Genomic DNA, 72,089 nt, shown 5'->3' with positions numbered 1-72,089 from the left:
CTCACGCTTTTTCAATACCCTCCTCCCCACTGTATTTCTCCTCGCGCTCTTTTCGCCATTGCCGTCTTTCGTCCGCCGCTGCTCACTGCGTTCGCTCTTTTGTCCTTTACTGCACTTGTTCGCTCGGTTACGCCTTGTGAGGACGCCGAGGATGATGCCGTGTGTGGACGCCGTCGCGCGAAACGAACGAACGGGTGCTTAAAAGCTGCGCTATAATATAAAAGCAATTTACGCCTACCGTATAAAATAACAACCTGGGAAACGTTGTAGCTGTTTAAAGCTGCTATTCTTCCTCTGGAATTGCGAGAAATTTTAAGCCTGGCTTCCCCCTTTGTCACACAATCAAATGTCACACAAGGGACGGCATTTCTTTGCGCTGACACTGTTCCTTTTGAATGAGAAGTTCCCGTAATAAGCTTCTAATTTTATCATGAATGTGTTTGCGCACAAACGCAACTGTAGTGTCCCAAGGACTGGAATTGTCTTCGAGTGTGATCAAGTGTACTTGTAAAATAAACTTTTGAAATTTCAGCAGGCCAACAACAATCTGTTAGAAATAATTTCTCAAATCTACTCATATAGTAAAAAAGAGTGGACTCACCTAGACACACAAACCACCTGTGGAAGGCTTTAGAACAGAACGGATGTCTAGAATCATCAATAAAAGAAAATAAACTCACATGACGGTTGCGAGTGTGTAAAACCACAGTTTAGCCATTCGTCGTGATGGGGCCCTGCCGCTTTCGCTCGCCATGTAGAGCTCGCCGTATCAACTGAGCTATGAACGACATGCTTCCTGCGCAAACGAGAAGAACGAGGGTTAACTGAGGGGCCGATTTTTATTATCGTACCATCAGAAGCCAACAAAAAATGACACCAAGGACCACATAGGGGAAATTGCTTGCACTTACTAATTGAACTAAAGAAATGAGAAATTAGTGGAAATAACAGTTGACGAAGAAACAGCTTGCCGCAGGTGGGCAACGATCCAGCGCCTTCTCTTTACGCGTGCGATGCCGTACCAGTTGAGCTACCGTGCCGCTGTTTTCCATCCACTTTCTTAGGTATTTATGTTCCACTACTAGAAATAACCCTGGGAGTGTTATTCAGCGTGGTATTAGCGCCGGAAGGGATAATACGCAGATCGCTTTCTCATTGAAACATAATTTAACTTTCGAAAGGATGGAACAGGGAGCTTTTTCGGTAATTTTTGTGCGTGAACATTTTTCTTACCTATTTTTTCACGAGGAAAAGGTCATGGAACTGCTTAATGCCAACAGCTTCAGCAGTAAAAGCAACCTCGAGAGCTTCGCTTTACTTCGTCAGGCACTTTGCTTCGACCTGCTTGTCACGTGTGAAACTATCCGTTGACGAATGCCCTCAGCACGGTCAGCGCTTAGCTTTTTACCGCCTTCGCGTTCATACGGTTAACGGTTCATATGAATCCATACGCGCTCCCTTCACCCGTTGCCTCCTCGCCAGGCTACATAAATGTAGTCCTTTGCTCACTTGAAACACTTTCTCTTCCTCTCACCAATAAACATATTTATGGTCTTCCGAATGTATTTTTGAGGCGTTACGCAGAACAAATATCAGGTTGCGTCACAGACATCTTTAAACTCTCATTATCAAGTGGAAAAATTCCTATAGACTGGAAAATAGCACGTGTGGTTCCCGTATATAAAAAAGGTGATCGATTGTCAGTTTCAAATTATCGGCCTGTTTCCATAACATGCAGTTGCTGTAAGATGTTGGAGCATATTGTAGCCGGTTACCTGCGAAAGTTCCTGAGCGATCATAATCTTTTGTCTGATAATCAGCCCGGGTTTAGGCAGGGGTTATCCACAGTTACTCAGATTGTTTTGTCTTTACATGAACTTGCGCGGGTGCTTGATATGTGCGGGCAAACGGACGTGGTTTTCTTTGATTTTAGCAAGGCCTTTGATAAGGTGCCACATGGCAAACTTCTCTACAAGATGGAATGTATGGGTATACCATTTTTTATCATTCGATGGATTCAAGCCTACCTTACAGACAGACGGCAATATGTGGAAATTAATAAGACCGCGTCTAGTGTTGTTAATGTTCATTCAGGAGTTCCTCAGGGAAGTGTGCTGGGACTATTGTAGCTTTGAATATATGTAAACGATTTAGCTACGGTTGTTCCTGAAGATGTCTCTGTTAAGTTATTCGCAGACGACTGTGTTGTGTTTAAAGAAATTTCATCAGAACATGATCACAGCTCTGTACAAAAAGCAGTTTTTGCCATTGAAGAAGGGTGTCTGAAATGGGCTATGGAACTCAATAGTGAAAAAACTGTTCTCTTATGTATAACTGGAAGAAAGTCTCCCAGTTGTCTTCCTTATTTTCTTCGCGGCAACATGATTTTGGAAATTGAGAAATATAAACATTTAGGTATAACACTTGACAATAAGTTAAAATGGTCGGCTGACATTACTAATATTTCTACAGCTGCATTCCGAAAGCTATGGGTTTTACGAAGAAAGCTAAAAACTGCCTCTACACACATAAAAACATTGGCTTACGAAACTTGTCTGCGGTCTTTACTTGAATATGCTTCAGTAGTGTGGGACCCATAGAGGAAAAAAAATATAATGATCCTTGAAAAAGTCAATAGGAAAGCGATTAGGTTTATATACAGAAATTACAAAAGGGAAGACTCTCCCTCGCAGTTAATGATCTCAAATAACATTCATACACTAGAAACCCGCAGAAAGGTTAAAATATTGATATTCTTGTTCAATAGTTTAAGAGAAAAAAATAAGCTCCAGCTTCCAGAGTGCATTAAGCGTCCTCTAGTGAGAAGGACTCGGAGCGTTCATGAGCATTCACTTGCTCCCCTCTTCGCCTAAACTAATTGTTTTAAAAACAGTTTCTTCCCTAGAACAGTGCAAGATTGGAATTCGCTACCGGCATGCGTTTTTTCCTGACAAAATTTTTCTGAGGCGTTACATCGTCTACTTACCTGATAATATGTATGTTTTGTATCCGTGTGCTGCTAATATTGTATAATTTTATTTTTTTGGTTTATTCTTCTGGCATCCGTGTGCTGCTAATATTGTACAATCTTATTCTTTTGGTTTATTCTTTTGATATACGTGTACGTGATATTGTATATATTTTATTCTCTTGGTGATGTAACAATGTAAATTCATTCCTGCTTTGGCCAAGCAATGGCCTGCAGTATTCTGAAATAAATGAATAAATAAACAAATAAATAAATTCTTTTCTGCTATTGCGGCTTTCAATCGGTCAGCTAAAATCAGCTCGACGAGGGCGTCAAGTCTCTGAATCTCACGGGCCTCTTATAGGTTATGGTGAGTCCGAAGAGGTGTCACGGATGTTTTGACATCTCGCTTTCTTTTCTTGGTATTCGAAACAGTGTCTGATGCTCAGATGCCGACAGCTGTGGTTGTAGGGGAACGGCTGATTTGGCCACTTCATAGTCACCGAGTTTCTTGACTGCGAGTTGAATGCCTAAATGGGCCTCGGGATAAGCGGTTACCGAGCAAACCAACTGTCGGAAGTACACCCTGGGAATGCTTGTAGTGACCTCCTCACAGAATCAAAGCACATGAGAAGCTCGCCTGTTTGACGGAAAGTTCTGAAATGGCCTAGAAGGAGCTCGCCGAAATCTTGGAGACTTATTAAATCTCCTCAATGATTTTACGTTGCTACACATGCTACGTATTATACGCCGGATGCCTGATTATACTCGAGCAAGCTCAAGTTGAATCTCCAAGTATTTTCTTCTGCTAATTTTGGTGTGTACATTTCCCTCAGAGAGATAGACCTAATATGCTCGCTCGAATTGTCGCCACTGTAACTGTCCCCTGCGTTTGCCATCTCTCATTTTCCTCTACAGATTGAGGAGACAAAATTAGTTTTCATTAAATGTGAGCACCTAAAGAAGCTATCACGCTTTTAAACAACGTGGCCAAAGGACCAATTTGGCCGTGTAGAGTAGTTCGAGGTTGTTACAATGCTGACCATTACTTTGCCTGTAATAATTCATGATCGCGTAACGGCTGGAATGCTTTTCACACCAACAAAAAGCTGCCTCTCACGGAGATTTGCTGCACTACCTGATTTCGCATTTTCGGCGGCCTGCTCTCCATATTTTTCGGATTGTAGTCTCTTGCACAATAGTTGTCATGGCTCTCGTGTTCTACTTACATGACACCACGCTTGCCTTCGAAGTACAGACGCTACGTGTCTCTCTGCTAGGTTGACAACAGCCGATGGCCTCGTTTATCATCACCCTGTGGAATCCGTAACGCACGGCCCGAGTAGGCCTGCGCTGCTCGATGTCGCTGCTTGAAAATGTGTCAATCAGTCGCATATCGGCAATTTGTCTTGAAGAATGTGTCATTGCAACCTTCTTAACGCTCCGTTAATTGCCGAGCACAAGGCTTCGAGCCCGCTTGTACCTTTTTTACTAGTTGGTGCCCGATGGCTGCACGCATCTGCTTTCCACTGCAGCGGGGTATGCTTGGCTATTTCACCAAACCTGTTGTGGGGGAAGGGACAGCCACAGACCTCCACAAATCTGTATTGGCCTCCCCGAGATATTTACACGGAAATACATAACCAAACTTTAACGTACGGTTTATAGTTATGGAGGTTTAGGTTTACATTTAGAACGTTAGGTTGTTGTGCAGCTCCACCCACTAAGAAAAACTGGCGGGTTTGTGGAAGCACCAGCACTCGTAGTAGCTCCCGCTTACGAGATAGATGCTCTGCTATTGCACTGCTGCCGCATTGACGGGCTCTCTGCGGTACGACCTTTCTTGCCACTGGCAATACGTATGCGGTACTTGGATGTTCGTCACCTGCACCAGTAAATTCAGGTTCTTGCTTCGTACAGCTTGGAATGTACTTGGAAAAGATCGTTGCAAGTCCAATATAATATGTGCTCAAACTTTATGCAGGCAAAGAATCTGCAATGAAGGGCGGTGAAAATACGCCTGGTGCTAGGCAGTCCATAGCAAGTGCCACGAACTTCGTGGTTAAAGAACACGAGGCTCCCTAGCTTCATCATCGGCAGTACATAAGCCTCGTGTAGCGCGAAGGACAATTAAACACTCGTAGAATGAGTCCGATCTGGCAAACTGTGAGAGTGACAACGCTTTTTCAGTTCTTCACTGGTGTCGTCTGACTTCACTCGCTATACCGAATGTGAGTTATCTGTCTTGACAATCTCCAGGTTCATCATTAGATTACCGACGCATTCCTGTGGAGCAATACTGTAATTGAGACGGACTTCGGGAAGTAGGCGAAATTGATTGGCAAGAAGTCCGATGAAAAGTAAAAAGACAATAGGTACCTAAACTTATAAAGCCTTAACATTTTGCAAGTTCACTGGCTGTAGCCTTTACGGCGTTAATATTGTATCGCTCTTAGTATTTTCTGCGTTACGCATGCCCACGAGGAAGTTATTGCTGTTCGCATTGTTGTGCTAGAATAATTTTGTTTATAGATAGCATGAAAACCATTTTACTTCAATTGGCTTGATAAGCTCTCACACGTTTTGTTTCTCTTAGCTCAAGTAAATACGCGGAGTATCCTTTGCTTCTTTATCTATAAATTCATCTGTATGAGGCATAATTATGCACTTCTTTTGCAGAAAAGACGAACTGCTTTTTCTGGACAACTCAAAGCGGCACTAGAACGAAGAATTTCGAGTGCGAATTTGTTTGGGAACACTATTGTAGATTCCATACGGATGTCCCATATAAAGAGAGCGATTGTGTGTAGCTGTGTAATGCATGAATAAACTCGAGTTAGCAGCTGCACAATGCCATAACAACTTTGGCAAGTTTCAATTTTTATTCTACTGCTACTTGTTTGTTTTGTGAGACCAGTTTATTGTAAAAATATCTTTATAACAAGAAAATGCTGCTAATGTCTCTCTCGGGTTGAGAAAAGGTCACCTGAATTGCCGAGAGATTCTGTGTTGTTTTCACTACATGACATTATTTGCCAGAGTTGCCTCATAAACTCGGCATGTAAAGCAGCTCAATTTCATAAATATGACGCCTGGCAACTCTAATGACTCCTTTCTCACATAGCTTCTTTTCTTTTTTTGTCAAAGTGGGGAAAAGCGACACGACATTGCACTGCTTGACGCGTGACACAGGAGAACCTAAGGAGGTGATGTAGAAAATCAATGCACACGCATCACAAATTGCAAATTGTTTGAGTGGCTTACAGCGTGATCGACATGTGCTGCCGTTAGGCTCGTCCTTTGGTTTCTTTGTTACCTTTTGTATAGCAACGACCCAAGACGGCCTAATCGCGAAAAATCTGGCTATTTATTGTTTCAACTCCTTGAGCCCATGTCAACTTTTGTTAAGACGGTTGGCGTAGTGTGGATGTGGTGGAAATGCAAACCATAAAAGTGCGTTTGCGGCGAAACAAGGTGAGAACTCCCGATGAAAGGGTGTTAAAGACCATGCGCATCCTCAAATAATTACAAAGTTCTCGTGGGCTAACTGTGCATCTACAACCTAAAGAAGCAATTATTCTAGCCGATATGATTTCTGGTTATGGTGTTCAGGATAGATATTTTCTAAGAACACTCTATCGTCGAAAGCACTCCTCGAGAGCAATAACAGGATGGCCCCTTACCAGAGTAGCTTTGCTTTTGCGCTGCAGTAAATCCAATATGAACGCCATTTGCTTTTCTTTTTGTCATTTAAGGCTAAGTGAAATGTGGAGCGAGAATTCTTTTATATAAATTTTTCTAGCCATTTCGTACATTACTGAGAATTCGTAACACAAATGCATTACTACAAATTATTGGAGCTATCACTCCGTGCCACATAGTAGTTAAAAACTGTCTACTCAATGTAGTATGTTTTTAGCCTTCGAGTAAAGGTTTAGTAAGCAATTTGATCTAACGATTCACAAATAACACTACTTACCGCGAAAGCATGTTTCACTGCGGACTTTATCGCCGGTATTGTTTCAACCTTTGTAAAAGAAGACTCCCCGCGGAATGGTGGATTTTGTGAGCAATAAAAACGTTTACTGAAGCTCCCCCCCCCCCCCCCTTCATGTCTAAAGTCTTGGGGTCTTTAAGGACAAATGTCTCAAAAAAAAAATAGCGTATTTGTCCGCATTTTGATAACGTGCTTAGGAGTAGTTAAGCGAGCGTACCACTCCAAATTCGATAAGCACGTCCACTGTGGGGCCAGCATGTTTTCTTGTTTCTAACCTCACGTGATTCAAAAGCTCCAACATGCTAACATTCCATGACCCTTTCGAGTTTCATCCAAGAGCAAAACAAAGCTATTCAGAAAATTACATTTTGTTTAAGGTGAACATGGGGATAGCAAATTATTTTCAAATTCGAAATATTCTTAATGGGGTAGACAAGTTCTCGTTGAGTCTGAAAATACAAAATAACAAGAACCCTGTACGTTCGGTACACATTTTATTATTGTAGATAGGAGCTCAGTTTCTCGGGAAACGCTTGACACTACAGGTGAATTTTAGAGCAAACATTTGCTGCGAAGGGCTTGCCAATGCGAATAGTCAAAGTCCTTGTAGAGTGCACGCGGATAACTGAAACAATGATTTCGTATGATAGCTGCTGAAGCACATTACGAGGCAAAGTCCCACACCAGGCTCCTTACGTCAGAGAATATTATCTGGTATTGAGCAGCAAAGCACGGACACGGAAAGCGACAGACGGATTCAAGCTTTTGCGGATACCGCGCTCGTGTCCGTCTATCGTTTCTTCTTGGGTCTGTGTTTTTCTGCGATGTAAAGGATACAATTCCATGACGAATAACCAACAAACCAGTATCTCCGCCTTCGTCCTTACAACAGAAACGAGTTTATTTAAGACTTAATTACGTGTGTCCACTCGATTGTCCTCGTCGTTCATGTCCTTAAAACAATATTAAGGATATCTCACCAAGAAGGCCACACTTTGTTGCTTGCCATGTTTACTACAAGTATTGCAGTGATCTTTGTAACAGAGAAAGCCCCGCATTGATGAATGCAATTGGTGTGTGCACTTTACAAAAGTGCTCTCGCACCCTATGCACTGAAAAGAGCATCGGGTTACTAGAGGAGCGAGACATCTCATGAACAATGTAGGTTTTGTTTGGTGAATTCTTTTCATCACAACCCAGATTTAGCTCAGACGCAAAAGCTTTCGGTCTGTATACAATATTTATTCCCTTCTTAAGAAGGCCGCACAATGATGAATAACAAATAAAAATGTCAAACCGAAAGCGCCAACGTAACTACTGCAGAACTGCATTGGCGAACGCTCAGAAAAGAACTGCGTAAACAAGTGACCGTTCCCATATATTTTATCAGTTACGTGTCTTGTCGTGCTTTATGGTTTTTTAACAGCAGAGCAGGACGAACAGAAGGGAGGAAAGGTAGGGAGGTCAATCAGACGCACGTCCGGTTTGCTTCCCTACATGGGAGAAGGCGTTTATAGGATGAAAAGACAGAAATGATAGCGAGGGTATAATATACTTTCGGTGTGAACATGAGCGGTTGTCCAACACTTCGCACCTACAATCGGTCACTAAGGCTACTCGAACTGATGAGTCGTAGCCATAACCGCGTCACTCTCTCAGCCTGCGACGCTTGGCCATGGTTCCTAGACTCTTTGGTTCAGGAAGATGATCAGCGGTCTAATCGGCTTAACACACTCCGAAGAAGGTCGCGTTCGATGTCATAATGATTACAGAAACAGAACACTCGCTCGATCCTCTCAGGTGCTTAAGGTTCACAGGTGCATAAGCCAAATATTACTGCGTCGGACATTCCAATACGGGATAGAATTGACTGTATTCAGGTGCATGATTACATTTAGGGAGAGAGGACAAAAGCCAGTCACGCCTGACGCGGTCATCCCACTTGGGACAGAAGCTTTCACACAAGCTGTAGCAAATAAAACGCATCTAATGATGTCGCACAAAGAAATAAAGCGTGTAAAACATACACAGGGAAAAACACGAACTTACAAGCTCAAGTACAATTTAAATATTTATACAAAGGTGAAAAAAATAACAGCAGGCATCCTTGTATAAATATGCATCATTGTTGTACACGTACATCAGTGTATATAATTGAAGCGCAATGTAAACAATAGATCTTACACAGTAATGCAGTTTTTCTGAATATTATGAAAACTACGAAAACAGTAATTGTCCTATTTCGCGCTTTATTATTTTTGCTGATTTGTGGTTGGTTATTCTTTCGTCTATATATTTGTTGTTGTTCAATACCCTCGTGATCTGATGATGTCGACTGTGAGCTTATCTTCACGTATACGTGCCTCAGGACACCAAGGAGCATTGCGGATAACAGATATTCATCCGCAGTTTCAACTTATAGTATACACGTTTCTCAGTCATACTAGAAGAATAAATAGTTGAAGTACTGCTTCGAGAGTGTTCTAAACGTTTATTCTGGCCACTAGTCACCCACACACTTTTCTCTTCGCATACACATTCATAATGTGCCCTGCATTATTGCAAAAAGTTACCTCAGTGGATGCCGTAGTTCTATTTTGAAGGCACACTAAAGGGAAATATTAAGTCAAGCTACAGTGCTAGATTAGTGCTCAACAATCTCTGTAGCGTCAATATTATTAGGAACCAAGGCTTCATAATCGATCAACTGAGGTAAAGGCAGGGCATGATTAGAGACTCCCCCGGGACATTCAAGCACTTGCCTGATAACGAGAGCGCTTCGCAGTTAAATTTTCTCGCTAGTACTCACTCATTCGTTGCAGAAAGTATCCTTCTATGGTCTTATTATACGAATTAAAATGCTATTTGTCTGGTTCTATTTCATATCTAGGAAAAAAAGAACTCATTGAAGTTAGTAGTGACAACGATGCCCTCGACTCTGTGCCACCCACGCTTTCGCATTTCAGTAGTTTCGTTATCGCGTAGTGCTGGGGTGGTTTTGTTGGCTCGATAAACTCGCACAAACTGCAAGTAGCAGGGAATTCAAGTTGCATGTGAGGTCCCCGGATGCACCAGTGGTCTACGCCACTTGACCAAAAAGCAGCTGCAGCAGCAAATCCACCGCTCTGTCTTGGTGCGGTAGCGCCGTCTGTTGATCGCCGTTTTACTCACAGACGGTAGCAACGGGTAGTGATAGCGTACGCAACGTCACCACGCCCCTGTTTGGGTGGCATGATCTTTAGATTTAAAAAAAGGTATTCGGACCCTTCTGATGCAATTTTCTCGTGAACTAAGTCTCTTCTGGGCACGACAAAAGCATTGCGAGGTTTCTGTAATGGTATTTAAACAGTGCACGTCGACTTAGTCTTTCTGTTTAGCGTCTCTTTACCACGTGCCCAAATTCTACGCCCTTGGTAAAATATAATTTGAACGCCCCAAAGCTCTTCCTCCTCACAGCCATTTATCGCACAGCTCACAGCCATTTATCTTACTGCATATCAGCCTGGGGAAACACATACCTCGCTCACCTCAGCCAGCTTCAACGCATGCAGAATCAGGCAATTCGCCTCATGACTTTCAGCCATTTCCTATAGAATGCAACGCCACTTTATTGCAGTTTAAACATTCATCCTCTTGATCAGCTCTTTCACTTAAAGTTAACAATCGTGATCTATAAGTTATTTCGTAATATTGCACACATAGATGGCTTTGTTATTGAAACTTTTGTAAATGCTAACACTACTAGGTTCTCTGAGCTCGATAATCATCTTTTGCCTAAAGGGCGCACAAACTATGATAAGTTCACTACCACATTTGCGGGAATAAAACTATGGAATTCTGTTCCACATACCATTAAATAATCCCCCACAGAGCATATATTCAAGAATCAGGTTAAGACATACCTTATGCAGCAACTCTCTTCATCCTAACCACTGACTTTTGTGAATGTAATCATAATTGACTTAGCTATTATACTACATGTTATATTACTCATATATTTATTGTATTGTACATTTGCATTGCTTGTTAACTACAGAAGTCTTCTTCGCAATTGTTTGTCTTACTAAACAGTTTTGAATTCTGCTTTTTTCGCGCTCTTTCTTATTTAGTCTGTCATGCCACCGTAACCAATGCTTGATCTGTATTGTCTTTCTTTAATTATTTTTTCATGTATGGGAGTCCCCCTGACAGTTTGTAACTTTGGGACTCCCTGTGTAGTGCTCATGTTCCATACAATTCTTCGAAATCTGACATCGTTCATGAATAATCTTGAAACTGGAAGCAATTCCTTCGTTGCACATGCCGCAAATACCCAGACCTTTTAATATTGCCCTGAACAACACTTTAGCCTGCCTCCTATTAAGGATTGTTGGGTAATATAAAGCACATATAATATGACTTGTTTCCAATCTCCTGAAGTGTAATGTACGTAACTTCTGTCGCAAGCATCGGACGGTGGGTCGCAAATTTTTTTGAACAGTCCAATCAAACGGTCTTCCCTTTGAGAGGAGCTCACTTCTGTTTGAAAGCGAAAAGCATTACTCACCTTGACAAGTTTTTCTTATCTAATTCGCTTACAACACGCATAAAGCGAGTGCAAGTGGAAGTGTTTAAGAGGGTCCGAGCGAGCGCAATGAAAGTAGATAACCAGATGAGGTGGGTGGTGGCCACCTTTTGGTGGCCAGTAAAAAATCATGGTAGCGTGCAACGGAACGATAAAAATGCAGGTGAAATGCATCGTCAGAGAAAAACGTTACCAGAACGAAGTCGTAGCAGTACCTATATCACTCGACAGTGTTATACTGCCAACCAAAAACGCCCGTTACACGCTGAGAGATCGATTATCCTGGACTACGCGGATTAGTAAGTTCCATAGTGATTGGTGGGCAGCCATCTCTTTCCTTTCCGATGGGTGCAGTCTCCGGCTATTGCGAAAATACGTCAGTTTTGTTCGGCATTTTATTACATGTTTAGTACGTATGCGTCATATTGGCGTGGTGAGTTTTCGGAATTTTTTGACGCTGTGTGACAGACAAGCAAACTGAGAGCACCACAAAAAAATTTTCCCCCTTAGCGTAGGGCTCATGGCCAAAAATGTGCAGAATCGTAAAGAATTGGTTTACGTTGTAGGGTCTCATCAAGCATAATGCATGTGTACATATCATAGGAAATGGGAAGATGTTGCAGTTTCATTTACGCCACTTCACAGACGTGCGAAGCTGGAGTAGCCCGAAAAATTCTTGACCAATCGTGGAGGTCTAGTGTCCTGAACATAATAGAAGCGACTGGAATAGTTTTTCCTTATAGAACTCCTTCTTACGTTGGCCATCGATATCGCAGGCTTTTAATAAACAATGACGACACATTATTCCTGACATGACGACCATTTCCGCCAACAGTCACCTCACCTTTACGTTCTTTTCTCAATGGGTATCACGTGCCAACATAGTGTACAGGCTTTAGGAAAACGCGCTTCCTATGCAAAAGTAAATATTGCTTTATTCTGCCGGCATACTACGGTGAAAAGTCGGTGATGTACGTGAGGACCGGAGTGACCTCAATGTTTTAGTAATAGGTATTTTAAGCGTGAGCTTCAATGGAGACTGGCCAGAACTTTCTGCAGGAACTGCCATGCTCATGAATCATTCTAACTTACAAGGGTGACCAGAATATACAAGAAAGTGTTTCACCCATTCGTTCATTTCTTTGTGGTATTATCAACCACATTAGAGTGTCAACTGTGTTGTCGTCACCGATCGGTCCCATGGCAACAATAAAATTGGCGGTGGGAGAGTGAGTGAAATAAATTTATTTCGGTCCAGCGAACACGCAGTGGAAACCCCGCGCCACTCGGCTGTTGTCAGAATAATCGGAAGCGCCATAGTATAACTCGTGTGGCGCTCAGTTGCAGTTGTAAGCAAAGACAATGGGAGTGATATCAGGAAAGGATTTCAGGACTTGTCTAGAAAATTTCACTAATGTTGATAATGCTATTTAAAATACATCACTGTTCTTCCTGCACAACTGTCAGGAGTAGCCAAGGAGGTACATAAAATGGTATAAAGCAGTCGACCGCGCGTTAAACGAGTTCGATTTGTGATGTGACTATATAGAAGTCTAAATAGGGCACGATAAGGTGCCTTAAATATGTAAGTATAGAATAACGTCAATGACTAGTTATGGTGCCCATGATTATAAAATATATCCTACGAAAGGATTCCATATTGAAATCTGCCATTAGTAGTAGCACAACCACATCAGCAAACCACAGTGGCCTGGAGGTACGTGCTCTGCGAAGGGCAAAACTATCGTAGCAGTAACCTCTACAATGAAGATACGCTGCGAATCTGTTGAGCTGACAAGTTGTAAGACAGCGATATTAAAAAAGAACGCAGCACTGCTTCGGTTTAAGAGAAATTGTTCTGCGTGAATTTTGAAGCTTTCACAATGCTTAGAGTCAGAACACAATGGCGTGTTGTACCTTTGCCTTTGTGATATAGTTGTAAAGCAAGCATTATTGCAAAGGCCTTTGCAGTCGACGTCGACACGCATACTTCATCTTCAATTACCGCTTTTCACTGGCAAATAATTAAACGCTATCGCTCGGCGCACTACGCACCTGCATCTAGCAGAAGTTTCTGGGGTCTTATCGCTAGTTCAACCCGTTAGTTGTTGCCACCAGCATTTGCATAATGTGATTGTAGGCACTACGCAAACTATGTAGTACTTTCCGGAAGTCAAGGGGGCACTAGCGATTAGCCCTGAATCTTCGACGAGTTATGTATAATATCCAATGCGCCTCAGCCGCTCGTCAGATTTTCGATGATCACACATATTGCTCGCCGCTGTGGTCGTGCCTGAGTATTACTTGTCTTATTGGCCACAACTTCTCCGAATGAAGAGTTGGCTTTCGCCACTGTGTTCTTCACAGTCACTACAACGTCAGATCTTATAGAGGTGCTTTGCGTTAAACTACCCCACCTACCCACAAAGCCGTGAAACGCACCCGAACCGCGAAGACAAGACCAAAGTCGTCCCTGTCCACTGACCTAGGAACACGCTTCCAAACCTGTCACTGACCTTTCGAGGTTCATCATACGAAAACTAAGAAACCGGGTGGAAGCATTCGAAAGGTTCGCTACGTTCAACAACTGGAACTACGAAGACAAGCTGTACTATGTATAGTTTTCTTTGAAGGACGCCGCTCGAAAGTAGTTTGACAATTAGGCCAACCCTAACGAGATGGGTGTTTTTCACAGCAGCTTCTTGAACACATGTACGAGTGTCGTGCGAGAAGAAAGGGCCGATGCTCTGCTAATGCCCGAGTGCAACTGCCCAACTAAAACATCGTGATTTTTACGTTAGAGGTGACTCACTTGATCAGACGCGCCGACCATGATATATAAGAATAGGACAAAGTTCGCTTCCTGATGCGGTGTGTGAAGCACACAAGAGCTTTTCGCCGAGTTCATACGCCACCCGCCTAAGACAGTTGCTCAACTTGTTTAGGAGGCCAGAACTACTTTGGATATGCGTAGGAAGCAATGAAACCGCTGAACGCCGACCGCGAACTACACCGATGGTCAAGCACTGGGCACGTACGACGTGAGCGAGATCATCATAGCCATCCCCATCACGCCATCCCCATAAAGCCTCGCAGCGAAGATTACACGAACCAAAGTAGACCTGAAAACACGGCATACCAGCTAATGATATAAGTGATACAGGCGTGATCGGGCTCCACGATTCAATTGCAATGCAAGACGAAGAACCACCGTCCTTGACGGGCTTCTCGGTGACCACACCGTGGCACCTCTAGTACACATAGGAGTCGACTACTTCGGCATTAGTGGATCCTTCATCGCCAAGTTGATGGAATTCAAGACTACATGGGATGACCTTCATATTCGAACAGCTTGAGGACATTTTATAACGCCGACAGGAATTTGCACAGCAAGAATTACCGTTCATGACCGGAACTACCCTGCGACCTTCGTTTCCCTCTAACAGTGTTAGTAAGACTTAATTTTCGGCATAGATTTCGTGATTGAACAAGGTAAAATCATCGACCTAAAGTAGAAGTGAAAACCCTATCTGAGAATCAAGCGATACCACCAGAGAGCTCTCGGAGACACCATGCCTTGACTGTGCGCGGAGATCAAATCAGCATGCCAGCTCGAAGACAGAGCCTCTGACCATGTACAACAGCGATCACAGGGCAATACAGTGCGAGCGTAGTCGTCCGTGAAAATGTGAGTTTGCACGTGTAATGAACGGCTACATGATTCTGAATATAGTCTACGCAGCTTAATGAAATGTGTCTTCATTCAACTTCAACTTCAAAAATATACAGTCCTAAAAAGCAATCAAATCACATTAGCATGGCATCGGGTCGCTCAGCGCTGATTGGGTTTGTTGCATGGTCGTTGACTTTGGACTTTGACTTTGATTCAGTTTGAATTGGGCAAAATGTTCGCTTTCAACCATATTTAGGAAGGAATTTTGATTTTTCTTTGTGTAGACAAGACGGTTACGGAGTGGTAATTTTTCCTACCATGTTAGATAAAAAAAACGCCATTTTATGCTTTGAAGCACAAAAGTAACTGGATCGCCAATGCATTTCGTTGGACACTCAACATTAATATCTCAGAACTGATTCTGTCCAGAGAATTCATTCCAAGTGGATATGCCTTCGGATCTTAGCTGTTATAATTTCTAGATTGAAATATGTAGGGGAAAGTAATAACTAAAGGGTAAATAAAGTGTTTAGGTTGTTCATTCAATTGAATATTTTGATTTTCCCTAGCAGTAATGGACGCCTCATCGACCAGTTAACAACAAAACTTAGAATTGTGATATCTGCCATAGGCAATAATTATGAAATTTCGTCCAACTAAAAAAACCCTTGTGTAGAATCAGACGAAAGTAGGATTGATTTCGTGGACGAGAGAAACAAAAGCGTGTGTACATTGCACACACGATTTGCGGAAGTAAAAATTTTACATATTCTTTAAAGATCCATTTGGGCCATTTTATTATAGGCGAAATTATTCCCTGGTTGATCGTCATACCCATTTGTTTCTCACAATACATCGTGACAAACAAGAAATAAGGAAATTTCTAGGATATTACAGACTCACCTGGTTACTATCCGAATGATTAGTTTATGTAACCTCTCCGGCTTTCCTATACGTTACCCTGGTATTAAGGTATTTTTACAATATACATGGCGAAAGAAAAGTCTTCGTTTGTGAGCCTGTGAGCCAAGAAGGGCTATCTCGGTCTAACTGAGTGAGTCTGGGTGAAACTGCTCAAGTAGAAGTTCGCTCAGTTTCATCCGCGTCATCGCGCTGAGGATAATCCTGGTAAGTCTGAGCCCGAGTGAGCAAGGCTGATTATAATTCTGGTGACTATGAGTTTGAGGGAGCCTCGCTGAATAGCGTTTTCGTGAGCTTGAGTCTGACTGAAGCCAGCTGAGTAGAATATTGTCGAAACTCAGCCCAAGTGAACCCAGCTGTGTATAGATTTGGTAAGTTAAAATCCAAGTGAGCTTAGCTGAGTTCAGTTCCGATTAGTCTGAGTCCGAGTGAACCCGGCTGAGTAGAATTTTGTTGAGTCTAATCCAGAGTGAGCCAAGCTGCGTATGCATTTGCTGAGTTAAAATTCGACTGAGCCTTGCTGGGTTTAGTTGTGATGGGTCTGAGTCTGAGTGAACCCGGCTGAGTAGAATATTGTTGACTCTCTGCCCGAGTGAGCCCAACTGCGCATAGACCTGGTTAGTTGGAATCGGAGTGAGTCTTTTGAGTTTAGTCCTGATGAGTCTGAGTATTAGTGAACCTGGTAAGTTAGAATGCGAGTGAGCCTTGCTGAGTTTAGTTCTGATGAGTCTGTGTCCGAGTGAACACGGCTGAGTACAATTTGCTCGACTCTCAATGCGAGTGAACCCAGCTGTGTATAGATCTCTTAAGTAAGAATCCGAGTGGGCCTTTTGAGCTTAGTTCTGCTGAGTCTGAGTCCGAATGAAGCCGGCTGAGTAGAATTCTGTTGACTCTCAGCCCGAGCGAGTCCTCGTTCATATATACCTGGTAATTTAGAGTGTGAGTGAGCCTTGCTGAGGTTAGTTCGGATGAGTCTGAGTCCGACTGAACCTGGCTGAGTAGAATTTTGTTGACTCTCAGTTACAGTGAGCCCAGCTGCGTATACATCTGCAAAGTTAGAATTCGAGTGAGCCTTGCTGAGTTCAGTGGTTTAGTGCTGATGAGTGAGTCCGAGTGAAGCCTGCTGAGCAAAATTTTGTTGACTCTCAGTCAGACTGAGCCCAGCTGAGTATTGATCAGGAAAGTTAGACTCCGAGTGAGCCTTGTTTAGTATAGTGCTGATGAATCTGAGTCCGGTTATCCCAGCTCAGTAGAATTTTATTCAGTCTGAGTCCTAGTGAGCTCTAAGCAAAAGAAAAAACATAATTTATGAGTCTGAGTGAGCTTCGTTTATTTTGCCAACCTGTGGTCAAGCTCATAAAACCAAAGCAGGCCTACTTTGACAATAGAACTGGCACCAGATGATCCGTGTTGTAGACTAACCTCGCCGGTCTAGCAAATGATTCACTTAAAACAGGAGAAAACCGAAAGTAAGAAGCATGGCGGCTTTTTCAGAGTGACGGTGATGGCGAAAAGAATGTGTGAATCTTTTTGTGATCAGGGTAAGGGTGGGCGGATAGTGTTTTATAGCTGAAGGCAAGCAGGAGGGAAAGCGTTGAAACATTTCAACGGGCGATTCAGGGTGACGTGAGGAGGGTACCTTAGTCAGGAGGTAAAGGGCGTAAAAAAATGAAGGCATTTACCCTCCTCAGTTCCAGACTACCGTTCGACTCCACAATTATCTTAACACTAATATACTACCTGCCAACTGTTACATTACCTGTCGAGACTGTTTTACCTATCCTAGAAAGAACTGTGAAACCTCAATTGCTTCATGCGATACCTCCAACATGGTAAGGGGCACAAAGGTAGGGAGCAGTAAACGCATTCGGAATACGCAATAAATGGTCACCAAAAGGTAACTATAAACGACAATACAAGGAATGAAAAAAAAAAACAGACATATTGCTCCAAGCCAGCGCATTATATTTCTCTTTTGGCTTGGTGGGAGCAGCAATCTTGTCTTCTTCCACTAGAGCAAAACGTCACTAGTGAACCAAAGCTAGAAGAACGTGTAGATGAAAAAGAGGGGATTACAGCATCCAAAATGATTAAGAACCGCAAGGACACTACAAAGATTAGAGTACATTTTTCGCGGCTGTCTTTTTCTGCTGTCCTTAAATGTGTGTTTACACATAATCATGCTGAGGAAAAAGAACACACTAGGCGATACTGTCAGACACTTCGTTACTCTGTTTGGGATATGCAATGTTTTGAAGTTCACTCTTTTCTGCGAGCAAAACCCAAATTGGCAATTGGCAAAGATGCAGGGATGTTACTCTGATATTTTCTGATAAGCAGCCTTTTAACAGGAGATTACCGGTCAACCAATACATCTGATAGCTCACACGAACAAATTTACCACCTAATCACGAAGCATATACTGGAGAACGATGATAGCTTTCTATCCTCGAGCTCACACGTCACTTCCAGGGCACACTAATGCGGCTGTTTTTTTTTAGTTTCATTATTATAACCTTAATTTTTGCAAATGGGGCTGACGAATCCATTTGTGCCCTCAATGCACAATATTGCGTTGAGGCTGGTCTGGTTCTACGCTATATACTCTCGAATTTCAACGTGAACAAGAGATAACACGTTGAGCAAGAAGGCGAAACAGCATGTTGCAAAACCATTAGAACAAAGACGCCTTCTTCGTATCTGCATTTCGCCCGTCCCACTAAATGGAGTTCGTTAAAGCACTATACTCGTCATCGTCTGCATGTCTACATACGGCACGCATCTGGCCTCTCTCTAAAAGAGCATCGCCCCAAAGCTAAACAATAAACTACGCTTGCTGCAAAGGAAACTCCGTCGCACAGTCACTTCTTGACGTAGGGCTTCCTGCGTACTACGAGCGCAAGTTCAGAATGTCGTTGGCGGAACCTTGTGCAGTAAGGGCTATCTGTAATGACCTTTTATGTTACGTCACTTAGCCGTGGACTCACTTTATTGGGTGCGAAATATCACCTGAGGAGCTTATCGGATAGCCCCCGTTTTCCTATAGGCGTCCACACCCGTACTCGCCCACCGGGTGCGTAAATTACAGCTCTACGATGCCCATTATAGGGACCTGTGTTGTACTCTTTTTACCGGTGTATTCGCATGGATGCGAACTGCCTGGCTTCATCTGCACGTTGCATAAATGCATGGGCAACAGTGTCAGTGTCGTCAGGTTTGTGTGCTAGATCAGCGTCAAGCATCGTCTATACTTCCCGCCCACGAACAAGGATGAATGGAGACATCCATGTAGTTTCTTGTGTAGGCGTGTTATAAGCAAACGTGATATAAGGCACAATTTCGTCCCACACTTTGTGCTCTACATTCCCGTACACCGAAAGCATGTTTTCGATTGTTCCTTCAGCCGCTCTGTTAGTCCATTTATTTGTGGATGGTAGGCTGTTGTCTTTCGATGAGTCGTGCCACTGAGCACCAGGACGTGATCTAAATGCGCGTCTGTCAATGCGGTCTCTCGGTCTGTTGTGACTATGGTAGGTGCGCCATTTATCAGGACAACATTCTTAATGAAAAATCATGCCACCTCTGATGCTGTGCCTCTGAATAGTCTTTGGTTCGGCGTAGCGAGTAAGACAATCAATTGCTACAATAACCCAGTGGTTAGCCGTCGTAGAGGTAGGAAGTGGGCCCAAGAGGTCCATTTCCATCTATTCGAAAGGCGTTTGCGGTACTTGAACGGGTTGTAGCAAGCTGGCTGGTTTTGTTGGCGGTGACTTGTGCGGCTGACAATCCACGCATGTTCGAACATGGTCTTTCACGGGACAGGTAGTCCTGGCTAATAGCATTTTCATCACACTTTGTTCAGCGTTCGCGTGTATCCTAGATGCCCAGAATTGATCTCGATTTGACATGCTTCCAGTACTTCTAAACGAGGAGCATGAGGAACGAAGATCAAGTGGGTGGATCCGCTTGAAGAGAAGTTCATGTTGTGTGGAACTTTGTCCCTGAAGCAAAACGGTGACAATCCTTATGCGAAAGCCTTAGGTGGCGTCTGAGTTTGTCCGTCGAAGAAATTAATCAGGCCAAGCAGCTAAAGATTGTCACGTTGTTGTCGTGCAACGGTAGACGTCTAGAGAACACCGAGGAATGCTGTCTCTTCATCGAAGAAAGAGCCGACACTATGGGTCCACCGAGACAGGCAGTCGGCGTCGGTATGACGTTTTCCCGACTTGTTCAAGACGGTCATACCAAAGTTTTGCATTCTAAGGCTCCAACGTGCTAATCGCCCGAAAGGATCTTTAACATTCGTGAGCCAGCAGAGCGAATGATGGAGGTTGATAACCTTCAATGGACGACCATCCAAATATGGGCAAAATTTGATAACCGCCCATACTACAGCGAGGCACTCCTCAGTTGTAGAGTAGTTTGCTTTTGTTGGCAAGAGCGTTCTGCTTGTATAAGCGATCATTCTGTGTCACCCTGGCACTGCACAAGCACGGCTCCTAGATCAACATTGCTGATATCAGTTTGAAGCATTGTGGGAGCTGTCTCGTCACAGTGGACAAGGCGTTTGTAACGGTTCCACAAATCGGTAAATGCAGCTTGCTGTTCAGCACCCCATACCGAACCAACGTCGTCCTTCGTGAGTTGATTTAACGGCTGCGGCATGCGAGAAAAAACTGCAATAAAGCGCCGTTAATATGCGCAGAGGCCGAGAAAGCGTCTGACAGTCTTTTTATCTGTGGATACAAGGAACAGTGTGTTCGCAGCAATTTTGTTAGGATCCAGGCGGACATCCACGTGACCGAGGTCACGACCAAGAAACTCTAGATCCACGAAGCAAATATGACATTTCTCCGGCTTTAGGGTGAGGCTGGTGGACTGTATTGACTGCAGAACCTCTTTAAACCGTTCAAGATGCTCTTCAAATGTTGTGCAAAACCCTATGACATCGTCGACGTAGAGTAAGCAGGTTTTCCACTTCAGCCCAAAAAGCACGGTGTAAGCCGTTGGAAAGTGTCGAGCGCAGAGCACAAACCGAAGAGCAACTGTACACAAAACTGGACAAACTTGTATGCTATATCTGGCGTAACAAAAACGGTTTTGTCACGGTCTGTCGTGTTCACTTCAGTTTGCCAATACCCACTTTTCAAGTTCATTGAGGAAAAGTAATAACGAGAGTGGTGAAGCCGGTCGAGGTAGTCATCTATACATGGGAGTGGGTAGACATCTTTCTTTATAACTTAAGCTTGCAGTAGTCGAAACTAAAATGGAGGCTATCGTCCATCTTCTTGACTAAAAGTACAGGCGCAAGGGCTCTATGACGGTTGAATTACGTCGTCTTCGAGCATTCTATTTACATGCTCCTTCATGCACCTTTAGAGCCACACGATGAGGGTTCTGGTGAATTGGTCTCGCCGTTTCTTCCGTGATGATTCGGTGCTTGGTTAAGGGCGTGGGACCAACTCCTGATGTCGACGCAAATCAGTCCAGGAACTCGGTTAATAATGCGAAGAGATTTTGTCGTTCTTCTTGTGGTATGGTAGTACTGATGTCAAGACTAGGAGCCAGATCGTGCGCAGATGTTACTTCAAGCATTGAAAAGCAGCAGGATCGCCAACAGCATAGCGTGCCGCAGATGCTCCAGTTTAGAGACAGTACTCGTTTAAACGCTCTACCCGTCATCGGTCGGTCGTCTAATAAACCACCCAGTCTGTGAACTCGAACCCTCGCCATAAACATCTCAACCTTTGGATCGTGTCGGTGTCCATTTATAGGGTCCAGTTCATTTGCCTACCTGTGGAAACCGGTTGATTATAGTTGCTGTCGACCACTTAACACGCTATGGCGCGACTGCTGCCCTCCCAGTGGCTACAGCGCAAGAGATTGCCACTTTTATACTGTGCCGTTTCGTGCTTCGTCATGGAGGCCCTCGTGAACTTCTCAGCGACCAAGGCCGCACTTTGCTGTCTGAAGTTGTTGAAAAAATTACTTGCTGAATGTGTATTGTTCATTGCACATGCACCGCCTATCACCCGCAAACCAATGGTGCCACGAAACGCTTTAATCGAACCCTTTGTGATGTGCTCGCTATGTGCATCGCATCCGACCACTCCAATTGGGCCCTAGTTATTCCGCTCGTCGCCTACGCCAACAATACCCCAACACAAGCCACTAACCTTCTATCTTCCTTATGGCCGTTATTCTTCTCATACCATCGATATAATTCTGCCCTACTACCCAGACGCATCAGAATGCCTGCCTATCGTGGACGCCGCAAGATAAGCTGGAGAATGTCGCCTGACGATCAATATCTCCAAAACTCAAAACACGATGCTCGCAACTAGACTCCGACTTTTCAACCGGGAACCGACGCTTGGTGGTCCGTACGGACCCGTACACCAGGACTCGCTTCAATACTTCTCCCTAAATACGACTGACCATACTGCATTCTGCAGTGAACTTCTGCCGTCAACCACCTTATGGAGACACTCCCACCGCCATCGAACATGCCTCGTTATAACTGTGAAGTCGTCCACGTCCAGCGGCTCAAGCCCTATCATGATTCTGTGGCCTCATCTTCAGGCTAAGTGGCCAGGATGGCTCCTTGTTCAATGGGGCCACTGTAATGAAGAAGAACTCATGAACGTAGGCACCAAGACTGCTAACAGATTGCCGCAGATGCTCGAGCTTAGAGGTGTAATATACCTCCTTTATATATATATATATATATATATATATATATATATATATATATATATATATATATATATATATATATATATATATATATATGTGTGTGTGTGTGTGTGTGTACGCTTTATGTTCAACGTAAAAGTGTGTTGTTTTTAACCTTTAGAGTATGGTGAAACAACACAGAACTACCCATATATTTTAATGTACTGCGGACGTGTGCATGTTGTATGTATTGTTCACTGGCACGTTATCATAACACAACAACAAGGTCTTGTTTTTTTTTATATTTCGTAGACTCAAGATTCTAACATATCTTCAATGACTGGACAAACAGGTGTCATAGAGTGTCGGATGTTGCGCAGGTGAATTTTTCATTAAGTGCGTGCCCTGAGCAGCTACGTCGCAACATTTCGCGAGGTGCTAGTGATGAACGCTGTCAATGGCGCCCGTGTTCTTGCTAGCCATGGCAGCGTTTTTACTTTATCTGCATTTTCTAAAGATTATTCTCGAAAGGCGTTCGAGCAAGGTTAGTTCCGCATTCAAATATCAGCATTCCTGTTTAATGTCCTTTTCAAGACGTATAACAAATTTAAAAATATCAAACTCAATGTGGCTGTGTTTGTCAGGAAATACATTGGAACCTGCTGTCGATACGAAAGAATACGCATTATCCTGAAAATTACGTGCCTTCAATAATAGTGAACAAAATCGGATTATAAGAAAGCCCACTAACTGATGTCATAAGCGTGCTCCCTGTTCTATTTTCAAGGTCTGTACTGTAAATATGACGAACGCGAGCACTGCTCATTCGCAAGCCATATATAATGCCTTTTCGTTCGCGCAAAAAGTAATACCTTTGGATGGACCTTAATCGCCCAATTGCAGCTCTTAAGCGCTCATTCCTGCGCTGAGCATCGGCATGCCTCTTCCTTCCTCGGCGTAACTGAGCGAACACGGAGCGCAGCGGGCAGTTACAGAAGGTGATGGCGAAGAAAGCGCGAGGAGGAAAGCGCAAGAGGAGAATGGAATTGCCTGCTTGGATCTACAATGAAGGTTTCGCTTGATGTCGTTTTTACGAACAGCATCCGATACGCGCCACGACACTACATGAAAATTGTTATCAACTCTTCTTAAATAGCGTCACTGAATGCCATCTATAAGAGGTTTTTAACTCTCTGTAGTGTTATGCCTCGTGTCAGAAAAAAATAGACAACCTTTTGCTTCCACTATACATAAACGGTTGTTTTCCCAGCATTTGGGCTGGTGCTGTGTAATTATATTATGCTGCCTGAGGAAGAGCTATAATAACAAAATACTGATACGGCAAGAAAGAAATATAGGTGAGGGCATAATATTCCTTTTTTAACAGACTGAACCTACTGTAAAAACACGGGGCCGCATGATCGCCACTAAGTCTAATGCCAGTTTAGTTCGAGGCAGAGTTCCCGCTGCAATGGACGCGAAGCGCCACCATCCGCTGAACAAGAAAGCAACGAGCGCACAAAACAGCATGGAGTAAGTGCACATCGAACGAGCGTCCTGCTACCTGCGTGATGCTAAGCTTTCGTGAAGCAGTTCCCGAATTGCTATGAATTTGCGCATTTCATTCATGCGACTTCAGCGTAAATAAAACCCTTGTCAGCATGTATGCAACACGAATCCCTTACAATCTAACGCCTTCTGTATTTAGTGTAAAATCAGTATGCAACAGGAATTCACCGTCAAGAATGTACGCTATGTTGCCTGCTGACTTGCCATACTCAGGCTTATTCTCGTTCCAGCTGGTGAGTATTTAACAAAAGCGATTGAAGAGAATGGCCTCACCAGCCGCAGAGCCGTTTGAACAACTGTTCACGCAACCAAATACACAGCATGCCTGTGGGGACTTCTTTCTACACAGTGCTTATGGAATGCAAAATTTAACTGTAAATGGGGGTTTATTCGGCTCGTGGAGCAGCAGCGACAAACTCAGCACCAGCAGGTAGGGCGCAGCCAGTGAACGAACTGGGTACGTGCCACGCGATGGCAACGGGGCTTTTCAGCCTGCCGATCTTCTTTGTCACAATCACCCCCGGAATTGAAGAGTAGCCATCCTGGCGACGTAGGAAGAGGTGGGCGGGTCGTAATACTGCTTCAGCCGGTCAATGTGCACAGTCTCTCGCCCCCGACGACGCAGATCGGAAGATGGCGATACGGGTTCGACCACGTAGTTCACTGGTGACGTTTGTGCAACCATGCGGTAGGGCCCGTGGTACTTCGGGAGGAGCTTGGACGAAAGGCCAGGAGCAACAACAGGCGCGACCCAAAGCCACACGAGTGAGTCGACGGGGAAGGGGTGAGGGGGAGTATTGAGGTAACGGCGTTCTTTTTGGCGGCACTGTTGAGCAGACGTCAAAGAACGGGCCAGTTGTCGGCATTTCTCGGCGTACTGAGGAACCGCAGAAACAGGTGAGCATTCAGCAGGGTCCGGCCGGTATGGGAGAACCGTATCAGTGGTGCTGGAGGGATGGCGGCCGTAAAGCAGAAAGAATCGTGAGAATCCGGTAGTGGCTTGAGAGGCAGTGTCATATGCGTAAGTGACGAACGGAAGTACAAGGTCCCAGTTGGAGTGGTCAGATGCAACATAAATTGACAGCATGTCACCAAGAGTTCTGTTGAATCGTTCTGTTAAGCCATTGGTCTGTGGATGATAAGCAGTAGTAGTGCGGTGAATAATTTGGCACTCAGATAGGAGTGACTGCAGGACATCCGAGAGGACATCCGATCGCTCAACAGTTCACGAGGTGCACCATGGCGGAGAACAAAGTTGTTTAGAATGAACGAGGCGATGTCTTTTGCTGATGCAGCAGGCAAGGCGGCGGTTTCAGCATACCGTGTCAAATGATCTACGGCGACAATCCATCGGTTGCCAGCTCCAGTAGATAGAAGAGGCCCGTATATATCAATGCCGACATGGTCAAATGGCTGAGCTGGGCAGGGAAGTGGTTGGAGAGGTGCGGTGAAGAGATGCGGGACACATTTGCGTCGCTGGCAGACAATGCAGGAGCGTACGTATTTGTGGACGAAGGTGTACATCCGTTGCCAATAATATTGTAGGCGAAGCCGTGTGGAAGTTTTTGACACTCCGCCGTGACCACACTGCGGGACAGAATGAAAAGAGCAGCAGACCTCTTGTCGTAGGTGGCGAGGCACTACTAAGAGCCATTTGCGGCCGTCATTGTGGTAGTTGCGGCGGTAGAAAAGTCTGTCCCGGATTGTGAAATGCTGCGCCTGTCGGCGTAACGCTCGAGTTGCCGAAGTTGCCGGAGGATTTGACGAAACGTCGAATATCATGACGATCCATGTGAGTAATCTGAGTAATCGTGAGTAATCTTCGTAATCACTCCGGCCAATCTGGTTTGGTGATACCGGTTTCATGCTTACATGGAGACATAGGAGACATCCATACATAGGAAACAGCCAGCATTTCATTTTATTTCTGTATTAAAAACATATATTCGTGCGAGCCTTTCTCATCCCTACACTCTTGTGCAAAGGGCACAATTTTGCACGGAAGCTGCTCTAGTTGTGGGCCATTTGAACGTGGGCCTTATGCATCGTATGAAATTTCGTTGCAGTGTGCCTTTACATTTGCCAAAAATAACGATATCCGTATAATAGGACTTCTCTTGCTATTACTACAGAGTTACGCGCATGTCGTTTTGTGTTCTTTATTGGCTGAATGAGGAATGAACATATTAACTATTTTATATATTAACTATTGCATGATGAAGTGCAGCCGAGGTTGTGATTTATCCGCACTCACTAGTCAAATATGCCCATAAAGTGTACGAAGTTGCCCATGTTAATTATTCATTGTAGTGTTTCCGTCTGAGCAGGGAAACGTAGCACCAGAAAGAAATCCGCGCGTACTAAGGCTGTTTGATCACCTGATTGCTAGTTCATTAAAAGTGAGAAAACAGTACCGGAAACGCAAATAGCAGGCATGAAGCGACACTTCTGAAGTTTCGGAGTTTCTCTCTGTACAGCTCGTTGAAGAATGACATCGGAGACTAGCTACGCAAAATAAGCGCCAGTTCTTATAGGTAGTCTCAAAACGTGCCACGTGTGGAGAAGCGATAGGAATACCGTGATATCGCAATATCCGAAGAGTGCGTCTGTAAGTTTGTTTTTCCATATATATATATTTGGACATGATTTAGAAAATTCGCCACACAGCAGCTTTATAATGAAAAGAGTCTCAGCGCTAACTTCGGCTATGAAGTACAGATCAGTGAGAATAACTACGTAGACCGAAATATTGTGTTGAAGTTATCTAAAATCGCATAGAAATAAGAGATCTTCAGTAGCAGTGAAAGGTATCCTGTGTTCTATGGTAGCTGTTTAACTCCTGCAGTGGTAGTTACCTAAACTCTTGCGGAAAATTTAAGGCATAGGAACTTAGTTACATAGAAACAGGAACCATTTTATGCGTACTGGGTGATAACTGCTCATAGAATTAGGACATCCCATGGATTTTTTTACGCACTATGCTGATGTTAGAAAAACAGATGTAGTACAACTAAGTTGGGTCAATTTTTCGTGCATTCTCTCGTTACAAGACACGTCGCGGATTATAAAAGCAATAAAAAAATTATATTTTCAACCTCTTGTAGGTTTGCAACGCGTGTCACTCCGAGAATTGGCTGTGTAAGTTTAGGATTCCTAGATAAATAAATACAACTTTGCTTAGGCCCGTCAATTACTGACCCTCATAATAGGCCCATGAAGATGATGTCTGTGCTGGTGAACTCAATCGAGAGAGCTTAGTCAGTCGTTTTTATCCCTACATTCATGTAACGTGATTTCTATATGAAATAATTTTCTTGTGGCGCCCGTGAAGATAGCGAGCTTTGTTACGTATGTTGAGGTAACCTTCAAACATGCATTGGACACGACAGTACAAATTTAACGCACGTGCCTGCTGTATTGCTGCTAATCTTGTAGGTTATTTTTTGTCCGCGAGTACTGCATTATCAATATTTTGTAGCCGCGAACGCTGTGGCGCTCCTCGACATCTTTCCTTATGGTTATTTGAAGGGTGTCTCATCAAATGGTAGCCTTTCAGTAGTCTTCAAAGCAGTGTTATATATCTGAAGTAAAACAGCGCCATAAAACGCGCAGGACCAGACGAAGAACGACACGTAGACAGGGCGCACTAACAATTAAAGGTTTATTCAATGGGGCGTCCAGTTTTTCAAAGTTCAGTTGTTAGTGCGCCCTATGTACGTTTCGTTCTTTTTCATCAGGTCCCTTGTGTTCTCTGGCACCGTTGTGCTACGGATATGAACGGACTAGCCCAAAAGTACGTCTTGTTCAGTGGTATGTAGTCTCCTTATCTGGACCTACAGTAGACGACACTTTTCTATCCTTGGCACAAAACAGCCTGTCGCTTGCAACCAGAAATTTATTAAACGGGGTTTTCTGAGCGGCATAGAGAAAAACAATTTAGCGCGTGGTGGCAAATAAGTTCCGTGGACTCCTTCGTACAAATGTGAATAATCATATCTATACTAGGGAACACGATAAAAAGGTACAAGAGCGCATATAATGCTACTCCAGAGAGCATGTTTTGAGAAACATTACCTATATACTCTCCTTATAGGAACATTAAAATAACAGTATGTCAGATCTCAGAACAACCACTTTAAAAAAACTAATTTTTAACGCTAATTTATACATGACTAGCGGCGACGATGTTCTAAATTGTACCACGTATAATTAAATTCATTAAGTGGCTGGTATTTGAAAGGTTGTATGTATGTGCTTGTTGCTGCACATACATTCTGCAACCATCCTTTCCGTTCAGCATTAAGCAGTGAGGTGCACGGAAAGGAATCCTCAGACTGTTTTGTATTAGAAAAATGAAAAAGAGAGGCTTGCGACAAAAGTTTTGCGGAAATAAATTGCTAACAGTAAGCAAATTAACTAAGCGCATGCAGTTATGTCTTTCACACCAAAAGAATGACCTGCAATTTCATCGTTTACTATTCAATGAGAAAAATGTTGGTTTCTCTATGAAATGAACACTTCAACCATGTACCGTACCTGTGTTCCTGACAAATAGCTGTGGTATTGCTATAGGTTAATGCATTCTACGAGGCTTGAAATTTTAGTATAACTTGAATGAAATTCTTGCATCGGCATTTCGTCTAATGCCGATAGCAATGTCCATATTAGGTTGCCGTCTCCATCTTCAGGGATAGGCTTCCGGGCAAGAGCATGGCGCTCGTAGAATGTTCATGGGCTGGACACTCCCTGGTACAGGTGCCGTTTAGTTATCTGTGGTGTTCTTACATGCACGTAGGGGATTCGCCACAAAAAATGGCCGCGAAAAACTAAGCTTAGTTCCTTGCAATTGTATAGACGTAATGTTATTGCACAATGTCAAGCTTGGTACAAGTATGCGTTGTAGGCTGCAAAAAAGCTTAACGGGCGAAGGGGAGACGCCGTCATTAAAGGAACTACAACATTTATGATTCTTACACCATTTCGAATTCTACCAGATAAAACTGCAAGAAAAGAGGCAAGGAAACCAAGCAGCTACGCCTCTTTCGACAAATTGTCTATTCGTCAAGCGTTCGTGGATTCGCTAACCATAGAAGGTTCGTCCATACATATGATTTGATTAGGTTGTCGCTAGTCACAGTTAGCTGCTATATCACACTGTCCTCAAAGCCAATGGCAACTGCCACTTACTTGACTTTGTGCGAGCCACACAGCTCATTGCAACGGCGCTTTTAATCGTGAGCGTCATATAGATAACTAGTTATTGTGCCCGTTGTACACAGTCTAGTAAACATTCTATATATGACTGATGATCAAAACTGCTGCACCTAAGCGACACATTTGTTGTAAAATTGCGACAAACAGTCAGCATGGCCACGTGCGTCCAACTTGATGAAGTCGGTGCATTACCTGAGCACCGTGGTCGTGCACACTTGTGCAATTTATTTATGCCTGAATATGAAACCCTAGACGTACTGCTTGCACAGCTGCGCGAAGTAGCACGCCGCATATCAAACTTCAGTTAAGGGAAGAAGGGAACACAGAATAAAGCGTACAATGACGCGGTGGGGCAGGCGGACGGCTGCTAGACAGAGTCCGTGCGAATCCCTCACCATGCCGGATGAAAATAAGCATCACCTGTCTGCAGGATACGTTTCTAGGCTATATACATGTCCAGTATTGCACGTGTCTCCCAATACACTTCAGTGTTTCTTGCAAATATTCATACTTTAGGTTGTACGGTAAACGTGGGGCGCTATAACGTGAAACTATTTCAAACTTTCCCATTCCAATTATGCATGCAGCCATCTGCGATAGGTCAAAAACATTTTTGGACCACCCCCACTTCACCTGTTTGTCACGCGACGTCACGAAAACCGCGATAGCGGCCCATGTGATGTGTACACACTGATTATGCACGATTTGGCCGAACAAAAGAAAAATGGCTATTTCTGATTCGACACGTTTTTGCCATTAGCCCTCGGATATTGGTCAAACGTTTTCGGGCTGCACCCACTTCACCTGCCAGTCATGCGACGCCACAAAACCACAAATGCTCACCGCGTCAAAGTGACGTGTACGCGTTAACGTTGCATTAATATGCCGAACAAAACTGAAATTTCTTCTGAATAGCCGCAGGCTGCCCCGTTCCGAAAGGAATAAAAGATGGCTGCCGCCAAACGCTCAGGCACTGGCGACTCGCACCTGCCGGAAAGCATAGGTTTATTTGCGTATGATAAAAATTATTGCGTGGCCGTGTATCGTTTTCGAGCATATTCGGCACGTTTACGACCACTTTCTGCCAACTATGCTTTGCTGAGCATCCGTTTTTGCGTAATTCTTAAGCTTCCGTTGCATGCCGGCGCGATTTTCGACCAGCCACCGCAAGCTAAGTAAAAAGGAAAGCGTAGAGTAGAAAGGAAAGCGGACGACCACTCGCAGACGCCGGCACCAGCCTCTTCATCCGCTTATCGATTTTCAGTGCACTGGCTTGGCCCCATCTAATCTCTCTGCACTTGAGCGTGCTCGTCGCCTCTTGTCAGCCAATTAGATAAGACAAGCCGCTCTGTTTAGGTAATGGTATTCGTGTTTCAAGCATCCAAAAGTGACCTCCTAATAACAAGCAGAGCATTTGGTTGGCCTGTTCGGACAACCCTTCAGGTGCCTGATGCTTGCGTCGGCGGTTACGCAAACTTGACGTCGAGAGATTGGAATAAAAACATAATGGAATAGTTTCACTTTACAGGGCCCATGGTCCGAAAGAAAGGCATGGACGGCATGAGCGCGAAAATTCAGTTTTTTTTTACAGGCAAGGTAATTTAAACAAAAATGGTGATTTCGATTGGCGTCATCATCGAAACTCAGCGACAACAAATATTCGCCTAGCCTATGCAAAAGAATCGTGTGAACGAAAGCGAATTGTCTCGGAAAGAAGCTGTGTATAATTCCATTGATAGAAGCGACAATGGTAAGGCGCACCGTTATGTCTCAGCCAGGTATCAAGCTGGGTACATTTTGAAAATTCAGCTTTGACAAAAGAAAGCGCGGACCAGATCCAGCATGACGTCACGGGCATCAGTGCTGTGTAGACGGATCCAGCTACACTTCGATATTAGGAAAGAGCGGTGCTTGCTAGTATATTAAGCTGCACACTTGTTCATTGAGTTACTGCTCCGTTAATGACATGCCAGAACTGAGACGACAGCGATGTTGACACAACGCTGACGCGAACGATTGCCCAACTCGTCAACTGACTATGTCGTTGGGAGATATTTTCCACGCTAGGGTGACAATGACGCCAATGCGATGGACGACATTGAGTCGTTCCAGTGTAACAAGCTTTCGTGCAGACAGTGCGACGAAAACCAATCTGGTAAATGTTGTTCAGCCAGTCGTGGTGCAATCGGCTGTTCAGCCAAACATCTCTCTGGCAATGTGATTTCCATCTCAGCTGCACTTCGTTGTTTTATACGTATAATTCCTCGCCCTCAAAGTAAGTAGAAACAAGCTTCTACAGTCAAAAAGTGCGATATTAATTCAAAACTCCCAACCGTTTACATTCACTTTCAATCTGTATCGATCTCGTACGGGGGAAGTTAAGCCTAGAACATAACCGGAGAATTAGAGCGCGTTCTCGCTGCACACGTAAACTAAAGAATGAACACTTATGTCGTGGTAAAGTAATTCTATAGCTTAGTTATATCCACAAGGACTTGAAATGAACTACTTATCAGTGCGAACAATGCGCACACAAGAAACCGTAAGCAGCGATATGGCGTGGTATGGCCATGGTACGTCACCAATCTCAGTCGAAAGCCACTTTTCGAACTCGTCGGTGCTTTTACCAGGGGCAAATTGCGATCACCTAGAGTAGTATATCTCTATGCATTGTTATGCTGAGAAATTTTCTAATTCCGCATGTATACTCTTTGGGTATTAACCTAAACGCTCAACAAGTGAGGGCGCCTTTGATACTGTATCCGCAGTGCAAACAACAACCTCGCTTGCAGGCATCGGCGTATATGCATATTTTAAATGCGTGTTTATTCGCAAACGGATTCTTCGAACACTACTACACTACATACATAAACCTAAGGTTTACGCGTGAAAAACTGCACTAAGAGCAACTACCAGGTATGAAGAGAAGCAGGTAAAATTCGATGTTTTCAAAGGGCCACGCCGCTCATTTGGGCAAGTCTGCATAATACGACTCTGCTCATATGCACAAATCAGTATGTTTTCCAAAATCCTATCAATGCTTCATGTCAGCGCTGCGCGGTTTAAAACATGTTTGAAGAAAACCATCGATGGTGGCCGTATGTGCCAACGTACGCAAACGTATGCACCGCCCTTGTAAACTGATATTGACACGCGGAAGTCGCCTGCAAGGAAACACGAGAAATGACTTTTCGGGAATGAGTATAACGCATAAACAGAGGGTTGAACGTGTCAAAATTAGTGAAATAACATCCACAGCAGGAACGACATCTCTGCCGGCATTCTACCGAAACCTCGGCATAAGCATCGGTCACGAAGGCGTGACCTTTGTGACATATCGGCACAGGATTACGTAAAGGGTAGAAGGTCTTTCCTAAAATATTGTATCGTTGGCCTTAGCAAACAAATTTAATCAGAACACAAGTATGCAGCAAGGGAGAGCGCATACATAATCCTAATCCATAAGAAAGGGGACGCCAAAGACTTGAAAAATTACAGACCGACCAGTTTACTGTCCGTTGCCTACAAAGTATTTACTAAGGTAATCGCAAATAGAATCAGGGACACATTAGACTTCTGTCAACCAAAGGAGCAGGCGGTATTATGTGAAGGGTACTCAACAATAGACCATATTTACACTATCAATCAGGTGATAGAGAAATGTGCGGAATATAACCAAAGCTTATATATAGCTTTCATTGATTACGAGAAAGTGTTTGATTCAGTCAAAACCTCAGCAGGCACGGAGGCATTACGGAATCAGGGTGTAGACGAGCCGTATGTTAAAATATTGAAAGATATCTATAGCGGCTCCATAGAAACCGTAGTCCTCCATAAACAAAGCAACGAAATCCAAATAAAGAAGGGCCTCAGGCAGGGAGATACGATCTCTCCAGTGCTATTCACAGCGTGTTTCCAGGAGGTATTCAGAGACGTGGATTGGGAAGAATTGAGGATAAGAGTTAATGTAGAATACCTTAGTAACTTGCGATTCGCTGATGATATTGCTTTGCTTCGTAACTCAGGCGACCAACTGCAATGCATGCTCACTGACCTGGAGAGGCAAAGCCGAAGGGCGGGTCTAAATATTAATCTGCAGAAAACTAAAGTAATGTTTAACAGTTTCGGAAGGGAACAGCAGTTTACAATAGGTAGTGAGGCACTGGAAGTGGTAAGGGAATAAATCTACTTAAGACAGCTAGCGACCGCGGAACCGGATCATGAGATTGAAATAATCAGAAGAATAAGAATGGGCTGGGGTGCGTTTGGCAGGCATTCTCAGATCATGAACAGCTGGTTGCCATTATCCCTCAAGTGACAAGTGTATAACAGCTGTGTCTTAGCAGTACTCATGTACGGGGAAGAAACTGGAGACTTAGGAAAAGGGTTCTACTTAAATTGAGGACGACGCAAGGAGCTATGGAAAGAATGATGGGTGCAACGTTAAGGGATAAGAAAAGATCAGATTGGGTGAGGGAACAAATGCGAGTTAATTATATCTTAGTTGAAATCTAGAAAAAGAAATGGGCATGGGCAGGACATCTAATGAGGAGGGAAGATAACCGATGTTCATTTAGGGCTACGGACTGGATTCCAAGGGAAGGGAAGCGTATCAGGGGTCGCCAGAAAGTCAGGTGGGCGGATGAGATTACGAAGTTTGCAGGGACATGTACAATTAGTACATGACCGGGGTAGCTGGAGAAGTATGGGAGAGGCGTTTGCCCTGCAGTGGGTGTAATCAGACTGACGATGATAATGATGATGATAATGATGATATATATAGTGACGAATAACGCCTGGAGTGAAAGAAGAGGAAGAGAAGAGGAAGCAGAAGGATAGATTAGCAGTGGGTTTGGGTGTATATTAGGTGAGTTTTGGAATGACGGAGATTTGGGGGTGTCGGGGACCACTTGGGTCGCGTTCAAGGCGCTGGGCTACCGTTACATTTTGGTGGCAGCGGTCATGTTAACCCGCAGCAACAGGTCCACTAGTACGATTGCCTTCGCTCGCGTCGGTGCCGCACTCAATGCCATATATATATATATATATATATATATATATATATATATATATACAGACTATGCAGGTGAATGCGAAATGCAAGCCCAAGAGGTTAATTGAACATTTGTCGCGGCGTTGTTTGCAAAGGGATGCCAACAAATCATCACGTTGCCTTTTTGCTCATTCGGCGAATGTACCACTATGTGCAACGAGGCATTTTCGTGGCTATGGCTGCTGTCACGTTTGTAGAGCATTGTAGTGGTACGCTCTATTGCGCACATGTAGGTTTTGCCACCAAAGGTAGGGAAGCGTAGGGAAGCGTGTAGGGAAGCGTGTAGGGAAGCGTGTGATGCGTAGGGAAGCGTGCGATGAGGAATGTAGGCAATGAAGCCATTGGTTTAAGACTATCTAGTTACCCAAGCCGTGCGACAAAGCAGGTGACTGAAAGAAACCTTCACTGAGTTCTATGGAATGTATTGTATATATATTTGAATACTTTCTAGTAAACAGCATACACAGCTGACTGACACAGGCGTCTCTCGTATTGCTAAAATAGAATGGCGCAAAATATGTTATATTTGGTGTCTGTCTTTTGGTAAAAAGCGGGACTGCGTGAAGATTAGGCAGTAGCCACAATAACTTCAATAATCTACAACGTGCGAGGATGCCGAATAGGGCAAGGACAAAGGACGCTCCCTGTGTTTATTAAGGTGAAAAGCTCTCAAGGTTCATGGTGAATTTTGTGTCAGCAGACCTGATCGCTGGAGGGTACGCCGAAGCGTCATCACGCCATATGAAGACACATTAGAGACAGACAAAAGAAGGACAAATTTTTGATAGTGACAATGAATGATAACGTGCAATAGAGATTGATAGAGGTAATAATTGCCTGTAATGACTAGTAATGACTGCGAAGTGAACAATATGCCTAACGACAACGTGTAATGACAATTAGAAATTACTAAAAATGCTTAGCAGTGACCAGTTGTGACTTAAATGTCTTGTAATGACTACTAATAAATCTGATATTATCAACATGTCAAAGAACGGCTTGTAATGTCCACAATTGATTACAAATTATTAAAGAGGCTTAGTAGCGAACAGTAATGACTAAAAGAAAGAAGAAAAAGAGACAAGTCAAAGAGGGGAAAGAGGAGGAAGAGTAGGCTTTTGCCGCCTATTAAGATCTCTAAATAGAGATCTTAATAGACCCTGTTTTCTTTTACCAATCTGCCACTTTTGACAATTTACAACTTTCCTAAGGTATGGCTTGAGCTATACAACAGCAGGCTCGAAGGAAGTGGAGCCCTCCTGTCCCTTATTGGACAGCCGCCTACGCTCAAAACAAATCGGGGCTTTCTTTCTCGTTTTTCCACACGAGCACAAACGGCAAAGCTTATTTACAGTGGTAAATGCTTCCCTGACACTGTAGCCTCCCATGGCTTTTATGACCAGGTAAATGCAAATGCCCATACAAGATGGTTGGAAACTTACTGATGTCGTCATCATATGTGCGACTACACCGCAAAATTTCCTAATATAACGGGTTTTCCAATTACCACTATCTGTGCCAGTGCTTCTCGATCACTGGGTTACCTGCGACGTAACCTTCGGAACTCGCCTCCACTTATCCGCAAACTGGCATTTCAAACATTTGTTCGCCCTCGACTTGAGTTCGCCGCTCCAGTCTGGTCTCCCCACCAAATTACCTAGTTAACATGCTGGAATCAATCCAAAATAGAGCCGCACGTTTAAATTCCCGAAATTATGACTACCGTTCTAGCGTAACTCAAATAAAGATTCACCTTTCACTTCAGCTGCGAAGTAATCGTCGACGCATAGCCCTTTTGTCATTATTTCATAAATACGCCCACGACACTAACAAACGTTCCTTACACATAGAAACGTCATCGCACAAGTCGCACAGATTATACAATCATCATAGCTCATGGTAAAACAGAAGCATTTAACTCGTCTGCAATTCCACGTGGCATTCGGCTCTGGAAGAACCTCCCCGACAACATAGTTGCGGAAACTGACCGTGAAAAATTCAAGCACTCACTGATTTCGCTGAACCCATGTTAACCATTAATATCACACTCACTGTACTGTGCTATTTTTTCTGCCTTTTTCTTGCACTGTTATACGTTTGTTACAAACTTATATTGTTCCTTTTTATTGTAATCATAAGCAGTTTATGTAGCTAATATGTTTCTCTGACTTTTAGGCTGTGCACTTGGCTGCTGTTTTCTTTTGGTAGTGTTGTTAATAGATTGTATGTACTTGATTATATGCCCCCCTTACTCAATCCCCATGTAGGGGCCTTGTAAGGTATTTTGCAAATAAATAAATAAATTGCTGCGCAGCGAGTACTGCGTACTGCGTAACAGGGACACCTGGCTTATTGTAGCTGGCCTACTTTACTGCGACCGGTAGTTTCGAGCTGGTTGGGGCAAGATCTAGCCGTGAAGAGCATAACAAGAAAAAGGGCGTTATTTTTTATGTTAGTCCAACCATTTTGTTGCATTTATGACTTTGCTTGCCGCGTATACTGCCACAGAGGCGTCCTGGGGTTCACAAATAAGTCAGAAACCTGAAATAAATATTTCAATCTAGAAAGTAAACATAGCTTAAATTTATGCAGTTAATACTGAAGTAGTTTTCCAGCTTTGCTCAACGGCCAAGAAAATTGGATGTTCTTGGGCCGATGTTCTTTATCAAAGTTTGCAGGACCCATTTACGGGCGCCTGACACTGTGCCCTGGCTGCGGTAACATAATTCTGTTATTATATTTCAGCAAAGACTACTCCTGCCAGCATCGATACAGTTGACGCCAGTTCCGGATATTGTTTATCAACGAGTTTTGCAACACTATTGAATAATGTATCCAAAGCTTGTGCCTAATCTGATCATAATTGTGTTCATGGAATATTTCGTGAACCCTGGTTCATCGTGTAACTCTCAGCTGCCACGTAAGTAGTAATTTCATGGTCACGCCGAATGCGTTACAATACGCGCCTTTAGCGATTGATATTTTACGGAAAAGATGGAATCTAGTCCTACATAAACAATACCTGCGTACCACAGGCGTCAAAATAAATGCCAACAACAAAACCCGGCCACACAAACTCTTCCTCGTTTTTACACCGTAGTAAAACATGAAATCGTGCTATAGCTTGTTTCTAACCATGATCTAATTCCGCACGAACAATCTGCAGTCAAAGTAAGGTCACTCTTACAAACCCAGGCGACCCTGTAAGCAGAACAATCGTTATACATTTTACAGCGAAGCTGCCTATGCCTAGGATTTGGAGGATAGCGTCAGCGCGTTGACCAACAATTTCTCATACGTTGGCCGATCGCGAAGATTGTGCAATGCAGGGCCAACCAGCGGCGGAGGTGCAGTTCGCCATTGAAAGGCCCACGTACACAGCTACGCTGGTGATAGTTCATCACATAGTGGAATGACACTGAGTTTTGTTATCGAATCCTTCGCGCTTGAACTTTTGCTCATACTAGTTTCGATGCATGTAAACTTGGTTGCCCGACAAATTGTAAAATGGTTCTTATTAGAGTTTTACGCGCACAAAGACAGGACGTCGAACGAAGAAGGGACACACAACATGCGCATGTTGTGTGTCCCTTCTTCGTTCGACGTCCTGTCTTTCTGAGCGCAAAAATCTAATAAGAACCATGTGCAACCAACTCGTCCAAAACGGAACGCTTTTGAAATTAGAAAAGACTCATTGTGGCTCCAGATGGTGCGTCACTTAGCTATCAAAAAGAGAAGCTTCGGGTATCCCGCCTCAGAGGTAGGGAACTTGAGATAACTTTATGATAACCTCAAGACAACATATAAAAGAATAGGCAGGTTTCCAGTGACGTTTGTTTGCGCTCCTGTCAGAAACATATCCTTTCTTGAAGCGAGTGCCTACAAAACGTGTTGTATAAGAATTCCCTATTATTTAGCACGACGGCTTTGCAGCGTCGCCTATTACCCTTGGGTACTAAATATACATACAATTCGGTTAAATGCAATTTCGACAATTAAAGTTAGTAACCTGCGACATTTGTGAATATATTTCATTGATCACACATCAGTATACTGTAGCCTTATTTTAAAGAAATTTTGACAATCAAATTAAATTTCATTCAAATTTCACACTTTTAGTTCATTGATGCCACACCGTTTACCCTCTAGCATTCGTTAAATAAAATTTCGACAATAAAATAGCTTTCCGAGCAACTTTCATGATTCCACTACATTCGAACAGAAATGCTTCAAAATAAAAATTTTTGAAATGCATGCTCAACTGTGTGTAATATTTTCTTACTATTCATGTACTCTATACTCAGCTTGTCTGCTGCTTGTGACCATCCCTGCAATTTTTTGAAGTGCACTACAGTTTCTTGGCGATCCGAATATTGCATGTTTTAATTCTGCCCATCCTGCCTGGCCTACATGACGTCTACGGTATTATGTAAATAAGTCTCATAGCGTTTAAACTGTAACTCTGATAAAATGAAAGTTTGAGCATAAAATACAGTTTCGTGCAAATGTCATGCTTCCATTTTATTGATGCCATACCGCTTTAGCTCTAGCATTGGTTGCAGGGTCTTTAGACAATATAGTAAACTGTCATGTTGCATGTTTCCTTTTCACGATTTCATAAGGCTTAAACTGTAAGATTGCTTGAGCGAAATTGTGAGACTATAATAAACTACCCTCCAAATATCATACTTCCTTTTCAGTGGTCCCATACCATTTATACTATAGCATTGATAAACTGAATTTTAGGCAATAGTATAAGGTGTCGTCCACATTTCATGCGTCTATTTCTTTGAGCGCATAACGTTCAAACTCTAGCACAGTATACGTGAAATTTTGTACAATAAAATGAAGTTTCGTCCAAATTTCATGGACGAAACGCTTTCCCTCTCATTTCTTTGATACCGTACCTTTTAAACTGCAGCATTTGGACCTCGCCTTCTGCGGGCAAAGACCCTCTTCGGAGACTTCATGCGAACATGCAAGAAGGAGCTCGTGGAAATGGCAAAAATTATCCGTTCAACGAGGTTGAGCAAGGTGCGTATAGCAATCTAAATGGTCGTTCGCTTGATAAAGACATTGATTGTCATTAATCCGCCATAGCTGGCGAGAACGAATTGCGGCTGCGAGAGGTTTCGAGGTCATAGTGTAAGTGCATTTAGAGCGATACATTGAAGAGAGCATTTTTTGCTTGACTTCCGCTAGGTATTGTGCACGCAAATAATTTGGGAGAAGGTTTGGTGCCTCCGACGGACCATCTGTCTAGCCTGTTTGCTGGTACAAATATGCTCAATAAAGCTATGACGGAGCTGGTTACTTGCGGATGATGCTGGTAATTCAGAATGTGTCGCTAATTTGCCACGTTTAGATTACTTACTGAGCCTTCCTTAAAAATCGCGTCTTGCATTCCATAATGCTGAATATGTTTCACCAGTGTGAAACTCACTGTCAAACTCACTGAGTGAAACTCACTGTCACCATTGCAAAAATTTGTGTAACAACTCCATTAATGCTTTTTACGTCAGTTGCTTAGAGGAGCTCAAAATAGTCTGCCAGGAATAGCATCCTTGTTCAAACAAGGGTGACTTTTCACACCTACATAAATCAGGTTATCACACTAATACTTATGAAAATAACAAGGAAAAAACTAACGTGAAAAGAGGAGCGAAATGCCACTTATAATGCATGCTTTAGCGTAACAAAACTGGCAGGTGGAGGCGCTGTTCATGCATTATACAGCGTCGGCAGTCTCCAGGTGATCCCTGCGCTGTCTCCTGGCCACGTTTCTTTTCCAGATGGTACAGACCGGGTGCCGCGTGTATAACACCTGCAAAGAGTCAACCCTGGGAAAAGTTCGAAGTGAGGTAATAATAACCGTTTTCTCATCACGTCAGCTCAAGTCTGTGTTGAAAGAGAACGCAGATACGAGACTGCATTATCCATCAGGAGTGCCCTATCTCTCTACTAAAGCATGCAACATGCATACCCTGCATAGAGCAAGTCTATGCGTGATATTGTTTTTCGAAGCAGAAGCGCTAAATGCTGTATTGAGCGAAGAAAAATCCCGCGTCTGTCGTTCGCAGCAGCGATACGGAACCTAAACTCCCATTAGCTGCAACGCCACTTCACGAACTGCGTCTCGACGTCGCACAGCGGGCTAAAAAAAAAGACATTCGGGCCTTTGGGCGCGATAGCGCGCCAGTTCACCAACTTACAGCGCGCAGTTCACCAGCGCACCAGCGCCTCCTACATTGCAGGCCTGTGTGTTTTGCTTTATGACGTCATGCTTGGCGGATTGAAATTTGCATTGCCAATCACGGCGTGAAAAAAAGCCGTGACGTCAAAATCACAGCGGCTTACTTGGAAGCGCTCCATTCCTTTCCGTTGCAGTCAGGTAAGGTAGTATGGCGTCACGAATCGAAGTGCACGGCCCTTGTGCTATGTAGGAGGTTTCGACCAAACGCTTTAATGCGCTCGTTTGCCCTCATGGACTTCATAGCTCGAAGGAACGTTTAGCACGGTTGAATTGGGCCTTTATGTTTTCGCATTCGCAACTCATAGGAAGTGCTTAGGTGTCCTCGGAATTTATTTTCTATTTTTGTTGCTTGTAAATCAGATGCGCGCCTGAAGAAACTCTGGAAAGACTGCACTTGCATAGTTCTCCCGGGTGACCAGGAAGAATGCGGGAGATGTAAATCTAAGGCATTGATCAAAACGAGAACAAGGTGAAAGCAGGAGCCAACGTTTCAACAAGTGGTCTTGTCTTTTTCAAGGCCTTGAAAAAGATAAGTCCACTTGTCGGTACGTTGGCTCCCGCTTTAAACTTGTCCTTGTTTTGCTCATAATCTTCTCCCGTGTTATACTGAATCAAAAATTAGCCGCCGAAGTTATGTTTATGGCGGCGCGCATAGGTGAGCGCGCAAAAGCATAGGCATTGGCGTCCTTCTTGCCCGAGCAGCAGGCAACCCGGATATCGCACTATCGGAGCCTGAATGGTCTCCTTGTTAGGCGGCCGCAGGGATATTTGAGAGATGAGAACCAGCAAAGGGCGTGGTGATTCGTAATAACATCGAATGACCAGCCATACAGGTATGGACAAAATTTTGTTTTGGTCCAGGTGATCGCTAACTATTTTTTTCCGTGACCGAATAATTGCTTCAGCTTTCGTAAGAGTGCAGCTCGCGTAAGCAATAACATACGTTTGGTAGCCGGGCTTTCGCTGGCGAAGCACAGCGCCAAGAGCAACATCGCTAGCACCCGTATGAATTTCCGTGGGAGCTGTTTGATCGAAATGGGGCAGTATCAGTGGTGTTGTGAGGAGGCAACGTAGCGTCGCCAAGGCATCATTGCAAGCCGGGGATCAGGCGGAAATATTCAGGCCTCCTTGAAGAAGCTCTGCCAGCGGTGCCGTAATAGAAGCGATATTTCGAATGCAGTGGCGGGAATAGCAACATAGGCTAATGAAACTGCGCAAGTCTTTTATAAAGGTGTGTGTCGGGAATTCTATTACAGCACGTAGCTTAGCGGCATCATGAGTATGTCACCTTTCGACACGACATGTGAGAGAAGGGTCAGTTTGCGTGCCCCGAAGTGACATTTTTTTTTTCAGTGTTACTTGGAGGCCAGCGTCAGTGAGATAGCGCAAAACCTACTCTAAGCAATGAAGGTGAGTAGGGAAATCTGGTGCAAACTTTACTTCATCATCGAAATAAAACAAGCACGTGTTACATTCGAGGCCTTAGAGAATGGTATCAATCATGCGCTCACATGTCATGGGCGCGTTTCAAAGGCCGAATGGCATCACACGAAATTCGTCAAGCCATCTGATGTGAAGAAAGCAGTTTGTGACTTATCGCCTACACCAATCCGCACTTGTCAGTAACCAGAGCGTAGGTCACGGGAGGAAAAGAACACTGCACCCTGTAACTAGTCTATGGCGTCGTCGATCCGCGGCAATGAGTAAACCCCTTTTTGGGCTATTTTGTTCGGGCGACGGTAAGGCACGAAAAAGCGGACCGAGCCATTCTTTCTTTTAGCTAAAAGAACTGGCGGTGCCCGTGGACTATGGGACGGTTCAATGAAGCAACGCTTTAGCATTTCATCTAGTAGTTCATCAATGACGCGGCGTTCTGTCCACGATAGATGGCATGGACGCTGCCGTAGCGGTGAGTGAGCGCTAGTGTTAATCCGGTGACATACAGTCATCGTTGGGCCCAGATAAGTGCTGTGGCTGTCAAAAGCAGGGCGAAATTTGTCGAGCTGACGGAGAAGATCAGTACGTTGCTTGGGGTTTTAAGCGTTGTCGATGACGTAGCTGAAAACATTTTCAGGCGATGTGGCAGTCACGGGAGTAGAGTAAAGGGTGTTTATTTTTAACAATTCAACAGGAAATTCTAACGTAGTAAGGGTGCCGTAAGGCTCGACAGTGGCGTACGACCTCGCGCTCACCGACCTGGTTCGTACCTTTCCATAATCCGTGCATGAGTCGATATATGCTGACGATATATGCATTTGGTCATGAGGAGCGACGCATGCACCGGTGCGCGCCAGACTCCAAAAAGTGGTTACACTAACATCAAGCTATCTTCGAGCACGAGGTTTGGAGGTGTACTCCGAGTTGTGCTCTATGGTAGCTTCCACGCGCAAAGCAAAGAGATCATACGTTGTTAGAATTATTGGACAGCCTATTGATTACGAAAAGACGCACCGTTTTCTAGGAGTGACAATACATCGAGACCACTGCTGGAGTCCTCTCGTCTGTCTCCTAAAAAGTATACTACAGATGATAACAGACGTGCTAAGATTTCTTACAGGAAAGCCATGGCGTGCGTCTGTTAGTGCAATGCTCTAACTATAACGCGCTATTGCTGGGTCTCCTACGCTACAGCTTACCTGTACTAGGTGGAATTGGCAAGGCCAACCTCCGAGCCCTCCAGTGTGCACAAGCTCAAGCTCTGCGAACATGTCTAGGCCTTCCCAGGTGTGCATCAACGGCAGGAACAACAGCCATCGCACAGGAACACCGCACCAATACGTATCTTCATGTCGGCTCTTTAAGGATGCGCATCAGGCACTTCGCCCGACTTCCATCGCATCATCTCGCCTCCCTTTCTGGCACTTGACCTCGTTCAGCATTTAGCAGAATTATTGCCGCCAACCATGGAAATTTACCATCAAACTTCTCACCTGCAACGTGACCATCTTTACCGCCATGGTGCCTACATCCACTCCAGGCCCTTGTTGTTATTTGCGGCATCACAAAAAAAATAGAGATGTCATCTTTCGTGCTCAAACAAACCGTGCTTTCATTCCTACATGACAAGCACAAAGGACGCATCTGCGTTTACACGGACGGTTCTACCTCCTCTAAAAGTTCAGCTGGAGCAGTGGTACTTCCCGCTCAATCTGTCACCATCAAGTTCAACACCTCTCATGTTACATCATCGACGGCTGCAGAACTCTCAGCTATCCGTGCTGCTCTGGAGTTTATTGGTCCGAAATCACCACATTCATAGTCCATCTTTTGTGATTCAACGGCAGTTTTCCAGTGTCTGCTGTCCCCTATCAACCACGTACCTAATGTGCAATTAGTCGCAGACATCCGACTACTCCACCATTACTCAATCGACAAGGGAGACTTCATTTACCAGTGGATACCGGGTCGCTGCGGAATTTCGGGAAGTCACAGTGTGGATGACGTTGCCCGGTCGGCCCACGATGGTGCCCAGACTATACTCATACCACTGTCAAGAACAATTGCAGCCACAAGTATTCGCTCCCTCACACGCGAGCTTACGTAAACTCTGTGGAACACCAGAGAATTCCCGAACGTACGTCTTCACAGATTGGATCCAAGTTTGCAACTCCGTCTGCCACCAAGGTTGCCACAAGCGGAAGCAACACTTCTGTGCCGCCTATGGCTCGGCGTGGCATTCACGAACTCCTATTCCTTCCGCACTGGAATAGCCGACAGCCCTACTTGCGACACCTGTGGCTGCGAGGAGACAATTGCGCACCTCGTATGTTACTGTCCACGTTACAATGGCTCAATAATAGTGCTCGTGACCGCGCTCGAAAAACTGGACAATCGACCCTTCGCAGAAAAGAAAGTTCTAGGACACTGGTCCAGACGGGTTTCGGCACTAAGAGCCTTAAGGGCTTTGCTGAAGTTTTAAGGGCCTGTGAAATTTGCGACCGCCTTTGACTATTGTTGCGCGTAACATCGCGTTAGTGGGTGAATTTTCTTGTTTTTATTTATTTTTCTCTCTTCTTTCTCCTTTTATTCCGTTTACCCTTTTCCCCTGCACAAGTCGGCCCCGGTGCTGCAGGTGAGCAGGGCCGGCCAGCAGAAGGTGCTGCAGAGTATCTGAGTCACTGCAGGGGGCACAGGCTGGCGAGGTGGCTTTCCCAAGGTGGTGCCGGCCGGCTGCCGTCCAGTTGCAGCCAAACCGCAGTCGGAGAAGCAACGAGGTATCCCTTCGTGGGAGGCAGTGCTGTGAAAGAGGCAGTGGAGGCCGTCGCCGGGATGGCCGTTTCTCTGGATGGCAGGCGATGATGTGCCGCCGAAGCCTGTGTCTTGTGAAATCCGCGGCCGTCACAGCAGGGCTGAGGAGGACGCTTGGATGGTGGGCGCTCTTCGCGAGAGTGTGTAGCTCTTCATTGCCCAGGATCCCTACGTGCGCCGGTAGCCAGTGCAGGGATAGTGAGAATCCTGCATCCTTAAGGGCCGCCAGTCTTGAGGAGAGCAGTGCAACCCCAAAACCTGGGATGCCGTCCTGCCGTACGTAACATTCGCTTACAACACGGCGGTGCAAGAAACAACACAGATCACGCCGTTTACGCTGGTTTACGAGGAACCCGAGGACGACGCTCGACGCCATGCTGCCGCACGTCACCGACGAAGATAATCTTGACGTCGCGACCTTTCTCCAGCACGCCGAAGAAGCCCGACAACTCGCCCGCCTACGGATCAAGAACCAGCAGCGTACCGACAGCCGACACTACAACCTCCGACGACGCTTCGTCGAGTACCAGCCCGGTGACCGTGTTTGGGTTTGTACCCCTATACGCCGACGAGGATTAAGCGAGATGCTTTTGCGTCGCTATTTCGGACCGTACAAGATCATCCGACGTATTGGCGCACTGGACTATGAGGTCGTGCCAGACGGCATTTCGCTGTCACAGCGGCGCCGCTCACGACCTGAAATAGTCCACGTTGTGCGACTCAAGCCGTACTACCAGCGTTGATGAACTTTGGGTCTTCGCGTAACTGACCTTTGACTTTGTTTCTTTTCGTTGTTTTGTTACTTACATTTAATAAGCGTCCTTTTGTGTTTCGCTCTCTTATATGTGTAGCATCGGGACGATGCTTTTTTAAGAGGGGGGTATTGACACGTGTACTTATATTTATCGGGCGACCACGTTTCGCAGCCTAACAAATCTTATCGCACAGCGCGGGACGCGCCTGCATGTATCCGAAGTTTCTGGAAAGTTATCGATGCTTCTATCCGCTGTCTGTTGTCGCCGAACCTTGTGTTATCTGATTTATTCGCCTGACACGAATGGTGTAGAACTCTGTGGAATGCACGCGGGTCCCAACGATTACTCTGGGACGTTCGACGATTGCTGTTTAAAAGCCGACACGCTTGGACCGCTGATGAGATTTTTGACGATCGCCGACCGTGTTCGCCGCTATCGTTGTGCTAGAAGTGTAGCCTGTTTTTGTGGGCACAGGCTCGCCCAATAAAAGTTAGTTTTCTCCTTCGCAGTATTGCTACTGTGTTTTTCAACGTCACCACCATGTGAGAATATTGAGCCGCGATCGTCAGTACCCCTTAGGCCCGGTGCCGAAATGCGCAGTTGCTGCCGGAGCGCAACACCGTCCACGCCTCCTGCGCTTACGCCCACCCATCCCCCAACGGCCGTTCGGGCGATGGAAGACGGCGCGTTTTCTCTCAGCTTCCCTCCTTCGCGCGCGCCAGTTTGAGCTGCGATGGCCGTCTTGCATCGCATACTTTTACTCGCACATACAGCATCAAGGCGACGGTGACTCCAACAGCGACGGCCACAACGGCCACAACAATGCCCTTGGAGTATCCGTACAATTGCTATCACAGTAATAAGACAACATAATGTATCTTCTTGTGGTAATGTTCCTGATTTAGGCTTTATCTATGTTTGCAACATTTGCATAGGCGTACACAATTTGGCGCCTTATATTGTCATCATTTATAGTGCATGGGCAAATTTGCTGACGTTGTCTTATTTGTTTCATTGCTAAACTATCTTCTTCCTTGGCGCTGACGCACCACACTCAAGGATATGACCCAAGCGGAATTCCTGGAACCGGTACGATATCTTTTTGACCTGTCATTTATCCGGCATATTAGCTGCAGCCCGATTTCCTACAACCCGCCAGGTGTATTGCCAATATTCAATGTAGTGTCGAAGAAATTGCTCTTACAACTAATGTCGTGCGGAAAAAAGTTAATTTTTAGATAATTTACGATAACCATAATTAGTCATCTAAATATAGCGTAGTTTCAGTAGCCGCGAGCAAAATCTATATGCAGGGACGAACGACGCAAAACAGTAAAGTAATGTGCCTTCTGCCCTGCACGACTACAATCATTAAACCAACAATCAGATTTCTATTTCGTAATAAAAAAAGAAACACAAGCAATTGGCGTCGGCTCATAAAATATCAATTAGGTCATTGAATTTACTTTATTGTACAACATTCCTATAACGGTAGATTTCATATCTCCCGGAAGGTCCTAAGAAATGTTGTGGTAAACAATTGCTCATCTTGCCAGTACGCGTGTTATTTACATAATCAATTTTATATATTCCACCATACAGCGGAGGCGATTTGTTTTTCACACGCGAACAAAAATTGTGTTACAAGTGCATTTATACGTCTTGCAGACTCGCAGTTGCAATGTGGGAGTGTTGTTCCTAAAATACTAAGCGCACGATAAAATTCAAACAGCGCTAGGCGACAGGACCAGAAAGAGGAGGAGACAAACGCGGCACTGACTTTCCTGTCGTCTAGCGCTGTGTGAGTTTTATTCTTACCACGGAACACCAACTCCCCCAATCCGCTGCCCTTCTGAAGTGAACGATACTTGAGGTAGTGTTCAAGATTCGACAGCAGGTTATGGAAAATACTAATCAGCACAGTGTGGCCTCATTTTTGCATGCAATATGATAAACGTGAAATTTCAGCGCAGTAGGGCCTATAAATAATGTGTGAATGCAGCCCTGCAGTGGATGTACTTCACTCTGCAATAGCACTGGACCACTCTCATTCATACGTAGTCAGCCAGCTACATGGAATGCATGCTGCGATTCAAATACCATAAAACTGAATTGTGTAGCAGCCATGAGCATTTATGCAGCAAGCTATGAAGCAACACAGATCCTTATGCCTGTTCCGAATATGGATATGTACAAGCTTCGTTTACTTGAATGCTGCTTCATGTTGAAGTCACCCGCACTTCTTCAGGTTTCCGAAGAGTGCGTAAACGGATAATAATATTGAGTCATTCTGTGACGACTAAGCAAGACAAATACTGAAAAAAGGTTACAGGTATCAAATTTCTTACTCAGTGAACTTGAGCTGAAGTTTGTTGACGCTTGTCCAACCACAACTTCTATCACGTGTCAAGTGCCCCCCCCCCCTACGTATAGAAGTATCAACGTCCATACATAGCAATCACTGATATTCACCTGCAGTCTAGAACGTAGAGCAATGTGCATACGACACGTTAATTTCAATAAACCACACTCTTATATTGTACGATTGATAATTGCCCACAAGATTCAGCACATCTCAGATTGAGCACACTATCCTGATGGATAGAGGGGTATCTTGAGAGCACTGATGTTTAGATGAAACATGGCAACCAGTAGAAAGGTAAATGATGCACTCTTAAATATGTGCATTACATGCTTCAAAATATTCTACTTGCAACGCAATTCTTATTGTGAACACGATTTGCATATTCTCAGTCTGCATCCTCCAATTTATAGGTGTGTCAGACGTACACGCAGTGTCGGTTTTCACACATCTGCTGTGGGCCGGCAAGAAACTGCATTATAATCCACGATAAGCATTGTGATGAAGAAATTGCGGTCACTGACCAAGTCAAGGTAAGTTCACTTTGTCAGTGACCGCAATTTCTTCATCATCGTTTTACCTGACCAGACGAACTTTCGTTGAACACTTGACTACAACGATAAGCATTGTGTACCTCAATGACGCGGGTCTTCTCAAAAAAGTTCATGTACAAACCCAATCGCCTATGTTAAAAATGGTTAATGCCTTTTTACTGAGTCCGCACTCGGTTTCAGTGTAGGTGGTATTTTGTTAACCTATGTGATCAACCTTTTATAAACACAAACTATGCCTTACCTTCTTGGTTTCAGCCACTTCACAAAAACCAGTCTTATTCAGAAATTTTCTTTTATTGTTGGACAAGTTTATATATTCACCTAATTGATTAACCTCCTATCCTGACTCGAACATCTTGTAGGATGTCTCTAAGAAACCCATGTCTGATATGATTAAAAAAAATCAGGTCCCTCCGCTAACCCCCTTTATTCTCATTCATTACACATACGGTCTTGAATCCACCAACATTGATGCCTTCAGGTATAGCATTTGTGGGTTTATTGACCAGTTGCTTTCCCCCCAAACAGTTCACGTACTCGTGACGCCTACGGCAGTAAAGATACTAAACATCCACCGCCAAGGTTTGTGAGTGGTGGCGCTGGATTACACCCTCAGGGTTAGTGTTAGCAGTAACACATAAATACCCCAGAAAGTGGATGGTAAGAAGGCGTCGCGCAAGCTCAATTGTTTAGAACATCGCACCCGCCATGTAATGACGTGGGGTCGTTCCCGACCTGTGACACGTTGTTTTGTAATCCGATTTCGATTCCATAAATTTATCATTCCTTCAATTCATTCACTAAGTACAAGTAATGTCCCACGTGTTGTCATTGGTGTCTTTCTTTTTGGCTTATTATAACATGAATATTAAATATCGGCGCCCCGATTAACCCTCTTTATGCCTGACGAAGGTCTTCCTTGTTGTTATTGCTAATATTGTTATGTGTACTAGAATGGGTATTATTTCTTTTATTTCAGCTGCTTGAGTGTTTATCGGCTGCTGCCCAAAATACGGTATGAATAAGAACATCCATGCAGCGCTAAATGTTTCCTGAGTCTTGCACTACAATATATGACTGAGTAGTACCGTGTAAATTTTGAAGGAAGTATGCGCGATTCCGATCACTAAACAGAATTCGTCTCATTTACATGCACAAAATCACGCAGTTTATGTCCTTTTTCTACAAACAGTCCTTCGTTGGGCCTTTTTCTTTTACCTATTGATGTGCTTTTTATTTCACATTTATTCGCATTGTATAGATATTAACCAGAATAGATTAGAAAGAAATGTTATTATTGACTAAAAATATACGTTCTTAGCAGACATTCAAGTGTAAATAATAGCAGGAATATAATTTCCATTCATCTATGAAAGACAGTAAATAGAAGTAAAGTAGCAGTATGATTAAAGCTATAACCCAGAAAAGTTGCTGTTGTGCCGTTAAAGCGTTATCACTCAATCGATAAATAAACATTAACAATCAAGTATCGGTAGTACTCTGTGACAGCACTGGAATGTGTACTCAGCACTCACTAACGAATTTCACAGCTCATTGTCTATACTCGACAGTGTGATTATTACTGAGGTTTGTAAAATTCCCTTTCGCCCACAGAGTTCGGCGTTTTATACAGACCTACAAATGTCAGAAGAATTTAGACTTGCTGCAGCAAAATATATGGTATGTATACGGAGATCATGTCGATCTGTGAATTACCGTATATACATATATAGCAAGAAATAACGGCATCCAGGGAGTCAGCGTACCCATGTCTAAGGGTTGATAATCTGAATGCGATGCATTTCTTCATAACGCCAGCTGCTTTAGAAAAAAAAAACCACCAGGCGACATATAGAGTGATGCCATGAAACATACCATACTAAGTGCATCAAGGTAAGCTGTCGTTATTCAATAAAACAAGCCAAATTTTACGTTATTCATAATAATTTTAATAATTCCTTGCAAGACTCGTAGTGCATGGTGCCAATTGCAGTTGCTAACAGGAAGCTACAAAGTTACAACTTGATTTTTTTTTTCCTTATCTGGATTTCTTTGTGGTTATTTCGGAGTCCGTAAAGTTGCACTCCTACTTGAACATGGCCGGGCTAAGAGCTACGTGCTTGCAATATATATTATCATTATTGCAGTGTATGCACCCAAAGTTTACAACGTGAAAGTATGTCCAGGAAATTACTACGCCGCCGCTGGTAATGTTACAGCATGCTGCGGCACGCCCGCATGACTCGGTAGCTTGACGTTTTGACCACGTCTTGGAATCAAATGTTACAGCACAGCACACTTGTCAAAGCGCTGTGTATGTTCATGGAGACCTATAATTTTGCCCACGACAATTCTAAGAGTGAAACTCATACGCTATAGTCCACTTTAAAGAAGTGCGAACCCTTCGCCCAGAGAATTATTGTCACTCCGCAATAGAAGTAACTCAACCGGGTCGGCGGTGCAGCCAAGGAAACTGCAATACTATTTACTGTGGGAAAATGTGAACGTGCAGTTTCAGTACGACGCGAGGCTAATCGTTTCAGAGTGTTCTAGACATGAATGTTTGGGCACTGTGCGACTGATGTTTTTGGATATGCTCCTATTCTAAGAATTAGTTATCATGAGTCCTGTAAGAAAACAGCAATGCTTTTTAAAGAAATTTCACAAAAAGTACGTTCGATCGTTTAAAGTTAACCACACAACACTAAACCTTCTTATTTATTGAGTTTTACGTTATTAGACAGCACTGATTTTCTATAATCTTTTGGCTGGGCGACAAATGTGTTTCGTCATATGTCCATGCACTTTACACAGGCATATACTAAAATACAGGAAAATGCGAAGATTGAGCAGAGTGAGACCGCTTAGGTGTTATCGGCGCAAAGGCACCTCACATACGCAGCATGCCGAGGATCACGCGTGTCTCTAAGTATGTAGGTATGTATGTTTGTATATATATATATATATATATATATATATATATATATATATATATATATATATATATATATATATATATATATATATATATATATATATATATACATACGGTATATGATTGCGAGCCGGCCAACGCTATTTAAACGATATGGCTACCAGAACTATCGCGTTCAGCTTCATGACGACGTGGCAAATTTCGTATGCAAATAAAACCAATACTGTGCCGAATGGAGCATATGTCGCCATCCAAAAGCCAAGTCGACTAGCCGGAACGTCGGCTCCTGCTTCCATATTGTTCTCAATTGGCTCATGAACAAGACGCCTATAATTGCTGCATCTAAGTAATGAATAGGAACCTGCGTCTGAGTCGTGGTTAGGCATTTTTTTTACAATTGCTACAACAGTGGAGCAAACAGCAAGAGTCGTGTGCTAAAGCTTCACTGGACTTCGCCCTGCTCCAGGCTACTCGAGATTACACGAAAATAAAATAGGCGCCGCCAAATGTTGGAATTAAAAAAAAAGAAAAAAACGTGCGAAGAGAAAGAACGGAAACCACACACGTTCGTGTTTTGTTCTGTACAACAACGTAATACAGGTAATACATGGAGATTTCCGGGCAGTATTTTTGAAACACCACATCGACAATCCCAAGCAAAACCTGTAGTGGCCGTAGCTGTTACGATGGCAGGGGGAGCTCACAACAAGGATAGCGAAGGAAATCAAGAAGGTAGTGGAATGTAGATCCAATTTAGAAGTTGAAGAAGTTGTTTGAGGCTTCATTGCATTCCGAAGCAAGGAAGTACTTCTCGGTCACTGGCCTATCTGGTTCTCCGACGGATCTTCGCTGTGCAACTGTGCGAACCGTTTCACTAGAGAGGCCCCTTCCTGGAGCCTTGGTGCACCCTCTCAGGGAGCTGCTGGATATAGGGCGGTGATTGACCTAGACAAACCGGGTTGATGTCTGTTTCTTTTGCTGGCCAGCCCAGCACTGCCTGGTCGGCTTCTCTAACACGTCCTTATTATTCCATTGAACTACTCTTGCGCAGCGGACTGACCAATGTTCCTGTGACCCTGGTACCGTTAAAAGAGAGTCAATTCGAATGAAAAAGCCCATTTTCATATAGGAAAAACTTCAGAAGGCGACAGCGCACTGCCAACTGATCACCGATGTACGGGCTGTTTGGCCGCGGTAGCATTTTATGCTGTTCGCCTCACAAGGCCTGTATTACTGGCCTTCAGAAATGTAGAGCGTTTGCTTCACATGCGATGAGCTCCTAATTTGCGCGCGCTTAGCTTGTGTTAAATGACTACTCCGTGAAGTCGACTCGAGCCTTCCTGCTTAAGAAAGTTTAGAAATGTTTTCTGTCACCGGACCCGTGTCCGTAATTCATTTCTCTCACTTATCTGTGAACAAGGAGATCCCAACACAATTATTCATTGTTACTTTCGCTGGAATAACTCGTCTGGCAGAGATCGAGGTGAATCGCTATCTCCACGCTCCTTCAATCTATTAAGTGTGGGGGCTTTGGGTATAACATTAAAGGATGCCGATAAGCTCCTCGGGGTCATAAATGCGATTAAAATCCAGAATTAAATGATTTGTTGTCACAAAAAGAACATTGTGCAGGGGTTCTCACTCAGCTGACCATACTAACTTCTCTGCGCGAGCGCAGGAATTACCAATTTTAGAAATAATTGAACCCACTTTCTCAAAACGGAAACCCATTCTATCATTGCGGAACGACCTCGCGTGTATGCCGGTGCAGAAAATCATGCATTTGACACATGGTTTCCTTTTTCACAGCTTCGGCACTGTAGAAAGCGACGAAAAATCTTTGTGTGAGCCTATCGGAGTGTTTTGCGCAAATGAATGCAACAGAAATGACTCAGCTCCTTCAGGTGGTTGCTCACCCAACCGCGGCCTCTAAACTTCCAATGCTTTCATATTGAAATGATGCAGAATCATCGAACCGAGCCCATCCGAAAAGTTGGCCTAACGAGACCTCTCCTGTATATCATGCCGAACAGAAATGAGATTGGAGCTTATATTGTAAACACACATGAAGATTGACTCCCGTGCTCTTAAAAGCCGCGCATCTCCTGTCGCGCAGAGATCTACAATGACACATAACATGCATACAAAAATACGCCAGAAGCAGAGTATTCCTTAAAAAGACTTACTGAAGGATAGCATCTTCGAAAAGGCTGTTTCTGCTGCTCGCCATAGCACAACGCAAGTACGCATAAAGTGTTACAGCGGAAATGCTGTTCCATATATTACACGGCCATTGACTTATATTCCCTCTGTAGCGAAACGCACGTCGTATCCCTATATTGCAAGAAACCTGGTTACCAACAAAACAGGCATTTAATCTAAAAGATCATCGTACGTTTTGTTTAGACCGTCCTCTCGTGGTGGGGGCTTAGCTTTATCTAGAAAAATGTACGCCGGGCTAAAATGGTTTACCAGCTTATGACTTCAGAAAGCGAAATTCTAGCTGTATATCTAGCTTATGTCATTTTGTCCTAATTTATGTAAAAGTATGCTAACATTTACTTCGCCCCCCGATTCATGGGCGATCCCGAAGAGTAGGTTGCAGCCTTTCACTAGGGGACAAGTGCAGGAACAAGATCCAATATCAGCTATGCAGCTTACGTGCCCGTCGTTTTTCCTTTCGCACTATACAATGGTGACCTACGACTTAAACGAGACTCAATCTAGCAACAATGATGCTGCGTCAGGCAATTGCCGCGACAAGCCCATCAATCGAGTCAAGCCCTCCCCTCGCCTACCCGATATTGTAGAGATGCGATTTTGCCTGAACCCTTTTGAATATAAAAACTCCAGGTGTGGTCACGAGACTGCCGCTTCTTGGGTTTCAGTATACACGAATACGCCTGATCTATCAGCGGTCACCCACTTGGAAGCGCGAATTGAAGACCTCACCGCTTCCATTGCTTCACTTCACGAGCTCAGACGATGCCAGCTCTTTTGAAGTCCACATGCTCGTCTTCTCGCTAGGCTAGGGCAAGGACCCCTCAGAGTCAACGAGCTGGCTAATATCAACTGTGTTTTGCTCATCGTGCTACGATCTGCATGCCACCCCGTACCTGGTCGGGAAGCGAAAACAGAAATCACTGATGGCCGCACGTGACCTCTCACCTCGAGCAGGCCGCTTGCTCCAAATTACGCACAAGACTGTGAGCATAGGTTTTCTTATCCACTCGGGTGCCCAGGCTGGTGTAGTGCCCCCATCCAGAAATAATGGCCCCTTGAAGTCTCACAGACAGCCTCTTTGTGCCACTAGCGCCCCTACCATAGCAAACTACGGGCTTCGTTCACTTATCATTGACCTCGCATTATGACTCACGTTCCGCTGGATTTTTTTCATCGATGACATCGCCCATACGATCATTGTTTCGCATTTCCTGTCTTGCAACAACCTTCACTTAAGCAAGTGTCACTAACGCCTCATCGATGGCATTACTCATCTGTCGATCGCTGGACTTCTATTGAGAGCTGATTGCCCAACTGGCAGTGACACACTTGTACCTTTAAGTACATGAAGAGGATCTTGGCCGAGTTCCTTGGGGTCAGAAACCTTGCAATTTCAACAAGGCTCCTAACCACACGGCCAATCCTCACATCACACATGAGATTGTTCCTTCCCAACCTTGCCGCTTGTTTGGCGAGCGTCTGGCGGTCGCTGTGGGAGTTTGAGAACATGCTGCCACTCTGCGCCATTTGTCCATCTAGCGCTGGGGCTTCGCCACTGCATTTGGTACCAGAGAAAATTGCGAATGATTGGTGGCCATGTGGCGATTACGGTGCCTTATGTGTTGAAATCGTTCGTAACAGCGACCCATTGCTCCTTATTCAAGATTTCACATATTTAGGTAGGTGCAAGATCTTCAGAAAAGTAGATCTGGTGAAGGCGTACCTCCGGATAGTAGTTAAGCCCAACGACATTCGAAAAGCTTCCATCATAACACCATTCTTTTTAGACAAGATTTGAGCATGCCTTTTGGATTGCGCGACGCCGTACAAACAGGCCAGCGCTTTGTCGCTGAGGTTACATGACGTTTACCAGCAGTCTTCACGTACAAACGTCAGATACTAATCGCTAGCGCCACTCCGTAATACGACGAGTGTCACTTCCATGGACTTTTACAAGGTCTTGAAAAGAATGGCCTCGTCGTGAACCCACATAAATGTGTTTTTGGATACTTCGAGCTAGATTTCATGAGTAGTGGCGTTTCTGCAATCGGCATCCTTCCGCTGCCATTCCACATCTAAGCTGTCAGGAACTTCCCCGTGCTCGACACTCTTCGCCAGCTTCCCGAGTTCTTCAGCCTCTCCAATTTTTGACGCTGTTTTATTCCACACTACGCAACGTTACCGCAGCTAATGAACGACCTATTGAAAGAGTCACCGAGCCCGTTGTTAACAATACTATGGTCTCTACAGGCTCAGGGTGCCTTTTCGACTGCTAAGAAAGCCGTCACTGATTCAACACGTCTGTACATCCCCATTCTGACGCACCAACAAGAGTAATGGTAGATGCCACCAGTGTGGTCATCGGGACGGCATTGGAACAATGTAACGGCGCCTCACGGGGGCCCTCGACTCATTTTTTAAGAAACAGATACCTGTCCAACTGGGTATCCGGGTCGTGAGACTAAAATAATGTGAAGAATAAGAATGGGCTGGGGTGCATTTGACAGGCATTCTCAGATCATGAACAGCAGGTTGCCATTATCCCTGAAAAGAAAAGTATATAAGACCTGTGTCTAACCTGTACACACGTACCGTGCAGAAACCTGCAGGCTTCCGGAAAGGGTTTCTACTGAAATTGAGAACGAATTGAGAAGAAAAGAGCAGATTGGGTGAGGGAACAAACGCGAGTTAGTGATATCTTAGTTGAAATCAAGAAAAAGAAATGGGCATGGGCAGGGCATGTAATGAGGAGGGAAGATAACAGATGGTCATTAAGGGTTACAGACTGAATTCCAAGGGAAGGGAAGCGTAGCAGAGGGCGGCAGAAAGTTAGGTGGGCGGATGAGATTAAGAAGTTTGCAGGGACAACATGGCCACACCTATTACATGACCGGGGCAGTTGAAGAAGTATGAGAGAGGCCTTTGCCCTGCAGTGGGCGTAACCAGGCTGATGATGATGACCTGCCCAAGGCTCTAGTGTTTCCGGTCGCGGGCTGTTGGCCATTTACACCACCATTCAACACTTCCGCCACTTAATGGAAGTACGCGAGTTCCATGTGAAATCTAACAATAGCTTATGTCTTATGTCTTCAGCATGAAGTCCTCGAAGGACGTCACGTCGGAGATGCGATGTTTGCCATAGATCTCAGATTTCACTACGGATATTCTTCACCGTTTTTTCTTCACACTTGAACCAGGCTGATGATGTTAGTGTAGGGAAACACGACATCCATCAATCTAGAGCATATTCACTTACTACAGAAAAAATATCTCCGACTTACATATAATTCCATACACTGCATCGACAATAACTTTCTTCATGAACACCAGTGTAATTACAGCGTATAATCTGTACAAATATCTATTAAGTAATGTCTACAAGGCAGAAGTCTATAAGAATATTTTTAATCTGCATAAACTCACCCAACAGCTAACTAGAAGGCCAAATTAAATCACAAGACACTTCGAAGACTGGGCAGTACCGACACCACGGTCAAACTATAGGAAACAGTGTCTGAGGTATACATTACCCGCACTCCTAAATAATTACAATTCGGTTCGTTTGAATCTTTTCTCTTCGTCTCTCAATGAGCTCCGGCGGATGCATGCGATTGCTTTGTTATACTTGTATGACCATTCTATGTGTATTTTTCCATTGATGCTCTTCGTGACTTTTTGAGTAATGCGTATGATGTTCAATATTATGTATGTGCGGTATACATGTGTATATTTTGAATCAATGAATGTGATGCCGCCTCTGCCCAAATGAGGGATGGTGGACTTTTCAAGCTGTACATTGGACAGCTTTTTTTCTGCCACCCTTCCCCCCGATCTGTACCTTACAAGATCTGTACCTTACAAGGTGGAAAATAAGCTTTCATTTCATTCCATATAAGAAATGGCAAGGAGGCTGACAACGTAGCTGCTGACTCCCTCTCCCATAATGCATTGATAAGGTGCGCTTCTACTTCTGACCAATGGAACGCGCTATCGGAGGCTCAGCGCAATGACCCTGCACTACAACGCCTCTCCTTCCCCCGTCTTGAACTTGTTCCCCACCGAAACGCGCCGTCTTCTCTCTCGTGCGATACGTCAGCTTCTTCCGCGCCCTTTCACTCCGGGAAAGTTCTAGCGGGCAATTTTTCCTCCCTGCACCACATTAACTATCCTGGTGTACGGGCCACTCATCACCTTGTAATGCAGCGCTATGTGTGGCCTCGTGTCGAAGGCGATGTTCTTACGTGGTCCCGTTTATGTATTGCGCGTGAAACAAACAAGATGACCCGTCACGCTATTTCGCCGCAGCAGTGGTTCCTGCCTCCCAACCAGCGTTTCTACCATGTTCATTGCGGCGTAGCTGGTGCGTTTCCTGTTTGGCGCGGCTACCATTGCAGTCTCACTATGGTGGACCGTGCCAAGTGGCTCATACCCACCAACATAAGTTTGAAGGGATTCACTTATGAGCGGTCGATAGCCAGCATCCATGTTGGCGTGATAGAAGATTGTTGAAGAGTAGGATTTATGCAGTGTAACATACCCAGAGAACCAACTTGGAGTGACAAGTGATGATTCAAAAGCGGCGGAGCTTCCTGTGCCCAGTGACTCATACCCAGCAACCTAAATTTTCATCGAAGTGGTTCTGTGATCACCAGCCAATATCCATGCTCAAGTCGGCTAGAAAGGTAATTATCGAAGAGTGGCATATACAAAATTTTGCCCACGCATTGACCCACGTTGGTGCGACGGTTCGTTTCAAACCCCTTTTTCTCAGCTCACAAGTACCATGTCTTACATGTTAGAGCATGCACTACTTTGGGATTGGCAAGCTTGCCTGCCTTCATGGTCAGCGGACTGGTCACCGGATTCGGCCCTATCACTAGGGATATACACCTTCATACTCTAATGTTTATTCTTAACTTTATCTTTTGTAACCACTCGCCTGGTTGATCTCATGGGGCCTTGCCTCCAGCGTCATTGGCCGCCTGTGATATTGTTTCCCGAAAGTATCAGGCATTTTATTTAGGATGTCGCCATCTTTGGCTTGGAAAGACCAGCAATGCCCAACAATGCGCGAAGCGGTTTTCTTGTCCCAGTGCTATCGTCTATAAAACTACGTACATTGCTGTCAGTAGGCAAAATTATCTCAGTCTATGAAGGTTGCCTAATCTTCCCTCAAGTATAATAAATGTGCAGTCAAGATTAACATTCATACGCACGTATTGACCAATGGTATGGAGAGAGCACCGGGACAAACAACGTCCGGAGGTATCAGCTAATGCGTTACTCCAGTTTTGCCGGCGGTAAGGTCCTGCACACCGATTTTGATATAACCATAGCAGGAAGCCATATGCAGAAACTAAACACCGCAGAAGCAGCAGTGTGAGCAACAAAAAAGGACAAAATTTCCTCAGCGTGAGTTTACGATAGCTTGTCCCCGACATATTAAATCGTGTTTAAACAAAGCAAAAAAAAATATATTTTCTGATGCGTGCTAATCAAAGCAACACTTGCACTAAAGCAGAAAAGCTGTATAAAGCAGTTCTTCATTGTTTCAATGTACAGTATTCATTCTTTTGGCATTTGCAGTAAAGGCTTTTACGCCACCATTGCAGGCCTTTCGGGAAAGGCAGCGCTCATGAGCTAATATGCCCTGCTTTAGCAGTTAGTGGGAGCTGACAGGTTGTTTTTCGTTTCAGAATACCAACACTGACTTGCTTGGCCGGGTGGTCAATCTAAGTCAAACTTATTGTAAGTCAAATTCCAACGGTGCCAACACGGCGTGGAAGGACATTCTTACTCGTGACCTGTCCAAACAGGCCATACTGAATACACTGAAAGCAATCAAGATTATTGAATGCACTTCCGTGCGATTTCCAATGTGCAGGAACTTCACCATACGGCTCATACCACTTACGACGCTGATATATGTACTACACCATTTAAAAAGTTTGCCCCTTCTGTGGCCTATTGTGACCCACAACACTAATTGTCAACTGCTTTCTTTGCGTTTCCTTTCTTTTACGCTGCAAGCCCGTTACTTCGAAGCCACGAACGGCATGACGGTTATCAGTGTGTCATAGTATTCTTGACCGAAAGTAGCGAGTGCAGATGTGTCAAGATACGCAAGCAAGGAAGATAACATTTACTGTTGTGGCACAAGAAAATCTGCTAAAGGTTCAAACTGTTTTAGGAGTGTACTGCTGCTCCTTTTATTGTATTTACAAGCGCTATTGTCCTCCCAGTCCAAGTTGCGTGAGTTCCGTCGGCACTCCGTTTCAGCGAGCTTAAACTTACCTTTAAAAATCACCCCTTGCCTTGACTTGTACTGGTGAGTTATACAAGACACCAGCTACGCCTTCATCTAACCCGCCGACCCCTGCCAATGCTTGAATCGTGGTCACATCACCAGAGCAGTCTGCACAGGTCAGGCCACTGGCCCGTGGCTGTGGTGGTAAGCGTGACCAAGCGTGACGTGATAAAAATCCTAAAGAAATAGCACCATAAGAATGACATGAAAGAATGCCCGAAACTGGTAAAAGAACTGTTCATATAGAAGGAAATGTAAGAAACGTGTAAGAAACGTATTCCCATAAGATTTAGATTAGATTATGTGGTTTTTACTTGCTAACGTCACGATCTGATTATGAGGCACGCCGCAGAGGAATACTCCGGAAATTTGACACCTGGGGTTCTTTAACGTCCATGTAAATCTAATTACACGGGTTTTATTGCATTTCGCCCGCACTCCCATTCAAAATGAGCATAGAGTGCGCCCTCAAATTTTAAGTCTGCTCTTCATTTTGTATCAATTCTTTGGAAGAGGCTAAATAATTTAAACATTGTTTTGGTACCCTCATCCTTGTGCAAAATGCAACAGCCTTGACTCGGAAATGTGGTCTCCCCTCCTTTCGAAGAAAAAGCCTAGCCTTGTCTCAGTGGTATAATGTGATGTTTTCATAATCACCATCAGCAACAGCAGCCTATTTATGTCCACTGCAGGACGAAGGCCTCTCCTTGCGATCTCCAATTGCCCCTTTTATGTTTTAGTTGTTCCTTATTACATTCTAGAAAACTACGTTTCTTTTAGTACATCACGTACAAAACTGTGGAGGATAGCAAGACTTTTTTTCCAGCGGCTGCGCTTGCACGAAAAAAAAGTATTTCCGTGCTTTTCGCGCGCAATTATGGAATTTGTTCTTCCTAAATAATAGCACAATTGGATTAATAACCAGTTATTGCTTATATACGAAGGAACGATGTTATTGCGCAGCTAGTGTTTCTTTTTCTGATAAGATTGCTTTTCGTTGTTTTCTATTGCGAGGTTGCTCTTTTTTGTATGAGTAGCTTTAGAGGCATCTGTTGTGCGGATGCCATCTCTCCGACAAGGCTACATTCATTATGTGTACCCCGTGCGGAATAAAGTAATTTCTAGTACAGAACATTGGCGATGAGCCGGATCACCCGTGGCAGGGACGCAAAGAGGGCATCGTGGAGCATTCAGTGAGTCATTGCTGAGCACCAGCATGGTTTTTCTGCACGTTTGGAGGAGTTTGCTGGCTCCAACTGGGCATCGTGTTTCGACCCGCTACAATTTTCTTCGAGGCCAACGATGGGACTCACCCTGTCAAGTAACAGGCACACTTGCTTACACTATGCACTGCTCAAATTTACGACGTGGTTTGTGCGCTGCTTCAACCGAAAACGCCCGACCAAGTTTGCTATGTCGAGATCGTGGCAGCACTTCAGGCACACTACGACTCTTGTGCGTCCGAAGTCTGCAGTCATGCGATGTTCCAAAGGCGAGATCAGCTCCCAGGTGAGTCGGTAAACGACTAGGTTGCCGCACTACGCAAGTTAGCTACGAGCTGCAATTTCGGCACGCTGCAGATGGCAACATCAGCTACGGCTACGCCAGTTGAGGGAACGGCATCACCAACACAGCACCGAGCTACGGGCTGACTGGATGACAGGCCATTTGCGGAAGCGTAGATCTTGGGAGCCTGGCCTCACAGTTCATCAGCCCAGAAAGCAGTTCGAGCGCTTTTTCACTACCTGAAGGCAACACACTTGAGGGCCCGACTATAGACATCCTACATCTAAGTTGTCGCTCTCTCTCTCTCTTTCACTCCTCATTCCCCTCCCCACGTTTAGGGTAGCAAACTGGACTCAGTCTGGTTAACCTCCCTGCCTTTCCTTCTTCCGCTCCCTCTCTCTCTCTACGGGCTGCAATCCAGCGCTTCTGCCATTAGTTGCGATGTTGCAGGATGGCTTCGTCTGTGGTCTCCGCGACCAGAATCTTCAACAGCGACTGTTTGTAGAGAAAGATCTGACCTATTGCATGCTTATCATTTCGCCATTCGAGCGGAAAGCGCCTTCCAGCAGCAACGACAGATAAAAGCTTACCACGCGGAAATCAACAAGATGGCAACGCGCCCCGGCGGCAGTGCTTCGATCTACAAGACGCATTCTCACCAAGGGCAACGCTGCTGGCGTTGCGATGGTTCGCACAGCACCAAGACGTTTAAGTTCAGCACAACCATGTGCATTTACTGCCGGAAACAAGGGCTTGTATCTCGAGGAAGAAGGCTGAGAAAAAGATATAGCAGCGCAGCGTCTCCTCAGAAAATTCACGGACTGCGGAAGTGGCTAACCAAACCAAACATGAGGTTTCAACGATGCATGATCTCTGTACAGTGACAGATGGATTCAGCGCCCCGAAGTTTACCCTGACACTTACAGAACACAGCGAACCTGCGACTTTTGAGGTCGACTCCAGTGCAGCGTGCACCATGGTTAGCAAAGACACATTTCAAACAGCATGGCACACGCAGGCACCCTCTCTGACGCAGCACGACATACATCTGCGCACCTGGTCAGGTCAGCAACTGCAGGTTGTCGGAACGGCGACAGTAACGGTTCGTCACAAGAACACAGCTTGCAAGCTACCACGTGTCGTTTGTTCAGGGCACTGGACGCAGCTTGTTGGGACGCACTTTGACAGGCTGGGCATCGAGCTTCACCGCATTCACCAGACAATGGAGAAAGCCAGCTTGACCGAGTTGCCACAGAAGCATGAAGACATTTTTCGAGAAGACACCACAGAACACACGGGTACGCCAGTAAATCTGGAACTGAAGGAGGGGCAAGCCCCGAAATTTTGAAGGCGTGGCCTGTGCCTTTTGCCATGCGCGCATCATCAGAGGCGCAGATTGACAAGTACGTAGAAGACGATATTAGGAGCCGGTCCAACACTCGGACTGGGCTACACCGCTAGTATGGGTGCGGAAAAAAGACGGAAGCTTGCGCGCCTGCGGTGACTACCGCTGTACAGTTAATGACGCTGCGAAAAATGCTTCATAACCCCTGACCACAACAGAGAAAGTGTTTAGTACTTTGAAAGGTCGCCGGGTTTTCAGCACCTTGGATTGGCTCAAGCTTACACTCAACTTCACGCGACGCCAGCGACAGCACAGATTCTCCCAGAAAACGCCACAAAAGGGCTCTTCAAGGTAAACAGGCTTCAATTTGGTGTTTCAGCCCCCCCCCCCCCCCCCCGCAATTTTCCAGCGGCAAGCGGCTTGCCGGGAGTTTGTGTTTACCTGGACGATATCATCGTGAGTGGAGCAACAGCAAAAGAGCACAAGAACCGCCTAGCGTCAGTTCTCCAGCGGCTGGTTCAGGCAAACGTTCCATTGTACAAATCCAAGTGTCAGTTTGGTGTGGCGGAGGTTAAATTCCTGGGTCACAAGATTGAGGCAGTAGGGATTCACACATCTGAAGAACAAGTGGAAGCTATCTTGAAGGCACCAGCGCCCACAAGTTAGCACACACTGCAGCCTTTTTTAGGCATGTTGGCCTTTATGATCGCTTTCTGTAGTGCTGTGCTACAGTGGCATCAGCCCTGTATAAACTTCTGGCAAAAGACAAGACTTGGAAGTGGGAGCAATGGGATCAAAAAGCGTTTGATGAGCTCAAACAGTGCTTGTTGTCGAGGACTGTCCTGTCACACTATGACGAAAAGAAGCCCCTCTTGATTCCATGCGATGGTTCACCGTATGGTGTAGGTGCCGTGCTTGCTCAGCTGGACAGCCAAGGCAGAGAGGCATCGAATGCGTTTGCATCCACGACATTGGCTGCTGCCGAACGTAACTATGTACAACTTGACCGTGAAGAACTCGCTGTAGTTTTTGCAGCCACCCACTTCCACAAGTACATTGTGGGTCGAGAAGTCACGTTCGTGACTAACCACAAGCCGTTACTGGGGATGTTCGCACCACGGAAGCCGGTACCGGGAATGTTTTCGCCCCGAATGAAAAGGTGGTGCCTTAAACTTTCAGCAAACAACTACGAGCTCCACTATCGTGCCGGTAGTCGTCATCAGAATGAAGATGCGCTTAGTAGACTTTCTCTGCCAGACCGCATTGAAGTGCCTAACCCTCCTAGAGACGTGCTCATGTTCGAGAAGTTACCACGACCACCGTTAAGAGCTGAGGTTGTCGCCACACTAAGAGGATGCAGTTCTAGCAGAGGTCTTTTCAGCAGTACAGAATGGCACCGTGTAGCGTCTGCAGCGATCACCCCATACCGCAGAAGAGCCACCGAACTTGCTATCCATCGAGGATGCATCAGATGGGGCTCGAGAATTGTCATACCGGCAGGAGCGCGGGAACAGGCCATTTCATTGGTGCGCGCGAGCCATCGTGGACTTGTTGCCATGAAAGGCTGTGCGCGCCGTTATCTTTGGTGGTCTGGCTTCGACGCCGAGATCAAAACAACTGCCAAGTCATGCGACCAGTGCCAGAGCACACAGAACGATCCAAAAAGGCTCCAGTTCCAAATTGGATACAGCTAACGACACCACGGCACACATTGCGCGTGGACTTCACAGGTCCGGTGGAGGGACCTACCTTTTTGGTTATTGTCGACGCTTTCACCAATTGGGTGGAGGTGCGACCAATGAACAGCCCGACGTCAACAGCAGTCATTAGTTCGCTAGGCTCTTTGTTCGCTACGTTTGGCATACCACGCAAAGTTGTATCGGACAACGGGGCTGCATTTGTGTCTTTCGAGATTCAATCCTTCTACCAGAGAAATGGCATTCGAAGCGAAACGTCAGCCCCTTACCACCCTGCTACAAATGGGCAAGCAGAACGTTATGTTAAGAACTGAAGAGGGCACTGGCCTGAGAACCTTCCGGTTCGCTCAGTGTTCGCTTGTCACGTTTCCTGTTTCGGCAGCATACCATTGGGCATCAGTCTACTGGGCTAATGCAGGCCAAAGCCATGTTCGGGCGGGAGCTGCCAAACCAGTTGGACCTCATCATTGCATCGGAAGGACAGGAGGCTGCACAAGTTGATATACCCAAGAGCCGTCAAATCAGGCAAGAAGAAGTGGTATGGGTAAAACAATTCAGCAAGGGGCCGCACTGGATAGAAGGAACTCTGGTTAAGAGGTTGGGGCACAGATCTTGGCTTGTTAAATGCGCAGGAAGGATTGCGACACGCCATCTAAACCAGCACAGGAAGCGTACCGGCGAAGTTAAGCTGGACAAACAAACCTGAGCAACGCTCACGGGGGGCATGGACAGTAATTTAGCGGAAAGCACACCAGCTATGCCGTGTTCACGTCAACTCGAATCCGAATCGAGCATACCGAAACGACCAGCATTGATCAGGCAGCAGCCTACTTGATAGAAGGCATCCTTATAAGGTGGGAAATGTGTTGTGTTTTCCCCATCTCTCCGACAAAGCTACGTTAATTATGTGCACGACGTGGTGATTAATGTAATTCCCAGTGCATAACATCATCATTATGCGATTAGTCGCACTTGCATATGCTGTTGGTGTGCAGCAAGAGAAATGGACTGTCCCATTTTACTGACTAAACTTCTTGCGGAGCTTGTGCAGCCTTGTAGGCTAAAGTTGAAAGGAAAATTAGTTACTACCGTGGTCTGTAGGGTACAATAGCATTAGCTGACCGAAGCATTTCACACTAGAGTAAAGCCTAAAAAATATATTCAAGCAGATGTTTATTGCCTTGAGCCAGCAGCGTACATGTTTAAACATTCCGTTTAAAAAATTGGAAGTAACCGAAGGTTCCTTAACAATTAATGCTGCTATGCAGTTGCCAGGTCCATTTTTAGCACATACGTGCGACAGAAATTGTTTGCTTTGCTCTTTTGTTTTGGTTTGTTCCAAGTTTCCATTTTTTCTATTTACTCTGTTTTAAATATCAGCTAGAAGGAAACACAATGTGTCGACTGCATGCGGATTCTTAATCATTATTTCATTTTGTGTTCAGTGAATTATGAGGGCCTCTCCCAGTGGTCTCCTATTGTCGGTGTCTTTCAGTATAGCTGATTCGTAGATGCTCCTGCAAATGTACCCTTGTCATCACCGCACATATTTTTCTGGCCTCGACAGTGCTTCCCTTCCCTTAGCGGAAATACTGCAACTCTTAAGGTCCACTGCCTATCCGCGTTACTCGCTACATGACATACCCAGTCACATTTTATTTTGTATTATCGCCCAACTACCATATTGAACATCATCCTTTGCTTTCAGATCCACACAACTCTATTCCTGTCTGTTCCTAACATTTGTCGTTACATCGCCTTTTAGACGGCCCTTGTTATGCAGTTCTTCGTTGACTTCAAAAGTTCTGCACTGTATGTTAGCAACGATAAAATGCAATGATTGTATACATTTTTTTAACTACCGTGGTAAGTGCCCAGTCAGAGTTTGTTCCACAGTGATTGTTCTATAGTGAAGCCTGCCGAATGCTCGCCCACTTCAAATGACGGATCCCAGGTGGATGTGCTTGCCGGAAAACATTCCTTTGCGATTCCCCAACCTGGCACTGCTGTATCCTGCACAATGTCAGAGTCGCCACACCGAAGATGCTATCTTTCTTTTTTCTTCATTGTCAATTGGAGGTTTTACATGTGCATAATCTGTTATTGCGCTTCGAGCAGAAAACGCGATTCATATAACTCCGACATCTAGTAATTCCTGATTATCAAACCATAAAAAAGTGCAGATTTTATGTTTGTATGTTACGCTACATACTATATTTATTCGTTTCGGCATACATGTCGATACAGAAGTTGTGTTGCAAGGTGACCAAGTGAAAACACGGGAGAAGAGCCATACTTGTAGAATGAGAAAGTTTGATTTGAACTGTGTTCGAATTTCTAATGTTTTTTCTATTTATGAAACTAATCTTCAGAACGTATAGGGTGACTAAAATTTTTTTATGATAAAAACCGGTCTATATAAATACATACCCATATCATTTTCTTGCGCGCTATATTCATACTGATGCCTAAATTGGACATGGTACATTATCCCCAACCTTAAATTTATCTATTTCTCGGGAGGCAATGGCGTATGTTAAGTTTGACATTTAGATATCAGTCCTCCTGCGCACTGTCCTTTTGTTGATATATAAAGAATGCTTAAGCTGCCAAATTCTACGTGGAAGCGTATATCATGAAAAACAGTAGAGTAACGTTTGAGCATAAGATTACGCATTCATCTGAAGGTTTCACAGCGTTGCTAACGGTGAACAAGAATCAATTTCAGGAAAGCTTGAACACTGTAGTCATTGCCGCGTTTTATGTGCTCTTCTGCAGATTTGTGTTCGCAAGATGGGAAAGGCTGTGTCTGTGCTGCCGGAAACCATAGATGACGCCCTAGCGTACGGGCACAAAGCAGTATTTGCCTTTTGGTGGGTCTGAATCGGTAATTGCACCCGCCAACAGCCCTCCCTGTTTATTTGTTCAATAAAATATTGAATATTCTGTCTTCTGTCGTTAACATCACGTGCATAAAAAGAGTCAGAGTTTCGTCCGAAAGTCGAAGCATCGATTGCAATAGCAAATTTGTAAACAGCTATACGAAGTACCGGCAGTAGTTTTACCAGCCGTATAAGCTTGTAAACATCTGCGTACTAACTTAAGAAGCATGGTCTCAGCGCGCACACTGGCTGCCAATACGCTGGTGTGAGTAAACTTGGCAGTAGCAGCGAGCAAAGTGTTCTTCACGCGGTCTGTTCTTTCAGCGCGATAACGGCGAGAACACAGCTCCCACAAAGCTGTGAACCATCTCCTGATCCCTTTCAACATACCACACGCATGGCAGCACGCGGCAATGCAAAATATGCTCTTGTTTGCGGAGTCGAAGCCTCCCTCCGACGTTGCCGCCGTGCTTGCCTCCACATATCGCGCGCTAGATTGAGCCGCGATGGTCAGTTCCCTTTCAGTCCGGTCTGGAAATTCCCTGTTGCTGCCAGGAACAACGTCGCCTCCCTTTTTCTCTGCTTCCTTCACCCCCCCCCCCCCACCCCCACCCCGGCCACTTGCGCAGCAAAAGACTGCGCGTTTGCTTGCTGCTTCCTTCCTTCCCAGGCGCCAGATTGAGCCGCAATTGTTGGCTTCCCTTGCCTGCTTTCACTCGCACATAAGCATACGACGCGCCGCGACAGTGTAATCGCCCTGGGACTTTATACGGAAAACCACGGCGACGGCGAAAATGCGCCTGGTGTTCCCACATAATTGCTATCACAAAAAAAGAATGACACTCAAGGGGCATGCAAACAGCTAAAATTCTACGAAATGCTGTAATGCAAGTTTTCAAAGACAGGTATTTCAGTCTTTGGAAGTGCCAGGGTTCTAGTGGGCCGCGAAGTGGGTAAGAGAGAGGTTTAGTATAACGCGAGCTAGCTTTTAGCGCATGGAATGGATTGCATGCGCCCTAGTGCGCATGCGCAGTAGGCAAAAGGGGAGTTTGCGTTTTGCAGCGGCGCGGAATTTTCGGTAGTTTGCGGAAGCCGCTAACGCTCGCAAAGCACGGAATCTAAGAAATAGCGTCGTCAAACATGGCGGTTCCTATGGCTCCCGCTTCAGCGTAAATTTTCGTAATGGCTACACAATCACCCTCGTTGTTTGCCAGTAACTATTGAAATTTACTTTTACTTACTCTAAGCTCACCTGAAACGCCAGTTATGAGCGCATTGCGCATTTCTGAGTTCTTTCGGCGATTCTGGCGTCCGTATGCCTGACGAAACGCGTCCGCATAGCAACAACAAGATGATTTCTAATGGATTGTCTTGGCTTGGATACGTTTGTCACGAGGCACCAGACGGCGCCCTGTCTTTTAACGTAACGTACCGCAAGAGTGCTTGCGTTTAACACAAGTAATGAGATAGACGCTATTCTTTACCGCTCTACTATTAAAAAAACGACGCTCTCACCATTCTGAAGTAGACGACAAGCCAAACAGCTTAAGTGTTCGACTAGTCGCATCTAGATGGCACGGTAAGGTTTTGCGCTTTGCGGCGCTTCGTTCTTTTACGCTATGCTAAATCTCTATCGAATAGCGTCCTGCAAAGCTTTAGCGTGCGGAACATGCTAACACTCACGCATGCTTATTCCGCTATACTAAAACTCTCGAATGTTTGGAAGTCTACAAGCGCATCTTCATATCGAATGAAATTTTGCTATATACGAGGCATTCCCAATTTATTAAAAGCGCTTTCCTATTCCTTGCTCATTACATGCGGGCCGCCATGCGCACTGCTAGGTGCCGTAACGGTCAGTTATCAGAAAGAGCCACCTCACGGCCATTTTGGCGTTTGTTGAGGGGCTGCCTCCGAGATTGAGTGCCGACCGATCTCTAAGGCTATGTTTGAAATAAGGAAATGGCGACGCTGCCGTCAAGTGTAAAGATCATTGTATCTATGTGTGCGGTGCTCGCTATGGAAATAAATCAGCGTGTCTGTAAATGTTTTCACAGGATTTTTCAAATTACGACGATCAGACACGTTTTCGTTTTTTGCAGCGCTGCCTCAAGTTAAACCCCATATTTGATGCATACCACGTTAATAATGTCGAATAGCTAGTGGTTTCAAGTGGTTTAAAAGTAACTGGGACTGTGAAAACCCTTAATAGAGGGAGCATTGCTGTAAGCATTTTGTCTCTCGAGGCCCAGCTGATTTGGCGGTAAAGACGTGGACATAATGCAGTTGACTTCAAGAACCATGGTTTCCAGTTGAAATGTAAGTGCCTCGGAACAAAACGAAGCGAAACTGGAAGCGTGGCCGTGCTGCCGGACTCAGTACGATTATGCTGTAGCTGCTGCTGCTCAAATATTTTTATTTATATTCGTGCCGTCATTAGAGGCGCCTTGCTCGGGGCTGCTGTTTCATCCCCAAAGATGCCAATACTTCTCTATATACCACACGCATTATAATGTGTTTCGGCACACCAATGGCGATGCTTGGTGCGTGTTCCACGGCGTGTTCAAGGCTGCTATAATAGTTTGTGTTTTTCCTAAAGTTTTCTTTGAATATTGACCGCTACCTCTGCAATAACATGGTTATGAAACTTTCCTTTAGAGGATCGCCGTAGACTTGCAGAACGCGCTGATTTCCCAATGTCTTCTCTAGAAGTATAAAAAAAAATACTCCTGTAATGTAAACATATAGGAACAGTAATAAAATAAGGAAAAAGAACCTTCGCAAATGTATGTAAACCCGATCGACTCAAGCATCGCAGATCATGAAGCTATGTAAGCGGTTCTCGAACCCTTCGGAATTCCTACGAGTGCCACGAAACGCTTGCCCTTGTCAAGTAAATTGTCGTTCCAAATACATGAGCTATATACACTTCCATAAAACGGCTAGCATGTGGTACCATGACAGCTGGTGGCCCAGGGCACGGCAGATCCCTCCGTAGAACCATGGTCGGCCTGAGCGGTTGGGCACGCTTAGTCCGTCTTTCTAATAACTGTCGCAATGAGACAAAGGCTCAACACTGATCGAGGCTACTGGTCTTGAAGATCGGTTGACACGTGCGATATATATTTGTAAAGGCAGTAAAGAGCACGCCAGTCATATATAATGTAATAATTATATGGTTTTACGTGCCAAACCCACTTTCTGATTATGAGGCACGCCGTAGTGGAGGACTCCGGAAATTTCGACCACCTGGGGTTCTTTAACGTGCACCTAAATCTAAGTACACGGGTGTTTTCGCATTTCGCCCCCATCGAAATGTGGCCGCCGTGGCCGGGATTCGATCCCGCGACCTCGTGTTCAGCAGCCTAACACCATAGCCACTGAGCAACCACGACGGGTAGTCATATATGGGATCGTGACCTACACTACTGTAGAGAAAAAAAAGGTATGGCAGGGTTATTGGTAGAGGTCTGCGATTCTTCGTAGCTTTAGAATAAACAACAGAATAGTTTCCCATTCTACTTGGTCTTCGAATGGTATAGCCACTATTCGTAAGTGCCAACATTTCTTCGGATACTTCCCGAATATTTCAAAAGTCAACTGTGGCCAATAAATTATAAGTGTGGTGCCAAAGAACGCTAAGTTTTCAACTTTGCTTCATAACGTAGAACTAAAACAGGAGAACTTCCTTAGTTGATCAGGCTACGTCGCGTATATATTCGTATTTTACACGCTATACAGTAGAAATTCACACTCTCTGAAATGTCCTGGCCATGTGAAGAAACATTCTTCTTAATCATATCTCTGTGATTTCATTAAACGAAATCCATACGTGCTATGTAATAACAAAAACTTGTTAACTTTAAAGATACATAGATTTGAACATCGTGTGATAATTGTCAAAATCATATTAAAAATAAACTATTGGATACTCGATTCAATTCAATTCATGTCTGGCCCTATTCGACTGGTAATCGATTCTTTCTGAAAGATCACTATTCCCGCAAACCTCAGAACAGGTTTCCCGCTTATTCCACATGGCATCTAGTAAAGGAGGCAATGTCGCTACTCACTTGACGTTGACAGTTGTGGCGCCATATTCACAGCGGTTCTTGTTAAGCCTCATGTGTGTAAAAGATTAAAGTGAACCCTGCAAACAGCACCCAGTTGTCATTAACATGTTGTTGTAGAAGGATTCCAATTCAAATATAGAACACGCACGTGTACTCCTACAGAACGACGTAACGAATCAGTACAGGTGGACGATTGGATAGAACCGAAGTGGCCCGTTGACAAACTCACCAACAATCCGCTTAGAGATGGTTGGCGCCGGAGATGTCTGACACGGGAGGCGACACTATGTGGTCAACTGTCGCGGGAAATCGGCA

At 44.7% G+C, this 72,089-nt stretch overlaps 1 protein-coding gene across 1 annotated transcript; it reads left to right on the top strand.

Moving 5' to 3' along the window:
- Nucleotides 1–39,562: 39,562 nt before the first annotated feature.
- LOC129388326 (uncharacterized) lies at nucleotides 39,563–67,768 on the top strand. Its single transcript, XM_055078470.2, has 6 exons — nucleotides 39,563–39,668; nucleotides 40,427–40,495; nucleotides 46,950–46,979; nucleotides 49,786–49,821; nucleotides 50,421–50,486; nucleotides 67,598–67,768. Exons 1-6 carry the CDS (start codon nucleotides 39,603–39,605, stop codon nucleotides 67,700–67,702), a joined length of 372 nt encoding a protein of 123 aa, XP_054934445.2. The 5' UTR covers nucleotides 39,563–39,602; the 3' UTR covers nucleotides 67,703–67,768.
- Nucleotides 67,769–72,089: the final 4,321 nt, after the last annotated feature.

Source organism: Dermacentor andersoni, chromosome 10 (genome assembly GCF_023375885.2).
Source record: "Dermacentor andersoni chromosome 10, qqDerAnde1_hic_scaffold, whole genome shotgun sequence".
Taxonomy (NCBI): domain Eukaryota; kingdom Metazoa; phylum Arthropoda; class Arachnida; order Ixodida; family Ixodidae; genus Dermacentor; species Dermacentor andersoni.
The sequence above is the reverse complement of the archived record's forward strand: the minus strand, read 5'-3'. Positions and strand labels throughout refer to the sequence as shown.

Excerpts from the sequence above, each read along its gene's own strand:
- LOC129388326 (XM_055078470.2), top strand. The coding sequence starts at position 39,603 with ATGCGAACATGCAAGAAGGAGCTCGTGGAAATGGCAAAAATTATCCGT. Across the intron at positions 39,669-40,426 it reads GTTCAACGAGGTTGAGCAAG|ATGGTACAGACCGGGTGCCG; the intron begins GTGCGTATAGCA and ends TTTCTTTTCCAG. Across the intron at positions 49,822-50,420 it reads CGGCTGCTGCCCAAAATACG|AGTTCGGCGTTTTATACAGA; the intron begins GTATGAATAAGA and ends TTTCGCCCACAG.